This window comes from Nicotiana attenuata, unplaced genomic scaffold, assembly GCF_001879085.1.
Source record: "Nicotiana attenuata strain UT unplaced genomic scaffold, NIATTr2, whole genome shotgun sequence".
NCBI lineage: Eukaryota > Viridiplantae > Streptophyta > Magnoliopsida > Solanales > Solanaceae > Nicotiana > Nicotiana attenuata.
In genome coordinates this window covers 126,425-198,513 of record NW_017671321.1, presented here as the reverse complement: position 1 = coordinate 198,513, position 72,089 = coordinate 126,425, and the positions used below count along the sequence as shown (strand labels likewise).

The window sequence follows — 72,089 nt, the reverse complement described above, 5'->3', positions numbered from 1 at the left end:
ATATCGACCAGCTCATCGACGCAACAGCAGGACACGAGTTGCTAAGCTTCTTAGATTCCTACTCGGGTTACAACCAGATCCTTATGGAGGAAAAGGACCAAGAGAAAACTACTTTCATCACTTACCAGGGAACATACTGCTATAGAGTCATGCCGTTCGGACTGAAAAATGCAGGAGCGACATACCAAAGGTTGGTCACCAAGATGTTCAAAGATCAACTCGGCAAAACAATGGAAGTCTACATCGACGACATGCTGGTTAAATCGAAAAGAAAAGAAGACCACATCAATCACCTGAAGGAAGCTTTCAACATATTGAGGCAGTACGGCATGAAACTGAACCCCGAAAAATGCGCCTTCGGCGTGACCTCAGGCAAATTTCTCGGCTTCTTGGTATCACAAAGAGGCGTCGAAGTCAACCCAGACCAGATCAAGGTCATCGAAGGAATACCCGAAATATTAACCAGTAAAAAACATGTACAAAAATTGACGGGTCGGATAGCCGCCCTGTCAAGGTTCATCTCACGGTCATCGGATAGATGCCATAAACTTTTCAATGTGCAAAAGAAAGACAACGGGCTCCAGTGGAATTCAGAATGTGTCGACGCCCTGAGAAAACTAAAAACATACTTGTCCTCGCCCTCATTATTCGCCAAGGCAGACCCAGGCGAATGCCTCCTTGTCTACCTAGCTGTCTCCGAAGTCGCGGTAAGCGTGGTTTTGGTCCGCAAAAACGAAGGTACGTAATCTCTGATTTATTACATCAACAACACATTGGTTGACGCCAAAACGAGGTATCCCTACCTCGAAAAATTGGCTCTGGCATTGGTCATAGCTTCACGGAAGCTTAGACCATATTTTCAATGTCACCCCATAAAGGTGGTGAACACCTTCCCCCTCAGGAGCATCCTGCACAAACCCGAACTGTCGGGTAGATTGGCCAAATGGGCCATAGAATTGAGCGAGCACAATATAACATATCAGCCGCGAACTGCGATAAAATCTCAAGTACTCGCCGATTTCGTCGCCGACTTCAGTATAAAAATATTATCCGAGGTCGAGCAAGAAGCACTTCGCACCTCCCCTGGACGACCCGACCTCTGGGTCCTCTACACCGACGGCGCATCTAATGCGTCGGGGTCTGGATTGGGACTCGTACTTGAAGTCCCAATAGGCGAAGTGATTCGCCAATCCGTACGATGTCCCAAAATGACTAACAATGAGGCCGAGTATGAGGCCGTAATTGCAGGACTAAAACTGGCCCTCAAATATGGTGCACAACGAGTCATCCTCCGATGCGACTCACAACTCGTTGTTAGCCAAGTTACCGGGACTTTCCAAATCAAGGAGCAAAGGCTACAGAAGTACCGGGAAGAAATCCATAAGCTACTGCCAGAATTCAACGAATGCCGATTCGACCAGATACCTCGGGCGCAAAACATCGAAGCAGATGGTCTCGCCAAATTGGCAGCAGCAACCAAAAATATCACCAAGGAAAACGTGGTCACCCTCTTCCACTCATCAATAGACCAAGTCGAGGTACATTCTATAAATTTAACTTGGGACTGGCGCAACCGCATCATAACATATGTGCAGGAGGGAACACTCCCGCAAGACAAAAAAGAAGCCAAAAAGCTTCGAATACAAGCGGTCAGGTACAGCCTAAAAAATCATGACCTTTATAAAAGGACTTTCCGCGGTCCTTTGGCAAAATGCCTAGGACCAAATCAAACAAGGCGTGTGCTCGAAGAAGTACATGAGTGTCACTGCGGTGCCCATACAGGCAACCGAGCCCTCATCAGATGCCTCATTCGGGCAGGATACTACTGGCCTACTATGAAAAGGGAAGCCGCGGATTACGTCAAGAAATGTGAGCAATGCCAAAAGTACGCACCTATGATACACCAAGTGGGCGAACTCCTGCACTCCGTCACTTCACCATGGCCGTTCATAAAATGGGGAATGGACATTGTCGGACCCCTCCCAGCAGGGCGAGGTAAGATACGCTTCCTTTTGGTTTTAACTGACTACTTTTCCAAATGGGTGGAAGCAGGTGCGTTCACCCAAATACGCGAACAGGAAGTTATTACATTCATATGGAAAAACATCATATGCCGCTTCGGCATCCCCAAAGTAATCAGCTGCGACAATGGACCTCAGTTCATCGGAAAAAAGACGACCGAGTTCTTCAAAAAATGAAGCATCAAGCGAATACTCTCTATGCCATACCATCCCGCTGGCAATGGTCAAGCAGAATCCTCCAACAAAACAATACTGAATATACTAAAGAAAAAGCTCGATGACGCCAAAGGGCTATGGCCGGAACTGCTACCAGAGGTATTATGGGCCTACCGCACCACGCCAAAAAACCAGCACGGGTGAAATGCCATATTCATTAGTCTACGGGACTGACGCTGTTATACCTGTTGAGGTCGGAGAGCCTAGCCTGAGATACTCTAATAAGAGTGGACCAAACAACAATGAGAACAAAATACAGGACCTGGAAGAAGTAGAAGAACGAAGGGATATGGCTCATGTAAGGATGGTAGCCCAAAAACAACAAGCGGAAAGGTACTACAACAAGAAGGCCAAAATACGACCACTCAAAGTCGGGGACTACGTCCACAAGGCCAAAACACAAGCAACCAGAGACACAAATGAAGGAAAACTGGGAACCAACTGGGACGGGCCATATAAAATCACAGCAGCAGCAAGCAAAGGGGCATTTATTGTCTCTTTGATTTTGCTTGTATAATTTTGCCACACTTTTAATTGGTGGATAATTTGTATCTATAGTGTGATCTAGATTTTTTACGGGGAAGTACTTTTTTTTTTGGTTGATATTTTTATGAGGGACTATTGATATTTAAGTAGGAGAAAATGAGGGTATTTTGCCTGCACTATGTCTAATAAGGACTAAGGCTAAGTGCTTAATAATATAGAGTATATCTGTCACGACCCAAAATCCCTCCGAAGGAGTTGTGATGCACCTAGTCTCTAAACTAGGTAAGCCTAACATTTACTGAAATGACATTAACATTTACTGACTTCAAATTAAATAACTATCAATAAATCACAATTCCCAAAATCGATGGTACAAGTCATAAGCCTTTCTAAGAGTAGTTATACAAAATAAATACAACACTGTTCCAGAACGAGAAGGAATCAATGGAACGTAAATACAAACGAAGGTGACTCCGAGGCCTGCAAATGCAACAACAGGTTACCGTGAGTCTCCACCGCGATGACCCGCACAACTACTATCGATCAATACCTGGATCTGTACACAAAAATGTACAGAAGTGTAGTATGAGCACACCACGGCGGTGCCCAGTAAGTATCAAGACTAACCTCGGTGGGGTAGTGACGAGGAACAGTTAAGACAGCTACTGGTCAAATAAAATGAACAAGACATGATAGTAAAATATCGAGATAAAGATAACGAGATAATATCAATAGCGGAGAGAAATCAATATACAAACAGTAGGAACAATAAAGGGAGAACACGGGTAGTAACGAACGATACCCAAGTAAATTAGATAACCAAGTAAATCAAATAACCAAGTAAATCAGATAACCAAGTAAGTCAGATAACCAAGTAAATCAGATAACCAAGTAAGTCAGATAACCAAGTAAATCAACACTGACATAACAGGAACAGAGGCAAGTAAGAATGTATTCAAATAAAGAAGGCAATACCAACTCAATCAATCACATCATGTCTAATACACAATCCCGACCATCTCAATCCTCGGTTTCTCATATCATAATTCCAACTTCCGAACCTTCAGCACACATGGCACCTTGTGCCCCCATATTTCCCATCTCACTTTTAACAACAAAATCCACATGCTATACTATATATAATGTCCATACAAATGCACTCAAGATGTTCAATTAGTCTCATTTACCTAGTATAAGTAAATTACAATTTCTAAGCTAATTAGGAAAGTCAGCGAGAAAAGATGAGGTTATTTCTTTTGAAATTATTTGAGTAAAGAAAGTACCCCTTTCAATTAAAATACAACATCGACTGGATTATAATCTTTAACATGGGAGTTAATAACTTAAAACTTAGTAGAAATTCCTTTTTAAGTAAAATACGACCACAGACGGTTTAAGGGGATATAATTGAGAAACTAATTGAATTAAAGATGTAACAATTTTTGAAGTTTGAAGTATTGGAATGTATATATATAAATACGGCAAAGTATTGAAAACACTGTAGGTTCCAACAAAAAGGATCACAGCAATAAAGGAAATTAAATAGTTAAAACACTTGTATTGATAACAACAAATAAACACAACAACAGAAAGTGCACGGCATCACCCTTCGTGCTTTTACTCTCGTTCTCACCATAAGAATCAATATTCACTTTCATTCTTTCTTGTTGCGGCGTGCAACCCGATCCCAATCGTATAGTACTGTTGCGGCATGCAACCCAATCCAAATCATATAATACTGTTGCGGCGTGCAACCCGATCCAAATCATATAATATTGTTGAGGCGTGCAACCCAATCCAAATCATATAATACTGTTGCGGCGTGCAACCCGATCCAAATCATATAATATTGTTGCGGCGTGCAACCCGATCCAAATCATATAATACTGTTGCAGCGTGCAACCCGATCCAAATCATATAATATTATTGCGGCGTGCAACCCGATCCAAATCATATAATATTATTGCGGCGTGCAACCCGATCCAAATCATATACTATGCTGCGGCGTGCAAGCCGATCCCATGTATACAAATCAACACCAATCGCAAAGAATCCTAGCAAGGGAATAATAAGTAAACAACAATATCCCGGCAAGGGAGTCAACAACAAGAATAAACACATCCCGGCAAGGGAACCCACAGTAAGAATGAAATATGTCCCGGCAAGGGAATCAGCTATAACCAAACTGGTACCAACAATTACTTCACAATGAAACCTCAACTAAACAACAAGACATAATAGGCAAGTGATAACTACACAGGGAACCACAACGATTGGACATGTAATCTATTTGCACGAAGTCATAGAGGAACTCACAATCATGAAGTATCAAAGTAGTAAGGAAGGCAATCACTTCAATTAAGGAAACTAAGGGTCAACGCAACACGTAAGAATTAGAGGAAAGCTAACAACATCATGTGGAGCATATAGGGACAATTTAAGCAATTATTACACTCAATCATAACGGAATACTTCCTACATATTGAACGTAAGGACCTAAGAACCCTAAAGCATATTTCCCACAAATAAGTCCGAGCACACACTCGTCACCTCGCATGCACGGACTACAATTAGTATAGAAGACTCAAATCCTAAGGGGAAGTCTCCCACACAAGGTTAGGCAAGATACTTACCTCGAACCGGCTCAAAATCAACGCGAAACCACGTTCTTGCCACGAGTACTCAACTCCAAATGGCCCAAATCTATCCAATTCAATTACATAATATAAATAACACTTCACGTAACTGATTCTACAAACAAATTCTAAGCTACTACGCGAAATTAGGTAAAATGGCCAAAATGCCCCTCGGGCCCACGCCTCAGAATCGGGTAAAATTTAGATTTTCAGAACCCTCGTACTCTCACGAGTATATACATATCAAGAACACTGAAATCAGAGTTCAATTGACCCCTCAAATACCCATTTTAAGGTCTCTTAATTTCAAGCCCTAATTACCTATTTTGCACTGATTTTTCCCTAATTTTCACCACTAATTAGACCTTTAATCACATATAAATGAGTTATGAAGTCAAGAATATTACCTCAAAGTGATTCCCCTTTGGTTTCCTGATTAGGTCGCAGCAGACTCAACCTTAGGAAGAGTGGGCGCTAATACTTTTACCCAATAGTGGTATCGGGGTCAATTTCCACAGGGAGCTAGGAAGGGAGTTGGATATTTGTTTAGCCTAGAAATGCGAGTTTGCTTCTAATTGATCTTCTATCATTTTTTGGGTTTTTCTTTGTGATTATCAACTAAAATTTAACAACTACTAATTATAACTAAATTATGCTAAAATATCAAGTCTCGGTTATATGCAAGATAGAGAACGGCACTAGGGTCGTGGCATTTACCTAGGTGGTCAACTAACGGGTAGAGATTCCTAATACGAGAATGATGATTATGGGGCTTATGATATAACCGTTGCACGATAGCACTCACTCTCACACCTCTCGGTAGAGAAAATGATTTTGCCCAATTGACTCTCTCGAGACCAATTGGGTAGGCTAATAAACCAAGCAACTTAGGGTTCAAGTTGGGTAATTGTTCTCTCGAGGTTTTACCCGTTAATTGGGACTACTATTCTCATAGGTCCATCCCAATTCCTTGTTGGGTTAATTTTGGAGTCTTAGACACTCTTTCTCAAGAAGGGTCAAAACTCACAAAGCTAGACTTAGTGTTTGCAACCATCAAATCCAAGTGAAAACATAAAAATAACCCAAATATCAAACACCCAACATCATTCAAGCATTAAACAATCATACCCATTAATTACCCACACTAGGGTTGAGTCACAACCCTAGCTTATGGGTTTAGCTAGCCATAATAACAACAGAAATTGAAGGAGAAATAGATAAAATGAACATATTAATTAACTAGAAGGTAAAACTACAAAAATCCACGTTAAACACAATGAAAAATGCCCAAAATAGGCTAAGACTTTTGTCTCACGAGTGCAGCAGCTCTTCTCTATCTAATCCGTACCCTAAAAAATGGCAAATATTCTATTTATACTAAGTTAAGAAAAACCGGACAAAAATACCCCTGCGGGGTCCGCACGATGATGACACGCGGCCGCACTGGGTTGCTTTACTTCTGAGACTTGCTTTCTGAAGATGTTGACACGGACCGCACAATGATGAAGTGCGGCCGCATGATGACTGGCGCGGACCGCGTGAACTTGTAGTGCGGCCGCATGAGTGGCTTGTGATGGTCTCTGAACTTTTGAGGTGCGGACCGCGTGAACTTGTAGTGCGGCCGCATGAGCTAGGACTGAGAATGCCAACTCTCTGAACTTCAGTGGTGCGGACCGCGTGAACTTACAGCGCGGCCGCATTGGTTGGAGCTGAGAATGCCACTCTCTGAACTTCAGTGGTGTGGCCGCATGACATGATGGTGCGGTCCGCACCAAGTTCTGAATATCCATGCTTTCATGATCTTTGACACTTGAGCAGGTTTCACTCCGTTTCGAGCCGATTCTTGACTTTCGTCACCTTGTTGCTCAAACCTGCGATCAAGCGCAACTTATAAGCATTCTGAGTATATTTTATGGCAAATCATACATAAAGCATAGGCAAGTATGGGCATAAAACGTGTCAAAATCACAGTTATCAACTCCCCCAAACTTAAACCTTTGCTTGTCCTCAAGCAAGTAAAACAAGACCCACCCCTCAAAGGTAAACATCCAAGTAATTCCAACTTATCCTAAGGAAGCCTCATCACGCATCAATTGGGACTAACAATTGCCCTCAATACGAATGCATCATTAACACATTTTTAATCTTTTAAGAACTATGGTTCAAATGTGACACGAGAGCATCAAGGGTTGACTCATTTCATCAAGGCGCTTTTCTCAAATACCTTGGTCTTTGTGGGACCCAAACTCACACATCCTCAACTCTCCCTAAGCGAACCTCACTTTTTAGAGTATTGCCACACAACCCGAGGTTGATGAATTTTCGTTTTCACTCATTTCTCTCACAAAGAAGGTCATAAGTCCAGCTTTAGGTACCATATGCTTGCCCCTTATGTAAGTATCCACTAATGTAGGTTTTCCTCAACTCAAGATCATATAGGGCTTTTGAGGAGTCTTTGTGAAGGCTTTTGGGTGAAGGTAGGATAAGTTTTTGTTCATTTAGGTTCAATCTTCCCTTTAGCACTTCTTTTGATTCTTCATGGCATACTTTTCGACTCATTTGAGTGTTTCACTTCTTTCAATTTTTTTTCAAGGGGTTAGAGAGACACATTGTCACTCTTTCTTTTGCACTTCAAACCTTTCTTCTTTTTTCTACTTTTACACAACCTTTTTTCACTTTGTTTTCTTTGAATCCCCTTTTTCGGTTCTTATTCACTTTTGCATCTCTTTTTGTCTTTTTCTCTTTTTCATTGCCTCCCTTTTCTTTTGCTTTTGTGCCTTTTTACCGCATTGAGTCCTTTCTTGCCTCAACCCCCCAAACTTAGGTATTTGCCATCGCTTAAGGGAAGATTTGGGTGCCAAGAGAGAGTCTCATTGAGAACGGGTATCGGCTTGTAGCTTTGGTTCATGAAAGAAGAAGGTTAAGGCTCAAAAGGGTTGAACTAGGGATTATTTCATTGGTAGGTTATGGAAATTGTTCAAATTTGGAAGTTCGGATCAAGGAGGGCCTATGTTCACTTCTCAAGTCAAGTTTCACCTATGATTTCGCCTCAACAAACATTCAGGGCAAGTTCTAGACCATTGGCTTGGAACTTAGACTCATGATTCAAATTCTCACCACACACACACTCAGGGTTTGCTAAAGACATCGAGTTGAGAGCCCACAACGACCTTAGTTCCAATTCAAGCACACAATGGCCCCCACACGACCATATGATGATTGTTTTGTCAACACAAGAGTCTCAAGGCCACAATTTTTCACCATCCTAAACACAACCTTATGTCTTTGACCATGGGATCAAAGGCAAATGTGTTAGGCCCAAGTGAAGCTTGCCTGAGGTCCTCTTAACTACAAAATTTGAAAATCAAAAGAAGAAAAATCAAAAACGGACNACATCATTCAAGCATTAAACAATCATACCCATTAATTACCCAGACTAGGGTTGAGCCACAACCCTAGCTTATGGGTTTAGCTTGCCATAATAACAACAAAAATTCAAGGAGAAATAGATAAAATGAACATATTAATTAACTAGAAGGTAAAACTACAAGAATCCACGTTAAACACAATGAAAAATGCCCAAAATAGGCTAAGACTTTTGTCTCACGAGTGCAGCAGCTGTTCTGTATCTAATCCGTACCCTAAAAAATGGCAAATATTCTATTTATACTAAGTTAAGAAAAACCGGACAAAAATACCCCTGCGGGGTCTGTGTGGTCCGCCTGATGACGACACGCGGCCGCACTGGGTTGCTTTACTTTTGAGACTTGCTTTCTGAAGATGTTGACGCGAACCGCACAATGATGAAGTGCGGCCGCATGATGACTGGCGCGGACCGCGTGAACTTGTAGTGCGGCCGCATGAGTGGCTTGTGATGGTCTCTGAACTTTTGAGGTGCGGACCGCGTGAACTTGTAGTGCGGCCGCATGAGCTAGGACTGAGAATGCCAACTCTCTGAACTTCAGTGGTGCGGACCGCGTGAACTTGCAGCGCGGCCGCATTGGTTGGAGCTGAGAATGCCACTCTCTGAACTTCAGTGGTGCGGCCGAATGACATGATGGTGCGGTCCGCACCAAGTTCTGAATATCCATGCTTTCATGATCTTTGACACTTGAGCAGGTTTCACTCCGTTTCGAGCCGATTCTTGACTTTCGTCACCTTGTTGCTCAAACCTACGATCAAGCGCAACTTATAAGCATTCTGAGTATATTTTATGGCAAATCATACATAAAGCATAGGCAAGTATGGGCATAAAACGTGTCAAAATCACAGTTATCAGCTGCCTTAAGTAACATTACTAGAAAGCATGCCTATAAGATCCAAATGGCCCGTTTAAAACCGCTTACTGTTTTCTACATTCCCAATCAATATAGATATCATGCTCATAGGATATCACTATTACGCGCCTAGGCAAGCCTATAGGGCGATTAAAATCCTGCAACTATAAAACTGCGCTTCGCTATTTGAGACTGCTCACATTCAACAGGTTTAAAAGAATCAGTAGGCAAGTAGGATTCAGCTCTTTGACACTTTGGTCCTAATTCAATATTGTATACTCTTTGCTCACCTAGATATCATGTTCTAAGGTTTCTCTCTTAAATACCTGAAACAGTTGTTTGAGACGTGCACTTATTTGTTCTGCCTGTGGAGGTAAAATGTGAGCCTTTAATTGTTCCCCCCTTTAAATGCAGTCCTAATTGTTTTGGTTGACGCTTAGACTTTTCTCCTTTAAACACCTTAGGATGGTCTAGAACTACCTAAATTAGAGGTCCTAAATACCTCCAAGGCCACGAGGAAGGGTCGGGTAGTGCACGCATAGGATATCTTTCAAGGTTGCTAGAACGCTTTAGGCTATGACCAAGGGGAGGGGATTGGGTAGTAAGGATATGATGACTACACGCTAATGCCACGTGTAGCCCCTCTTTGAGGAGTGATTACCGGGCATTGTGTGGGTATGATCCTGTAGGCTAACCAACCTAGGACCCCCTTGTTTTCCAATTCCATATGTGTTTTAATTTTATAAACTTTCTTCTCTTTACATATACATGTGCAATTTTATCTCTTGCCTGAATCGTACCTGTGTTTAGAATATGAAAATATGCCCCCTTTATTTGCAAATATGTGGTGAAATTGTTTACTTGTTCAAATGACTGATTCATATAAGTTCGGCTGGGACCCACCGTTGTGGACCGCGAGGGGTATCATATAAGTTCGGCCGGGACCCACCGTTATGGACCGCGAGGGGTTCCTAACACCTTCCCCTCAAGGTTATTTCGAGCCCTTACCCTAAATCTCTGGTGATGCAAACTAGTCCATGAGTTAATTGCTCAAGGTGCCCTAACGCACCATAATCCGTTAGGTGGCGACTCTTCAAATACCCAATTCCCAAAAGGAAAGAGTTGTTCCCCCATGAATGTCGAAACCCGGACGTTCTCCGCGAAAGAGGAAAAAAGGGGGCGCGACAGCATGGCGACTCTGTTGGGGATGTTCTAGGCTCTTACCATAACGAACTTATTTTTTGAATTAGTCCAAGCATGCCTTATCCCATATACCCTTTCCCCTTTATTTGCATTTAACTGCTTATTTATAATTTCTTTTATCTTCTGAAACTGACTTGTCTCTTTGTTTTCTTTTTCCGTAACTGTCTTTCAATTATTTAAATACTACATTTATTATTTTCTTACGTGCAAATACTTGACAGCATGCTATTATTGTTGCATATACTCCACATCATATTCCACTCGTGCGTATCAAATCCTATAGCAACGCTTGATGAGTGGTTGCGATCTTCCAATTTATCACCCTTAAATTCGGAAAGGCTTATTTGCGGTAAAACTAGTCGATCAGCGGTGCAGTCGATGGTTCCGTGCCTTTCCCCCTCAAGTTGTCCGCTTGAGGGTACCAGTCTAGACCCCCATAGTAACCTTATTCTAATTGAAATTGTGCATGCATCATGGTCAAACCTAGTCAGATTAATATGTTGTCCACATAATGATCCTTTAAGACGAGCCTTATCCAAAAGTTCACCGGGGTTTTCATAATCCCTACGGACACAACCACGTTCTATGCATTAATTTGGAGAACTAAATGCCAATATGCTAATCATGAATGTACAAATAGTCGAGTCTGGTGGGGGGGAAGGGCCTAACCTTTTTGTTTTGCAGAAAATGAGGCACGAGGTCCCAGATTCGGTATGGTCAGCAACATTCCACCATTGCTACTATACCTGTTAATCGGGCCGGGTTGACCCGTTTTCAGCCCGGTTCGGCCCGGGTCAGCCCGACACTGTAGCATATAGGGCGCGCTGGGACGGGTTGGACGGGGAGCGGGTTTTAGACGAACACATTTTGGATACCGGTGCACCGGAACCCGCTAACCCCGCTAACCCGTTAACGGGCTGCAGCCCGGTGTTGATACCTAATTTTTTTCTGTATATTTTTTATATGCAAAATACTTTCAAAATAACATATGTCTGCATATATAAGTGTGTCCAAATGTTTTAGTATTTTTCCTAATTTTTTAAAGGATTTTTAAATCAATTTATTATACAAAAAACCAATAATTATTCCTCAGATTATCATTTTGGTGAGTAATTTATTTATTCCCATATTTATCCCAAAATATAGGTAAGGTAATTTTTTGCACATTTTTACAAACTTATTTAGTATTTTTAAAGCTAAATTGCATATAATTGCAATATTAGCCTATTTTAAGAATTAATTGCGTTTATAATTATAAAATTGATTCCAGTATTTTTAATTTAATATTTATGTATTGTTAATTAATTTAGCACCTTTAATTTGTTTTCAGAAATCATTTTACTATTTTTATAAAATAAAAAGGGAAAAGTGGCTATTTAAATACTAGCCATATTTTATTTCAATTGTAGCCCAAATCAACCCCCCAATTAAATCCCAATTTTGATTTCAAACGGACCAGCCCAATTCCTAAATTACCCGACCCCTGACCCATTTGATCCAACCCGCCCGGCTCCATAATAAAGCCAGGCCGTTGATCAAAATGATCAACGGCCACGATCCCTCCATTCCTTTTTAATTTTCCAAACCCCCCAACCCTAAAATCATTTCACTTAATCAGCCGCCTCTAAACACCCCCTTCTCTCAAACTCTCTCGAACATTCCTGGAACCCTAATCGTCTCCTACCACCTCTACCGTGAAACCCACCGGAAATCATGGCTTTTCAGGCCATGGGGGTCCTATACTCACCTCCTATTACTCCTATGTTCCTGGTACCTGAATGATTCGAGGTCTGACCTCGAAGGTTTTCATCCAGACCTTTGCCGGCTTGAGGTTTTACGACCATCTCCGGCCTTGCTCCGACGTATCCTGGTCTTCTGAGCCTGATTCTAACTTCTCCGACTCAGGTCAATGACCTTTTCAAAGCCTTTCTCATTCTAGGGTTCTTCTGAAACCCTAACCCTTCGAGGTTTTTCTCCTATTCTTTTTAGATCTATTGTGTATCTATGCTCTACTTGAGTTTTCAAACGATTTCCCTAACTTTTATTTTGAAAATTACTTTCAACACCCTTTTTTTCCGATTTAGAGTTTTCTGGAAAGTGTTTAAGTGTTTTATGATTTTTCTTCTTTGTTATTCGTGTGTTTGCCTCTGCTGTGTTCTCATATCATCTTTTGTATGCTTCTCTTACTGTGTTTTTCTATACTATGGTCTCGTAGACTTCTCTACTGTATTTTTACCATGTTCTTATATGTTTATCTTACTGTGTATTCCTATATGCTTTTCTGCTATACTTTTCCGGTGTTCTTGTGTTCTTCTACTGTATTTTCCTGCTAAATTTTTGATTTTCTTTGTTTGCCTCCTACTGAGCCCTGTTTAAGTTTCTTCTAAGCATGCTTTTCTACTGTTCTTATTAGTATTTGCCATTGTGTTCTTTGAATCCCTCTACTGTGATTGCATGTTACTTTGCTATCACATTCTTCATAAGTTCTGTTGTTGAAGAAGCCTGTCCTTTTCTGAAACTTCTGAACATGATTTTGATTCAATTTCCTGCCCTCTCATCCTTGCTTTATGGTTTGCTTGAACTAGGGTTTCATTTCGAAACCCCTAACTCTGTCAGACTGACTTTGAGTCTCTGAACTGAGTTTACACCTTTGTTTTCATACAATGATGAACCTTTTGCTAAACTCTTCTACACTGGATTCTTTCTACTTATTTTTACAAGGGCATGACAAAGTTTCCTTCATGTTTAACGTGTCTGTATGCTTTTATATGTGATGAATCTTTCTTCAAAAAAGGTTTTCAAACTTGTGATTGATTCAGAATTCCTTTTAAATAGGTCTAATTGATTTGTTTGCTGATTTTCCTTAAGTTAAAAATCTTTGCCATCTTTCTGACTTGGTTCATTCATACAAAATCTCTGGTCTCAAATTTCTTGGCTGTTAATTGATTTTCTTTCCTTAAATTGTACAACGGTGTACTTCAAAGACCTTGTCCTTAAATAGCCTTTATGTATTTGCCCCTAATTTACTACTTAGCACAAAGTGCTTGATTAATTTCTTTCCTTAATTGGTTTTACCCGTTTGAATCCGAATCCCTTAATTAAGGGAAGCTTTGTGTAATTGATTGACAATCAATTTTCGAACTATTTTCTTACCTTATTTCTGCCTGCTTTCTGCACTATAAATACACTACTTTTCTTTCACACTAGACACGATTTTTAATAGTCCTCCATTACTACAATTCATAATTCTTCTGAACTCTTACTCTCACATAAGAGAACTCTCTCTTCTTGTCTGCATTCTGACTTTCACAAAACTACTGCTTTTCCTATTTGTTTCCTTGAAACTGGTATATCCTAATTCTAATTAACATCATCACCACAATGTGTTTACTTACAGCTTTCTACATCTCTGTCTCTTTACTACTTCTGCAGATTTAAATACTTAAACTAGCATGTTGATTTCTTTTGTTTGTTTCTGTTATAAACTCCTCTTCCCTATTCCCTTTATGTGTTTTGAGTTACAGTTTAAAACATGGAAATGTGCAAGTTATTGTCTATGGTTTGAACTTGATCCCTTAAAGGATCCTAACTTCTAAACAATGTATTCTAACAGGCTTACGGGGTAGGCCAGCATTTCTCAATGCTGAGTATGCCCCACCAGCATGCCTTTGCTTTTCCTTTACTATCTCCCTATTCCCTATACCCCTATGTGTATCAATGTAAATTGTTTCCTTTCCCCTTTCCTCTTTTAGAATCCTGCACTTGCACCCTCTCTTAGTTCCTAAGTTCTGCCCCCCTCTTGTGAGACTTGCCTTGGGACCCTGAGTTCCCTATGAACTTGGACACTTGAGGGCTGTCTCTTCCACACTGCACTATGTCCTTGTCTGGTAATTTATTTGGGGTGTAAGCACTGCCCGGAGTTCATGTGAAGCTCTTAGGGAATTCTGACACACCCAGGTGGTAGAAAGGCTTTGAACATTGATCTTTAGAGTTGTTTTACTTCATACTTCATACAGGAAGTCTGAATCAGGCTCTTCTTGGTTGTAATTTTCAATTTCTGGTATATTTTCTTTATTTTCTTTGGACTGTAATACACTTTTGGGGATGATTAGTAAAAAGGGAGGGGTAACCATGCATGTATATGGGTAGATAACTTGCCTATAGGAATCTCTAATTTCTGTATTTTTCATCTAGGAACTTCTGCATTTTCATGTAGTTACCATGCCAATAAGATTTATGCATTTTTCATGTAGATATCCTGCCTATAGTTCACCTGTGAATTTCTGCATATCATGTGGATAACTTGTCTATAGGAACTTGTGAATTTCTGCATACCATGTAGATAACTTATCTATAGGAACTTATGAACTTCTGCATTCTCATTTAGATAACATGCCTATAGGAATTTCTGCACTCATACATAGACACCATGTCTATAGGATGCACATGTATGTAGATAATATGCCTATAGGTCCTTTCTAGTTCTTGCATACTCATCTCTCATTAGGCAAACGTGTTTATAGGCTATAATAACCAATGTAATCAGATATCATCCTCGTAATAAAAAAATGTAACACCTAGATATCATGTTGTAGGATTGCTGCACTTCTCTATGTCTATAATAGTGTTTAAAGTCAACAAACACGTAGAAAGCATGCCTATAGGGGTTCTAATCAAATCTGAATCGCCTCACTCGTTTGCAAGTTTAAACTGTCAGTAGTAATGAATTATCAACTGTAGAACTTGTACTCCTTTCCGTTAAAATTGGCAACCTTTTCCTAAGTCAATCTGCAATCAGCATACCTCTTGTTTCTGAAATCTATAGATATCATGCCTATAGGTTTTCGTCTATCACTTAGGCAAGCCTTAGGATAAGCTTATAAACTGAATCAGTCTTTATCAATTACGACCAGCAGGCAGGCCTAATTCGGACTTCTTATCTGAAAATATAAAATAAATCAGTCTACCTCAACCTCTTTTAAACTTAATCAGACCTTAATCAGTACGTGCAAGACATGCTAAACTATATGTTTTTCTTTGATCTAAGGAGGCCTGTTTGAGCCTTATTTGTTTATGTGCTTTCCCCATACTTGTTTTATGTGTTCTTGCTTGTCGCCTTAGTATTTTTACCTTTGAAACTATAAAATCCCAACATCCCTTCCCTTTAGGATTAGTAGTCCCAAATGCTTCCGGGACTATTAGGATTGGGGCGGGTAATAGCATGCAATAAGAAAACGAGACTATTCCGCGCTTTAATACCTTAACGGGGATATGATGACCACGCGATAACACCACGTGTATAAGTGATTACCGGGTGTTGTGTGGGGTGATCCATATTATTTATAAACCTAGGACCCCCCCCCCCTCTCTTTTACTTGTTTATTTCATTGTTTATTTTCAAATTTTAAATTGTTTTTCTCAAAGTTCAGCTTGCCTTCCGTTTCTTTTTAACTTCATCAATTTGCAACCATTAGGTGAAATCCCCTCTTATTTGAAAGTCTTACTTGCTTACGTGTTGTTTGTACTTAAAGTCACAACAATAGCTTGGGCGGGAACCACACTAGTGGATTCTGAGGGGTGCCTAACACCTTCCCCTTGGAATAATTTCAAGCCCTTACCCAATCTCTGGTTATCCAAACAAAAACCCTTCTTAGTGTCCTAATGCACTTAAATCATTAGGTGGCGACTCTTCAATTCCTTTAAACCCAATTCCCAAAAAGGTAACGAGTTGTCTTCCCAAATGTCATAAGCCCGATTTCGCGAGAAAGAGGGAGCGCGACACCCGGTTCAGCCCGTTAATGGGTTAAATTTTTATTTTTTTAATTTGTTTACCGTTGCTAACAAAATTTAATTAAAAAAATTTAGCACAGCCCGCCCAAGCCCGTTAAGCCCGAACCCGGACGGGCCCACAAAAACCCGCAAATTCCTAACCCGCTATCAGCCCGCTAACCAACTCGGTCTGTTAACGAACGGGTTGGTTTTTTTTTGTTCAGCCCGTCCCAGCCCGCCTGTTAAACACCTCTAATTGCTGCTAGATTGGTGGGAAGACCTTTCCTCAAGTGACAAGAAACACGTAAGGAAGCACTTGGGCAATTTGCCTTCTCTACTAGACATTGAGCCAAACAATAGGTTGATCGAGGCTGCCACTTTGTTCTGGGATAGTGAAAGGGCAGTGTTTCATTTTGGCGACATAGAAATGACACCACTTCTAAAAGAAATCGGGGGACTTACAGGATTGACTTGGGATAGCCCTGGGTTATTGGTGCCGGAGAACCGTACTGGTAAAGGATTTTTAAAGATGATGGGGCTGAAGAAAAATGCTGACTTGGGATGCTTGAAGGAATCCTACATACCCTTCGAATATCTGTATGAGAGATATGACCATAGCAAGTCACACCGTACCTTCCATGACGAGCTTTCTATCACTTCTTTGGGCCACATCCACCGCAGAGTGTTCGTGTTCATTGTGTACTTCTTGGGCCTGATAGTATTCCCAATGAAAAGGGAAAGAATCCACACTAGGTTGGCCGTGGTCGCCAAGACTCTGATGAAAGGGATCAATGGCCAGACATACACCATAGTCCCCATGATCATAGCCGACATCTACAGGGCTCTGGAGCGCTGTCAAAGAGGGGTCAAGCATTTCTAGGGTTGTAATCTGTTGCTGCAGTTGTGGTTATTAGAACATCTTCAAAGTGGCCAGTATCGCCAAGAATTTTCGTGAAGGGCTTGGAATGACCATATTGCCTTCTATCACCCCAAGCGGATGACTTACATTCCGGACAGGTTTGCTCAGCCGAAAAGTGCCAAAGAGTGGGTAGAGTTCTTCGACAATCTGACCGAGGAACAAGTGCAATGGATGTTTGAATGGTTCCCAACGGACGAATTTATCATCAGATCCAGGGACGCTCCACGCTTGGTGCTGATTGGGTTGGGAGGAATATACCCTTATGTCCCTATCCGAGTTATGAGGCAAGCAGGTAGGAAACAGGTTGTACCAAGGGTTGCCAAGATGAGTCATTTCAAAGCAGACTTTCAAGACGACGACGTCCCTTACAAGTGCCAAGCCCAGCACATGTGGCACTGCAAAATCAGTGTGGAAAAGAACACCATTGAGCCTGACAGGTATCATGCAGGGTGCGAACCTCTCTACCCGGCATGGTTAGAAGATAATATAAAAGGAATGGTGAGGCCAGGAGCCGGTCGAGAGAATAGAATCATAGACGAAGAAGCTGAAGCTCAAGTCAAATACAACAGGCTGCGCAAGAGGGTCCACGACTCTAAGAATGAGCACCGAGAAATATATGAGAGGAATGTGAGGTTGATCGAAGAATGGAAATAAATGGCAGTCACTTCCAACAGGAAGTTGGAATATCTGGAACGAGGAATAGTGGAGCTGGAGGGTAAAGTCAGAAGGAGGATTGAGGATTGCCAGAACGCTGAAGGAACTGAAGGAGGACATCTGGCCAGAGCCTACTTGCTGGTGGGTCTGCGCGAGCTGGGAGACCTGTACGATGGAGTCAGGAAGATCGAATCTGGGGAAGGTCCTTCTGGGACCAAATAGACTAGATTTATTTGCTTTCATAAAATGTAATAAGGCCAAGTGCCAATAGTGACTTACTTTTCTATTATCTTAGTGTCGTTTTGGGATTCGTCTATTTTTCATATTATGAGATGAGGCATTTGTTGGCATCTAAAGTTCTCCAAGTCTTTTTGTCGCTAGACCTACCTCGGGCACAACGAGGCTCCCAAATTAGGATGCAGATTTATATTCCCGCAATATGTGTTTAATTACCGCAACATTTCAAAAACTTGTTACGTTTTTGTTTTCTCTTTATTTTGATTATTCCCATTCCCTAAGGTTGGTTCACTCATACTGGCATCATCAGCGTATCATACCAGATCCAGAAGCCCTCCACATCCTCTTCCTCCAAGCAATACAAAAGTCAAAGGAAAAACAAAAATGGACGACTTAAGCGGTATTCGAAAGGAGAATGTTGAGAATGCAGAGACTTCAGATGGCCGGAGTACCCCAGAACCAAACGATCTAGTCTTGAGATTGGAACAAAAGATACTGGAGCTACAAGGAGAGCTTGAGCAGGTTCGCAACTTGGCGAACTTATCACTCACCCTGAATGTCGCCGACATCAACCAATAAAACATAAAGAACCCAGTACCTCCCCAAAACACATCAAACCAACACCCACACATCCCTCCAACACCACATCAATACACAACCCATCTCAAAATCTCAATCCCTTACCAATACCAACTCCACCACAACAACACCACCAATCAATCCAGTACCTACCAACCACCACTTACCACATTCCCCAAAACACACCACAACCCATTCCCGATCCTCAAAACTCAACCAATGACCATCACTACACCCAAGTCCCTGGAACTCATCAAAACAATCCTATATATGTGGAAACCATACCTCACTCTACTCACCCAACTCCCTATACACCAGAATCCTCCGAAAAGGACCTGCTCATTAAAAACATGGCTGAAGAACTCAAGAAATTGACAAGTCGGGTTCAGGGTGTCGAAGGCGGCAAAGGGATAGAAGGTTTGAACTATGAAGACCTATGCATACAGCCAGATGTAGAACTGCCACAGGGGTACAAACCTCCTAAGTTTGAGATGTTTGACGGTATAGGTGATCCTAGGGTTCATCTAAGGACCTATTATGACAAGCTTGTCGGGGTCGGAAAGGATGAAAAGATCCGGATAAAACTCTTCATGAGGAGTCTTACTGGTGATGCTTTGTTCTGGTACATCAGCCAGGATCCCAAGAAATGGTCCAATTGGGTAGGTATGGCATCAGATTTCATGGACCGATGTTCAACACAGAAAACGCACCCGATGTTTTCTACATCCAGAATCTTAAGAAGAAACCCACTGAGAACAGATGAACAAGTTCTTCGTCAGAGCACAGGACCCGCAGTATTACGAAAGGTTGATGGTTATTGAAAACCATAAATTCTCCGATATCATCAAACTTGGGGAAAGAATTGAGGAAGGCATCAAAAGCAGGATGGTAACAAATTTTGAGGCATTGCAGGCCACAAATAAGGCATTGCAATCAGGCGGCATATCAAAGAAGAAAAATGTTGGGGCAGTAATGGCGGCTCAGGGCCCGAAATCTCCACTTACCTATCGAACACCTCCACCCACATATCAAACACCTCCATCCACATACCAAGCACCACCACCTACATATCAACCATCATCCCCAAGATATTCCTAACCAACCACTATCTATCATACCTATAACTCCCAACCATCTCATTTCCAGTCACCTCTGACTCGCCAAAATTATCCAAGACCAAGACCCAATTTTGACCGCAAGCCACCCAAACAATACACCGCTATTGCTAAACCCATCGACCAGTTGTATGAAAGGTTGAAAGCCGCAGGTTATGTCACTCTTGTTCCTGCTGTGGCATTAGAGAATCCATCCTAATGGGTCAATCCTAACAAAACTTGTGCGTACCATTCCGGTATGAAGGGGCACACCACTGACGAGTGCCGAGCATTGAAAGACAAGATCCAGACGCTGATTGATAGCAAGGTTATACAGGCAAAGGAGGCCACACCAATGTTCGCAACAACCCTCTCCCTGATCATAGAGGTGGTGGAATACATGTGATAGAGACGAACGAAGAGTGGGATCCTGAGGGGTCGATTGGGCTTATTCGGGAAGGTGATGACTTTAAACCCTCAGTCACACTTACTCCTATTATAGTACAGACTCAGTCGCCAATCGAGGTTGAGGTAGCCACATCAGTTCCATTTGAGGTAGACGTGGCTCCACCCGCAGCCACCCTTGTTCCGTTTGAAGTAGAAGTGGTCGCACCTTCTACAGTGACAGTATCAACCACACCTCCTTTCAAATCAAAAGCAATACCTTGGGATTATGTTGCAGAAGCTAGGCAAAAAGGAAAGGCAAAGATGGAGGAATCCGATGCCGCACAAGGAATGACTAGGACCAGAAGAATCTATACACCTGATCACCTCGGAGGACCAAGTAAGGATGCCACTGCCAAGCAGCCTGTAATTGAAACAGGGCCAGATGACCTTTGGAGGAAAGTACAAGCAAGGGAATATTTCGTCATTGATCATTTAAACAAAACCCCAGCTCAGATATCCATCCTGTCACTGTTACAAAATTCAGAGGCGCACAAGAATGCTTTAATGAAAGGGTTGAGCGAAGCTTATGTGCCCAATAATATCACAAGTGGAGAAATGGATAACATGGTAGGACAGATGTTGGAAAGTCACAAAATCACTTTCCACGAGGATGAGTTGCCGCCCGAGGGTTTGAATCACAATAGGGCACTGCACACCACAGTGTGATGCGAAGACTACTTCATTACCAGGGTCCTGATTGATGGAGGATCCAGCCTCAATGTTTGCCCATTGAAAAAACTGAAGAGGTTGGGCAAGGGCCTATACGATATACGAGCAGGGACCATGAACGTGAAGGCTTTTGATGGGTCTCAAAGAGCTACCATCGGAGAAATTAATCTCTGTCTATAAATGGGGCCTACGTGGTTCCATGTCGAGTTTCAGGTGCTGGACATATCTGCATCCTACAATTTATTGTTAGGATGACCATGGATACACGCCACTGGGGCTGTGGCATCAACCTTGCATCAGGGAGTAAAGTTTGAATGGAACCATCAGGAGGTGATCATTCACGGGGACGGGAGTAACCCCATTTACACCAGCCAAACCATTCCGGTTATCAAAAACAGAAGGAGGTTAGGAGGGAAAACCTATCATCACATTGAACATGTCAACGCCGTTGAGAAAGACAAATGGTGGAGTAGCAAAATAGAAAGCATACTGGCATGGTCCGGGTATGAACCCGGGAAAGGGCTCGGTAAGAATCTCCAAAGTATTACAAAACCGATACAGTTGAAAGGTCATGGTACTACTTTCGGGCTCGGATACCAGTACACATGGCAAGAGTGTAGGGATTGGTTGCCTCCATGGCGTGGACCATATTACCCTCTCAAGCAACCAGTGCCGCATCTGGATCAAGCTTTTTACCAAGCTGACACAATATGGGGAACTGCAGAAGAAGAGGCATTAGCTGGGCTGAAGAATCTGTTCTTGGAGGACGAAGACATGGACTGTAGTGCAATAATTGAGGAGGAGGAGAAAGAAGGCCTCACTATTTAGAATGTGGAGAAGGGAGCTATTCTCAGGAACTGAACCGCCACACCATCCCAGGCCCGCCGAGTCCCTGGGTAGCCTCGCAGATTTTATTTCTATGGCCATTCTAGGCATTTAAGATTTTCAGTAACTTTATTTTAAAGACTTATTGTTTCAAAATAAATGCTTGATTCATCGAGCCGTACTTGTCTGGATGTTTCTCAGTTTTAATCAAATCCATTGCTCTTTATTATTCATTATTATTTTCTACACTTTTCTTTCTACAGCGTTATTTTTACTTTTCCTGATGAACCGTGACTGTGACATGAATGAGGCAACGTAACATGAGGATAGTGATTCGGATGAAGAAGACGAGATACCCAAGGAAGTTGTCAGGGAGGTTGAAAACTTCGAGAATAAGCCTAAGTCCAACCTGGACGAAACCGAAGCAGTAAACTTAGGGGACGCCGAGACAGTTAAGGAAACTCGCATTAGCATTCACTTATCACCAACAGAGAAGGAAGAGTACATCCGCTTCTTAAAAGAGTATGAGGACATTTTCGCATGGTCATATGATGACATGACCGGTTTGAGCACATCCATAGTGGCTCACAAGTTACCTACCGATCCAATGTGTCCGCCGGTGAAGCAGAAACTCAGAAAATTCAAACCAGATATGAGCCTGAAAATCAAGGAGGAAGTTACTAAGCAGATCAAAGCCAAAGTTCTCAGAGTGGTTGAGTACCCAACCTGGTTAGCCAACATTGTGCCAGTTCCAAAGAAAGATGGGAAAGTCAGAGTATGTGTTGACTATCGAGATTTAAACAGAGCAAGTCCCAAGGATGACTTTCCACTGCCAAATATACACATCCTGATCGACAATTGCGCCAAGCATGAACTCCAATCCTTTGTAGATTGCTTCGCGGGTTATCACCAGATCTGGATGGATGAAGAAGATGCAGAGAAAACAGCTTTCATTACACCATGGGGGGTATACTGCTACAAGATGATGCCATTTGGTCTAAAGAATGCTGGGGCTACTTACATGAGAGCCATGACGACCATCTTCCATGATATGATACACAAAGAAATAGAGGTGTATGTGGACGACGTCATTATCAAATCCAAGAGGGCCGCAGATCACATAGCAGACTTGAGAAAGTTCTTTGACAGGTTGAGGAGGTACAACTTGAAACTGAACCCCGCAAAGTGTGCATTCGGGGTTCGCACAGGGAAGTTACTGGGATTCATTGTCAGTCGTCGAGGGATCGAGCTAGATCCGTCTAAAGTCAAGGCTATTCAGGAGTTACCGCCACCTAGGAGCAAAAAGGACGTGATGAGCTTCCTAGGGCGTCTCAACTATATCAGTCGCTTCATAGCACAGTCCACAGTCATATGTGAACCCATNATGTTGACGCGGACCGCACAATGATGAAGTGCGGCCGCATGATGACTGGCGCGGACCGCGTGAACTTGTAGTGCGGCCGCATGAGTGGCTTATGATGGTCTCTGAACTTTTGAGGTGCGGACCGCGTGAACTTGTAGTGTGGCCGCATGAGCTAGGACTGAGAATGCCAACTCTCTGAACTTCAGTGGTGCGGACCGCATGAACTTGCAGCGCGGCCGCATTGGTTGGAGCTGAGAATGCCACTCTCTGAACTTCAGTGGTGCGGCCGCATGACATGATGGTGCGGTCCGCACCAAGTTCTGAATATCCATGCTTTCATGATCTTTGACACTTAAGCAGGTTCCACTCCGTTTCGAGCCGATTCTTGACTTTCGTCACCTTGTTGCTCAAACTTGCGATCAAGCGCAACTTATAAGCATTCTGAGTATATTTTATGGCAAATCATACATAAAGCATAGGCAAGTATGGGCATAAAACGTGTCAAAATCACAGTTATCATTTCCTCGAAAATCTCCCTCAAAAGCTTCAATCCCGTTCAAAAATGGTGAAAAAATGAAGAAGGGTCGCGGATGGGCTATTTAAATACTGCCCAGGTATTTGTACATCGCGATCGCGGGAGAAGAGATGCGATCGCATAGAAGAAATAGTTGCTGGCCCAAAGTGTGCTACGCGATCGCGAATAAATCAATGCAATCACATAGAAGGAAAATGCTATTGTCCAAATTTTGTGCTACGCGATCGCGAACAAATCAATGCAATCGCATAGAAGGAAAATGCTACAGTCCAAATTTTGTGCTACGCGATCGCGAACAAATCAATGCAATCGCATAGAAGGAAAATGCTACTGTCCAAATTTTGTGCTACGCGATCGCGAACAAATCAATGCAATCGCATAGAAGGAAAATGCTAATAACCAAATTTTGTGCTACGCGATCGCGAACAAATCATTGCAATCGCATAGAAGGAAAATGCTACTGCCCAAATTTTGTGCTACGCGATCGCGAACAAATCAATACGATCGCATAGAAGAAAAATGCTACTGTCAAAATTTTGTGCTACGCGATCGCGAACAAATCAATGCGGTCGCATAGAAGGAAAATATGGTAGGTTGATATTGTACTATGCGATCGCGGCTATGCCTATGCGATCGCATAGAAGGAAACACCAGATAGCATAACAGCAGTTCAAACATAGGGAAAAATGACCCAGTGGCCCACCCGGAACACACCCGAGGCTCCCGGGATCTCAACCAAATATGCCAACCAATCCTAAAACATCATTCAAACTTGTTCCAACCTTCGGAACGCTCAAAACAACATCAAAACACCAAATTTTCATCGGATTCAAGCCTAAGAATTTCAAAACTCTCAAATTACGTTTTCGATCAAAAAGTCTATCAAACCTCGTCCGAATAACATGAAATTTTGCACACACGTAACATTCAACACTACGGAGCTACTCCAACTTCCGGAATTCCATTCCGACCCCGATATCAAAATCTCACTATCGAACCGGAAACTTCAAAAATTCAACTTTCGGCATTTCAAGCCTAAATTAGCTACGGACCTCCAAAACACAATCCGAACGCACGCCTACGTCCAAAATCACCATACGAAGCTGTTGAGATCACCCAAAACCCATTCCGGGGCCGTTTACTCAAAAGTCCGAATTCCGGTCAAATCCTCACCGTCCAAACTTCCAAAACTAGATTCCTTCTTCCAATTTGACTCTGAATCATCCATTAACTGAATTCAACCATGCACGCAAGTCGATACTCATACTATGAAGCTGCTCGTGACCTCAAACTACCGAACCGGACGAAATTGCTCAAAACGACCGGTCCGATCGTTACAATATCTATCCTTTCCTTCTCAAAGCTACCGGAGGATTTTGATTCACAAATAAACGTAATAGTAAGAGTTAGTTTTAAGTGTGAGGCGTTAAATATTGGTAGAATATCTCAATTTGATTCTAGCCATTGGAAGCCATTATTAAAACTCAATCTCGAGTTATTACCATTTGGTCATGTTGAATTGCGATATATTTCCCAAGTTCATTTGGTTACCAATAAACAAACAAATTTGAAGACAATCTCCTCCCACTACGATTGTAAATTTAGGTTATATATCCCCAAACTGCATTTAGCTCTTGCTATCAGCTGAAGTTAATAAATTGGACAAAAACAGTACCATGCATTCAACTTTATTCCTTCTTATAACAAAATTCCTTTTTTTACAAGGATAATAATAAGGTCTTCACCTTGTCAAAAATTGAAAGTAAACTGACACAAAGTGCAACAATAATTCTGTAGGCATATATATTTTATTGGAATTAAATCCGTAAAATAATTTGGACTATATTTTAAATTCAAGCTATATTAGTTCAAATAAATTTATTGGGCTAATATAATTGGATTAATTATAGGAAATTTTACCTCCTATAGCATAGGTTGACACCTTATTTATTATAAATAAATATTTAAAAATTATCTCCTATAGCTACCTTTTAATTTTTATAGCAAAATATCTATTTATGACAACTTGCTATCATTAATCCATTAAACACTCTCTCTAATATTTTTCTCTCTCATTCTTTATATAAAATTACCTCCTTATTAAACCGTAGTGTATGTTCTTGTTTTCTTTTTTTGCAGGAGACATTGTGGCCATGCCCTATCATTATTCACGAGTTCAAGTGCCGGTATTAGCATTAGTTGAAGACTGACCTAAAAGCTCTTTGTCACCATTATTGCCTCGTAGAAGAATTCCAGATCTGTACATATGGTAACAAATTTCCTACTAGCTTTTTAAAGCTAAAAGTGAATTCTCTTGGTCGTTTTTTTTCCCTTGAAGTCTAATTCAAGATGATATCGCAAAGTTGGTTCTGGGAGTATGGGAGGCAGTACTTTTTGATTTTCTTTGCCCCTTGCGGCCGGTAGACAATTGCAACGGAAGAGTTATTCTTGTATTCAGATGTGTTTATATGTATTTGATAAGGCATACATTGATTTTTTTTTTTTGTACAGTGATTTTTGACTGTTGTATTTGGATGTATTTATATGTATCTGAGTTCATACAATAATATTTTTAAATACACTGTTAGTTCTAACTGTATTCATCTGTATTTTTAACCTTCTGTATTTAAAACAATAATAAAAAGAAATACAATAAACTACTCTCAATATAAATAGAAAATCAATGAATACAACCAATGAAATGTATTTAGATTGTAGAAAGTGACTTTTAGATGTATTTAGATTTTGTTAGAGAAACATATATTATGAATACAACATTGTACATGCTGTATTTTATAAAATTCTACCATGAAGACATTATACAACTAGCCAGAATACATATCCATACAGTTGGATACAGCAAATTGGTGAAGAGCTTGTAAGTATATACCACGGAAAAAAAAAAGATGAACTAAATCTCTGTATATTGCTCTATTTTTTGGGTGTTTTTCGTCTGAGAAATCTTTTCCTTAACTGGATTAATAATTTGCGTGTTATAATTGAGTTTGTTGGGTCATTTTAGGAGTCTATCAAGTTAATTGATTCACTTTCCGTTTTAAACAACTGGAGAGGCCTATTTTTACGATGTATTCATGAATACATCTCGCGAATACATATGAATACAACGGATGATAGCTGGCATGCCCTATTTTTTCGCCGAGTTTTGCTATTGTATTCGTGAATCCAGTAGCTTGAATACATCGAATACATTCTGAAAAGATAGCTATAGGAAGTAATTAAGTAAATGATAGCTATAACAAGTTAATAGCCACTAAACAATAGTGGTTTCTAAAAATTTCTCTTAATTATATAAGTCTAATATATATGGATTAAATAATTAAGTCCGAATCCATTGGGCTAGCCCACTTAATTGGGCTACAAATGATGAGCCCATTTTATTAGGCCCAAGATATCATCTTTCTAGAGGCCAAATTTAGTGTCACGCGTGAAATGAGGTGGCACGCCAAGTCAAGCGGAAGAGCCAATAGGATCAGGCCACCTGTCAAAATGACAAGGCATGCCAAGTCACACTAAAAGGCCAATGAAATCGTGCCACGTGTGCAAGTGACATGTTCCGACCAATCAAATGTGTCCATGTCACACTTCAATTTGATTGGTCGGAAAGAGTTTGTTCTTATCATAACTCCTCCCTTCCACAACTATAAACAGGGGTCTTCATAACCTAGAAAAGACACCAGAAGTTATAACAAGAAGAGTCGAGGGAGCTCGTGGATCAAAGGCCACAATTCTCTACAAACTGCAAGTGTTCAAGCATTCAAGCACTTCAACACAAATTTCAAGTATTCAAGATCAAGAACGAAGTCAAATTAAATACAAGGCGTTCAAGATCAAGACTACTTGTTCGTGATACAATTCGTGGGAACAATCAAAGTGTTTGCGACGGATAAATCAAATTCAAATTCAAGATCAAGCTCAAAGGCCCTTGAATTTATTTACTGTTGAAAAGAAGGATCAGAGGACTCACAGAGATTGTAACACTTATATTAAAACAAATTAAATACTACGATTATTGCGATATTTTCGATCTTGATTATTTTTTTGACGCAAATTAATTGTCTACAAATACCACTGTGCTATAAAATAATAGAAAACATGTAAAAATAATTTCAGGAATTTTATTAATCAATCGAGACATAGAGAATGAATTTGAATAAAAGAATATCCTATTATCTAGATTTCCCTAAGTACAACTCTCTTTATCATTAGCTTGCTAATTAATTAAGAATATCTTTCTTAAACCAAAGTAGAACATGAAGACGTGGAAGGGTCGAATAATGCAGGGAGCAAAAACTTCCTCCCATTAGCACCATGCGCATTGTAGCTAGCACCGGTAGTAGGGTCCACCAAAAGATTGCCCGCATATCCAGGGTAGGCCCCACTTCCATAAACCCCAGTACAAGCTGACGCAGCTTCCAATGGTGCATCAGCTGGTCCCTGATAGTAACCATTTCCAAAAGGGTTCGTTACAGTCCCAGCCAATAAGCTAGCCAAGTTCATCACCATGCCGTCCGAGCCTACATCGTTGTTGGGTGCGACTAAGGCTGGAGCCTGTGGTCCGTAAATGGGTTGGTGAAATGGCCAGGCGCATTGACCAGCACACTGAGTCTCTGAATTACCAACCCAGATGTATGCAAACTTGTAAATCTTAACCTTTGAAGGGGTATTTTTGGAACTCAAAGAAGATCCGTGTGTCCCACATCGGCTAGAGCAGAACCCATCAACTGCCACATCAGCGGCTGTTAATACGATGTTAATGGCGTTCTTTTGATCACCCTTAGCTGCTAACTGTTTGATGTGTTTGTCTTTAAGTGATTTACCTAAAGAATAGCTCTCGTCCAAGATTTGGTTTCCAAGTGAGAGGAACAACGGAGAAGCTTTCTTGGATTTTAGTAAACTGAAATACTTCTCAGTAGCTTCCCACCACGTGGCAACAGATGGTTGGTTGATAGCAGCTGCAGTTTTTGAAGTGGAAGAAGACAAGGAGGTGATGAAATCTGAGATAATTGCACGTTGGGTAGGCTTGAACTTGCCATACCAAATAAGGTTAATGGAGATTTTACCAGTAAGAAGAGGGCCATTGTGGTAATGAAACTTATACATCTCAGTTTCTTGTTCGTCTTTCGTTGGCTTAGCTAATTGCTTTGTTGCCAAGGAGAGTTGAAACAGGGAAAGAATAACTAAAAGTTGAATGAAAGAGGCCATTTTTTTAGCTAATTATGGAGAAGAAAGAGTTGAAAACTGAGAGGTTTTTGGAATATTTGGTGTTAGAGAGTGAGTGATGAAAACGTCTGAAGAGAAGTAGTTATATATAGGGATTATGGGGAAGCAAAGAACAGTAACTACAGCTATTAAGAACGCGTACTTTAATGGAAAGAGTAGATTAGGAGCGAATCTACACATTAGATTACAGCAAACTACAGCTAAGTTTGGGGAGGGACCATAGGGCATAGAACAGTAGTTAAGAGACAGCCAACTGTCCGAGGAAAAGGACAAAAATTTAGTGGTGTTTGGTCGGTCAACATTTGAGGTAAGGATCGAAAGAGACAAAAATGATAACTGTCAAACCACGTAAATCCACTCCAATTATACCTTAAATTTACTTTTCAAGGTCACTCAACTAGATTTTCTAAATTTTGGATTGCCAAATACCTATTTTACCCTCCAAATTATAAATATTTATCTTCTTTTATTTTTTTAAACTTTTTAATATTATGATTTTTCCTTTTTAATTTCTATTAGCACTTACCAATAGAATAAATAAATATTATTTATAAATTAAAAAATTAAAAAGTATTTAAGCATCTATAATGCTGGAATAAGAAAATAATGAGCATAGTAAAAGAATTATTTAGAATAATTTATTTGTAATAATAATTTTAGTATTAACAACAAATATTCAAACAATTATTTACACAATTCAGAATGAAAGAAAATAAAGGTTGTAACATATATATTCCATGCACGATATAAAAATAATTATTTAAATAAAATTATTTTTATAATATACATTATATATTCTTAAAATGTATGCTCAATTATATTATATATATTCCATGCCCGACTTAACATAGCATATTTTACTCTATACAGATAGTCCCTCTTCTTTCTTGTGATATGGTATCTTCGAAAAGTTGGTAGAAACATAATAATATAATTGAGCATACAAATTGAGTTGTCGTAACGTTACCTTTCAACATCAGAAAAGACTTCTCTTCATCACGAGACTGATCGGATCTGCCGTCAAGAATATATGATGTATATTATAAAAATACCTTTATTTAAATAATTATTTTTATATTACGTGCATGAAATATATATTTTACAACCTTTATTTTCTTTCATTCCGAATTGTGTAAATAAATTTTGAATTTTTGTTGTTAATACTAAAATTATTATTGTTTGACCAAAAAGTTTTAAAACCTTTTAGTTAAATCAATTTAATAAAGAGATAAGGGGTGAATCCAAGTTAAAAGTAATAAATTCTAGATCCTACATTAATCAATCTAGGCGGTATGAATCCGTGTTCAAGTTAAAAAAATGCTGAGTTAGTGCTCCTAGCAATCAATATGAGGATGAAAACATGCAATAAATGTGATGAATGTCATTAAAGGTAATAATAAGGAATTTATCACCCAAATGTAGGATGAGATGGATGATTCTTTCTTCTGACTACCACGTGTGACAGTAGACAAACGAAGTGAATTATGTGTCCTTGGATCTTGTGAGCCAAAGTGGAATAATATATTATGGAATCAAATGAGAGAGACGAAACCAACTTTTGCATATTCCTGATAGTCAGCTCTTTACAAGGTGTTCTTTCATAAAAGTTCTGATCCCCCTTTTTGTTCCCTGTCCCTTTGTATTTATAAGGGGTCTCCCTAGAAAACCCTAAAGAAGTACCATAAGGGGAAATATTCTTATTCATAATCCTAGGAATATTCTAAGAGCTGCAGCCATTTACCCTCTACTCGACCTCAACACTAGTCTCTAGCTTTGAACGACTCCTCGCCACTGGACCGTGCTTGATTCGGACCTCGACCTCGGTTTGTCTGTCTGCATTTGCTGAACTAAATATAATTTTGACCCATACAGTTAGTCCCTCCGCTTATTGAGGTCGTCTTCTTGGGAGTCCTTGATGAGCGGATTTCATCTGTATCTATTCACAAAATGTTCCGCCACAGCGGATGGGCTGAATTGGTCGAGGTCGCGTTGGTGACGGGTCGGCTCAAAGGTTGTGGTTGGCATGGCTAACATAGGATGATGTCATGACCACGCGTCTCATCATTACTCATCTTCCCGATGCAATACATCATTTCCAACGCCCCTATTGCTTCAATGTTAGTGTGAGTGACAGTTTCTTACATCGATTTTGGCGCCATAATACCTTATAAATAGGGTAAGGGAGATTCAAAATTAAGACTTTTTGAATTTCATACTTGTTTGGTACTTTGCTTGTTCTTCTGCTTCTTCTTTGACCCTTGCTCCCGATTCCCTTATGCTTCTCAGCTCCATCTTTCCCGTTGATCATACATTTCTCGTTGATACCCTTCTTCCGATTCTACTGCATACAAGTTTATTGCAGAAATGACAAACCCCCCTCACGCTTCTAATATAGTTTTCGATGCCACCCCTTTATCGGTAGCTATGCCTTCCGGTAGCGGCGAACCCACGGTTGCAGAATATGAAAGTTTTCCTACCGTGGAGAAGATAGTCCCTCGGAACCCGTAGGTCAGAAATGACTTTCAGAAAGAACATGCCCCTACTCCTGAGCAGGTGCTATCAGTCATGGGGTCGAAGCAAATATCTGACCTTCAGTCTAAATTTTGCATTCCTGCCCACTTTGACATTGTTCCGGCGGGGAACGATTCAATTCAGGTCCACCGACCTGGGTACTGTGCTTTTTACCAATACCCGTTCTTGGTGGGTTACTCTTTTCCTCTTCCCCCACTTGCTGAGGAATTCTGTCGCTTTTATGGCGTCTGCCCGGCATTGCTTTCCCCTTACCTATGTAAAGCCTTTTTGATGTTGGCGAAGTTTGTAGAGTTGGCCGGTTGTGAAGTCTCCATTCGTCATTTGCTGCACCTCTTCACACCTAGTTTCTATAGAGGCACGCTAATTCATCTCCGCCGTTGTGAGACTAAAGGGTTGGTGATGGGGATGGAAGATAAGGCGAACCACCGGTTCTGGTGTAACTACTTCTTCGTCAGGACCGAGCATGTAGTGGCGGACCCAGTCGGGTTCCCTGAGCAGTGGAACTTTAATCGTAAGGGCCTCTTACTGTTCGTCATGTATTTTGTTTATCCCTCCTCTTTTGTTTCTGACTTGCTCGTGTCTTTCTACTTTCAGCTAGTAAACGTCCACCTCCCCTGGTCCCTGACATCGAAGACTGGGTGGCTCGCGTCTTACCTCATACTGTGGGGATCCGCGATTGGTTGTCATTTAACAAGCGATTTGGCCCAAAGTATTTGACTAGTGAGTCTAATTTCTTTTTGTACGACCCTTCTGTTTTCATTGTAGCTTATTACTGTCTTTTCGGCATTTTTGTTAAACATGATTTTCTTTTTGTGTCAGGTCGGCGGGCTTCCAAGAAGCCGAAGGCTCAAGTGCCCGCGGTTCGCCAGGCGATCGCATCGGCTGGAATGCAATTTGTACTAGCTGAGTCTGTACGAGACAATTAAACTCCAACTTCGCCGTTGGGTGATTCCGTCCCACAGGTAGCCGTCATGTCGGCTGAGACCTCTGATCACCGCGTCCTGCACCTAATTGACGAGTCGTCTCATAACGAGGGTGAGGCGGTACCGAGGGTAATGCAGAGGGTGGAAACTGGAAGGGTTGATGTTGTTGATACAGAGTCGGAAAGGCCCATTGATTTGGGCGCGGAAGCGGCGCCTTTGCTGGGCATTGAGGCTGATCCCACGACGGTCCGTCAGAGTTTGAAAGGACTTATGCCAGAGGGGAACCTGCACCAATAGCCGGGGTTGGCTCATCATCCGCGGACGGAAGGGATAAAGCCGTCCTCGTGGAGGATAATGGGTCGGGCTTTGATATCGACCCTGAGGAGGTGCGGGCTTTTGAGGAGAGGTTCACTCGAGTGGAGATAAGGACGGAGGGGCCTGATCGGCACATAGTCATTCTCGCGGATTACGATCTTTTGGCCAACTCAAAACGAGTGGTACTTCGCTCCTCTGTGTGCGGATTTTAAGAATAGGACGCTACAGACGTTGAGGGATGCATATCTGTCGTTGTGTATATCTGGCATGGCCTTGCGAGTGAGTTTGCTTTTCCCATTTTAGGTTAATTCATTTCGTATGTGTAATTTGCTTCCGCTGACCTATCTTCTTTTACATGTCAGACCCTCATCATGGATATTGAGCGCGACCGGCGGGAAGAGAGAAGGACGTCCCTCTTCAAGAAGATGGTGTCCAAGTATAGAGAGTATCGTTCTAAGAGCCGAACGCTAGTTGACTTTCTTAACCAGGACAACCAATTCCAGGGGCTCTGCGATGGGCTCAAGCAAAAAGATGAGGAGTTGAGGGAAAAAGACGAAGAGTTTATAAGGGCCATCGGTAGATGTAGTGTACTTGATGAGGCGTTGAAGGATAAGGAGGATGAGCTCGAGGTGAGCAAGGGAATGACGGCCGAAAATGCTGACCTTCAGCCGCAGGTGGCGTCTTTAAAGGTCGAGCTCGAGCAGAGCGAAACCAGGGTCGTCAACTTGCAGGATGAGTTGAGCACCAAGGTTGAGGAGTTGGTTCGAGCCCAGAAAGCAAGAACGATCGCTGTGGCAAAGGCGGCAGCCCTAGGGGACGCCCTTCATGTTTGTAGGTCTAACCGAGCTACTGAGGCAGAAACTTCAGCGCTCAAGGAAACGAGATTTTAGGAGAGGATTGGGGATCTTGAGGCAGAGCTGTCTCAGCTAAATGAGTAGGTTGTCGCCCTAAGGGCCGAGAAGGCGCATGTGCAGGCTCAGCTGTCAACATCTCATACTTCTGTCGCTCCCGGTGTGTCACGGGAGTTGTATGAAATATAAGTTCATGCTGAGGCTCAACTTGACATATATAGGTCTCTGAAGACGGTTGGGAAGATTTCCGAGGCTGAATTTGAGGATGATCGTGTTAAGGCACGTGCAGCTCGTGACGCCTGTGGTTATGATCCGGTACTCCCGGAGGAGACGATGATGAAGACGCCTTGGATAGGCTTGCCTCCGACCGTTGGTACGAGGATGAGTATGTTGGTGATGGGGATGATGTGGCGTGAAGCCTTTGTACTTGATTTTTGCTTTTTTGTGGGGGTGTCTTTCCAGCCCTTTGTAAAAATATGGTGGAATGATTGAAACGAAACCGTTATCTTTTGTTGTGTATTTCTAGCTCTTCTTTCTCTTCTCTTTTTTTTGTGGTGAGTTCTTTTGTGAGAAAGTTCCTTTCGGTTTGATTCGAACGAGGTCGAATGTATATTGATTCGAACGAGGTCAAATGTAAGTTAATTCGAGCGAGGCCTAATGTAGAACGATTCGAACGAGGTCGAATGTAAGTTAATTCGAGTGAGGTCGAATGTAAGTTAATTCGAGCAAGGTCGAATGTCTCGTTATTTCGAGCGAGGTCAACTGTAAGTTAATTCGAGCGAGGTCGAATGTAAGTCAATTCGAGCGAGGTCGACCGTAAGTTAATTTGAGCGAGGTCGAATGTAGAACGATTCGAACGAGGTCAAATGTAAGTTAATTCGAGCGAGGCCGGATGTAAGTTAATTCGAGCGAGGTCGAATGTAAGTTAATTCGAGCGAGGCCGAATGTAGAGCGATTCAAACGAGGTCGAATATAAGTTACCTTTGCATTGGCATGATCTGCAAATTTGGTGGAGACATGAGAAATACTGATTTTTTTAATTCATTGGAGAATATTACATTTCTCTTTGATCCGTACATACATTTGAGGAGTCCTATTCTGTCTAGTCCCTTCATCGCTCGGCCTAGAGAGGTAGCCGATAGGTTGGGCGATGAACTAAATACCTAAACTCCGAGACGCCCCCTTCGTCGCCTCATTAAAAACCTCCCGGAGAAAACCTAATTGGGACAAAACTCGGGTGTGGAAAAAAGAGTACAACTTGGAGAACGTCCTTCTTCAGAAGTTAAAGTATTTGAGGTGGGCGATGTTCCAATTGTTTGGTAGTAGTTTTGCCTCTATTATTTCTAGTTGGAATGACCCTTTGTTTGCTGTTGCCGTGATTTTGTATGGTTCATCCCAATTGGTTCTCAGTTTGCCTTCTCGTGGGTCTTTGCTCGCTTGTGTTTTGGCTTTGAGACATAATCCCCTACCTTGAGTGTTCTGACTTTGGCTTTTTTGTTGTAGTACCATTCTGCTTGCTGCTTTTTAGCTATCATTCTTATGTAGGCCATGTCTCTTCGTTCATCTATTTCGTTGAGGCCTTGCTTTTTGCTTTCATCATTACTTGGTCCTCTCTCGTTGGAGTATCTTAGACTTGGTTCCCCGACTTCGACTGGTGTCATTGCGTCAGTCCCGTAGACTAGTGAATATGGCGTTTCTCCTTTGCTTGTTTTTGGCGTGGTGCGGTAAGCCCACAACACTTCCGTAGCATCTCTGGCCACAATCCCTTGGCGTCTTCAAGCTTCTTCTTCATGATGTTCATTATTGTTTTGTTGGAAGATTCCGCATGACCGTTGCCTGTGGGATGATATGGCATGGAGAGTATTCGCTTGATGTGCCATTTCTCGAAGAATTCGGCAGTCTTTTTTCCGGCGAATTGGGGTCCATTGTCACAACTGATTTCGTTGGGAATGCCGAAGAGGCTTATGATGTTTCTCCATATGAATGTGATGACTTCCTGTTCGCGTATTTGGGCGAATGCACCTGCTTCTACCCACTTGGAAAAATTGTCAGTTAAAACCAAAAGAAATCATATATTACCTCGTCCCGCTGGGAGGGGTCCGACGATGTCCATCCCCCACTTGATGAATGGTCAAGGTGATGTGACGGAGTGAAGGTGCTCGCCCGCCTGGTGGATCATTAGAGCGTATTTTTGGCATTGTTCACATTTTCGGACGTAGTCGGCGGCTTCCTTTTTCATGGTGGGCCAGTAATAGCCGACCCGTATGAGGCATCTAACGAGGGCGCGATTACCGGTATGTGCTCCGCAGTGGCCTTCGTATACTTTTTAGAGAACGTGCCTAGTTTGGTCTGGCCCTAGGCAGTTTGCCAAGGGACCACCAAACGTTCTTATAGCTCATGGTTGATGATGCTGTATCAGGCCGCCTGCATTCAGATCTTCTTGGCTTCTCTTTTGTCGGGTGGGAGCAACCCGTCCTGCAAATACGACATAATACGGTTGCGCCAGCCCCAAGTCAAGTTTATTGTGCGTACCTTAATTTTGTCTATCGACAAACGGAGGAGGGTGACCACATTTTTTTTTCCGCTTATGTTCTTGGTGGTCGCTGCTAATCTGGCAAGGCCGTCTGCTTTAATGTTTTGTGCTTGGGGTATCTGGTCGAGTTGGGACTTGTCAAACTCGGGTAGTAGCTTATGAATTTCTGCTTGGTATTTTTGTAGCCTTTATTCTTTTATTTGGAAAGTCCCTGTGACTTGGTTGACGACAAGTTGTGAGTCACATCAGAGGATGACTCGCTGTGCTCCATACATGAGAGCTAGTTTAGGTCCTACAATTATGGACTCATACTCGACCTCATTGTTAGTCATGTAGGGGCACCGTATGGACTGGCGAATGACCTCGCCTATTGGGACCTCGAGCACGAGTCGCAGTCTGGACCCTACCGCGTTAGAGGCACCATTGGTGTACAGACCCATAGGTTGGGTATCTTGGGAGTGGTACAAGCAGCTTCCTGCTCGGCCTCAGGGATATTTTGGCGTTGAAGTCGGCGACGAAGTCGGCAAGTACTTGCGACTTTATTGCTGTTTGCGGCTGATATGTTATATAGTGGTCGCTTAATTCGATGGCCCACTTGGCCAGTCCACCCGACATCTCGGGATTACGTAAGATGCTTCTTAGGGGGAAGGTCGTGATTACCGAGATAGGGTGGCATTGGAAATAGGGTCTCAGCTTTCGTAAAGCTACGACTAATGCCAGGGCCAGTTTTTGGAGGTGGGGGTACCTCGTTTCGGCATCGACCAGGGTTTTGCTAATATAATAGATTGGAGATTTCGTACCTTTGTTTTCACGGACCAAGATTGCGCTTACTACGACGTCGGACATGGCCAGGTAGATTAAGAGACATTCGCCTGGTTCTTTCTTGGCAAGTAATAGGAGTCAGGACAGATATGCCTTTAGTTCTCTTAGGGCGTTGACGCATTTGTAATTCCACTGAAGTCCATTGTCCTTTTCGAGAACGTTGAAGAATTTGTGGCATCTCTCAAAGGATCATGAGATGAACCTTGACAGTGCGGTTATACGGCCGATCAACTTCTGCACTTGTTTCTTGTTGGTCAAAATTTTAGGTATTCCCTCTATAGCCTTGATTTGGTCGGGATTGACCTCGATGCCTCTCTGAGATACCAAAAAGCCGAGGAACTTTCCCATGGTCACGCCAAAAGCACACTTCTCAGGGTTCAGCTTTATGCCGTATCGTCTGAGTATCCGAAAGCTTCCCTCAGGTGGTCGATGTGGTCCTCTTTTCTTTTGGATTTGACTAAACGGTCGTTTATATAGACTTCGATCATTTTTCCGAGTTGCTCTTTAAACATCTTGGTGACCAGCCTTTGATAGGTTGCCCCTGCATTTCTCAACCCGAACGGCATGACTCTGTAGCAGTACGTCCCATGGTGGGTGATGAAGGTGGTTTTTTCTTGGTCTTCCTCCTCCATGAGGATTTGGTTGTAGCTTGAATAGGCATCCAATAAGCTTAATAGCTCGTGTCCAGCTGTTGCGTCGATGAGTTGATCGATGTGAGGCAGTGGGAAGGAGTCTTTCGGGCAGGCCTTGTTTAGGTCCGTAAAGTCTACAGCACATGCGCAATTTCTCATTTTTCTTTTTTACCATGACCACGTTAGCGACCCATTGGGGGTATTTTGACTCTCGAATGGAACCGTTGGCGAGCAATTTTTCTACCTCTTCGTGGACGGCCTCGTTGATTGCAGCGTTGAACTTTTTTCTGATTTGTCATATCGGCGGGTAGAGTGGATCAACATTCAGCTTGTGTATTGCAATGTCTTTCGGGATACCTGGCATATCTGCATGGGAGAAAGCAAACAGATCGGCGTTGTCAGTTAAAAGTTTATGGAATTTACCTGGTTCTGTGAGTTTGTGGCCGATGTAGGCTTTTCTATTGTGGTCTCTTTCGTTCAGCTAGACGGAATCGAGATCTTCCACTGTTAACCCTGTGGCTTCCACGACGTCGGGGTCTCTGACGACGTCTATTTGTTCGTCGGATTCGGCCCCCGACTTCAGTAATTGCTATGCTCCTGAGCCCTCCTTTCTTAACTGTTGAGTGTATGTGCAATCTTGGGCGATGCGGTAGCATTCTTGAGTTGTGCTCTGTTCACCGCGGATGCTGAATATTCCCCATGGGGTATGGAACTTGATGACCTAATATAAACTGGACGGGACGGCCCTCATGGCGTGTATCTAGGGTCGTCCTATTATGGCGTTGTAGGCTGTGTCTTGGTTCATGACATGGAATGTTGTTTCCAGGGTGACGCCCCCGGCCAGAACAGGAAATATTATCTCTCTGGATGTTCGTTCAACTGCATCGTTAAAACCTGTTAGTGTTATGCAGCGTGGCACTACGTTATCCTTGAGTCTCATTTTTGTGAGGACTCGGGGGTGCATAATACACGTGCCGCTCCCGTCGTCTACCATGATTCTTTTTACATCGGTATCTAAAATTCGTAAAGTAATGACAAGAGCGTTGAAATGAGGAAAGGTCAAACCGTGGGTATCTGACTTATCGAAGATGATACCGTTTTCGAGGTCATCATACCGTTCATTGGTGATCGGCCGCTTCAACTTGTGTGTAGTGGTGAACTTCACATGGTTGATTGTGGTTTCACCGCCTTCGCCGATGATCATTTGGATGGTGCGGGCGGGGGATGGTGGCTTTGGGGGGCCTTGATGTGATACTCGTCCACGGGCAAAATTGGCTCTCCCTCGATCGCTCATTAACTCTTTTAAATGTCCTTGGTGGAGCATGTTCACTACTTCTTGTCTTAGGGCTATGCAATCCTCGGTCTTGAGGCCCCGTTCCTGATGGAACTCGCAGAGGGCATTCGACTTTCTAGAATTTGGGTCCGACTTCATCTTTTGTGGCCATTTTACCTTAGGATCGAGCTTCTCCAGGGCATAAACTATTTTTGAGGGAGACACACAAAAATTGTGAGCAGATAATAGTGGAGCATACCTCTTTCATTTCGGTGAGTTCCCATTTGTGGCCGGTAAACGCCTTCGGCTTGGCAGGGAGATAACGGGATGGTCGCTCTGTTGTACGGTTGGTGCCTTTCCTAGGCGTGGGCATGGGTGATCTCTTCGGCTGTCATTCCGACGATCCTTCCTTGATTCCATTTGGACAGTCATTAGCTGTTGGGTCAAACCATTGAGGTTGTCTTTATCTGCCCTAACCTCGGCACAGTAAGCGTTGTGAATTTCTTCCCAAGTGGTGGGAGGGTATGTCATGAGTTTGCTTAATAATTTTTTGGTCGCCCTTGACCTGTTCCTGTTTAACCTGTTTTGAAAGGCCACTACCAAAATCCCTTCTGACACATTCGGCAGGCTCATTCTCACTCTATTGAGCCGAGCGAGGAAGTCCCTGAGCCCTTCGCCGGGTGATTGTTTGACGACGAATATGACATTCACTCTCGCTTCTGCTTTCTTGGCCCCGGCATGGGGGGTGACGAACTTGTCGGCCATTTCTTCGAACATCATTATGGAACGTGCTAGTAATTGTGAGTACCATGTTAAGGCTCCCCCTGTTAGGGTTTTGTCAAAGTTCTTCAGCAGCACCGATGGCACTTGCTCTTTTGAGAGGTCGTTGCCTTTTACCGCCGTGATGTAATGAATGATATTGTCTTCAGGGTCCGTTGTGCCGCCGTATTACTTTCAGATATGGTAGCATTTTGAAAGTTTTGGGTATGGCATGTGGGGTTGCCTCCTCGCTGTATGGCTGTTCCACGAACCGGCCGATGTCCCATTTTGGCAGGAGTTTCGGGGCGCCTGGTATCTTATCAACTCTTTCTTGGTGCTCCCTCATCGGGTCGCGGAGCTCTTTATTCTCATTCTCCATTTTTTCCATTTTCTTAGAACTGCTACGAGGGCGTCATTACCTGCATCAACAACGGTGTGAGGGTTACCTGTTGGGGGATGAGCGTGTTGCTCGTTGATGGTTATTGGGGTGTCAACTCGCATGGTGTTCCTACTCGCCCCTTGAGCGGATTTGTCGGGTATACTGCTTAGGGTACTTATCAGCCACGCTTCCAATACCTTTCTCACTGCGGGCGATGCTTCTTCTGTCGTGGACGTGGAGGCCCCCTTCTTATGTGAAGCGGTTACACTCCCATGTGGAGAGGGTAAATCGCTTTGCCTGGGTGAGGCGCTCGGTGTCGCATTCTCCTCGCCTTCCCTGTCTATCTCGTTGATGGTGCCTAGGAGATTGGTAGTGACACCTATCATTACTTTCAGGCTTTCCTCTCCTTTTCCTGCCATTATTAGCTTGTGCAAACCAGAAAAAGAAAAGGAGTTTCTTTTGTTTTTTTTAGATCTAGAAGAAACTAAACTTTTTAACTAGGACCTCCCCATAGACGGCGCCAAATTGTTTGACCAAAAAGTTTTAAACCCTTTTAGTTAAACCAATTTAATAAAGAGATAAGGAGTGAATCCAAGTTAAAAGCAATAAATTCTAGATCCTAAATTAATCGACCTAGGCGGTATGAATCCGTGTTCAAGTTAACAAATGCTGAGTTAGTGCTCAGTGACTAGCAATCAATATGAGGATAAAAACATACAATAGATGTGATGAGGCATTAAAGGTAATACGAAGGAATTTATCACCCAAATGTAGGATGAGATGGATAATTCCTTCTTCTGATTACCACGTGTGACAATAGACAAACGAAGTGGATTATGTGTCATTGGATCTTGTGAGCCAAAGTGGAATATTATATGATGGAATCAAACGAAAAAGACAAAACCAGCTTTTGTATATTCCTGATAGTCAACTCTATACAAGGTGTTCTTTTACAAAAGTTCTGATCCCTCTTTTTATTCCCTCTCCCTTTCTATTTATAAGAGGTCTTTCTAGAAAACCCTAAAGAAGTACTATGTGGGGGTATATTCAGTAGGATATTCTTATTCATAATCCTAGGAATATTCTAACAGCTGCAACCATTTACCCCCTGCTCGACCTCGACATTGGTCTCTCCCTTTGAGCGACTCCTCACCACTGGACCGTGCTTGGTTCGGACCTCGACCACGGTTTGTCTGTCTGCATTTGCTGAACTAAATATGATTTTGACCCATACAATTATTACTAACAAATTATTTTAATTGATTTTCTTCACTATGCTCGTTATTTTGTTATTCCATCATTATATATGCTTAAATACTTTCTATTTTTTTTAATTTATAAACAATATTTATTTATTCTATAGGTAAGTCCATAATATAAATTAAAAAGGGAAAATCATAATATTAAAAAGTTTTAAAAAAAATAAAAAGAAGATAAATTTTTATAATTTAGAGGGTAAATTAGGCATTTGGCAATCCAAATTTTGGAAAATCTAATTGAGTGACCTTCTGGGTGCAATAGGCATAGTCTAGTGACTTTGTTGTTACAAACGAAAGTAAAGTGACTTTAGGAGATAATTTTGGATAGTTGAATGACCATTTGAATAATGGACTTCGGGTTTATACTAGTATAAGTTTATTTATTTAGTTATACTATTTTATTTTATTTTGTCAATTTTTTTTATTAGTCTTGTCATGAAAACTTATATCCTTAGGTTAAGTTAATCTAATAGTATAGGATATTTATATTTTGACAGTACACAAAATTTAATTATAAGTGATTATATGGCCCTTGTGAATTAATAAATCATATATGTCATGTTCCAGCACGTAGCTAGGTTACTTAAAACTGCAATTGATTATGCAATTAAGGAAATTAATGAGGAAAATAACCCTACAACCATTAAAATAAAGAAGGGATCAAAGGAAATTAAAAAGCGTTTTCCTATCTCCTGTTTAGTTCTTTGAGAAAACACAACTAATGAAAAAAATGCGTATATATTTTTTAATTAATTCCCAAGTCAAACAAGGGATTAAGTTCTCTTCCAACTATTGTCAGGTAAAAAAGATCATTACATAAGTAACATGCTACTTGTAATAGGTTAACTAGTCTAGGAAACTTAAATATCCTAAGACAAAGTGTCCTAAGTGACACTATTATGTTGGAAAAATTTTCACCTTAGTATTAATATATAAAATATATCTTGTTTTCACAAAAAAAAAAAAAAAAAAAAGAGTTCAACTCTACCAAGGGGGTGAAACACTGAACGATTATCTAATGCGCCGAAATTCTGCGCCAAGTGAGATATATACTTAACATTATTGTTGGAATGCAGATGAATTAATTATTGCCGATCAATTAGGCAAAGGATTAGTTGCGCCGAAGCGAATTATTAGCTTAACATTTTATAGGTAAGATTTGAAATGGTGATTAAGCATAACAATGGAGAAGCCAATAATTTGGTGGGCTCCATTGCCCGTTTTGACAAGGCAAAAGAACAATATAGATATCAGCTGGCATTCTCCCAAGTTCTGTAAACGGATCAACACAAATAACAGAAGAGAAGAGGGTTAATTATTAGAAATCAAGCATGCCCCTTTGCCCCTTCTCGTTCTTTGTCCAACTTCTATCATTTTTTAGGCAGAATAGCCTATACTTGTGCCACTTTGTTATGCCGGTTCCCAAATTTATCAGTTTGCCAATTAAACACTTATACTCGTTCAAATCGTGTATAATAAACGCTTATGACATGAGCTACCAGTGTGTGTAATGCAATCTCCTACACGTAGGACGCCACGTCATTACTAGTGCCACATAAGAAAGTAAACTATTGAAAAATAGGACAGGCTACCCTACACAAATACCGAACCCATAGAAAAGAGATACAGTAGGTTCTTTCTTCTAAACCTGAATATACCCAGAAGCTTCAAGCGAGCTTTAATGGCGTCTCTGCTTGTCGCTCCAGTTTTGATCCTCAAACACAAATATTTATCGCATTTTCAAGTCTAAATTTCAATACCCAGCTGAGTTTTAGTACTATGTAAGCAACAACTTGAGGTTTCAAATCAATAGATTCGTTCTTCGCAAGACCAACAATGGAATTTCGAAAATTCTCAACAAACAAACCTTTGAGTCTCCTCCCCAAAATTCAATTAAAGATCCAAATAGCGAAACACAGCAACAATAATCAAAACAGATCCATTCGTCAACCTAAAGAATCATCGAAAACAGACCACCCTTCACCTACAAAGCTTCTTCACAACCAACACTCCACCGTTGTACCACCAATCAACCACCAGAAAAGAACCTGTCATAAAAAATGACTACGCAAAAGACCAACATCACCCAAAACAATCTAAAATTTTGCTACATGAAAACGAATCGAAAATAGGTTTCACAGGCAATCTTCTTCCACTATTTCTATTTCTTTTCTTTGCAAAGGCTATCTTCCAAAGTAAGGGAATGGGGATGTGAGAAAAAAATTCCCCAAAAACTGCTGCTAATCTAGTAGAGGTTTTGGATCTGTGGTGGATGCAGATGTGAAGGGAAGGACTGTGTTATTGGGGGTGTTGGGTTAAAATGGAGAAGAAGAGTAACGTGGAGAAGGGAGGGGGGGTTAGTAGGTCGCAGAACTAAGAGAAGCAGAGACGCCATTAAAGAGCTTAGGCACCTTCATTCTTTCTTTTTCTAATTTGATTTTTTGTATTTTTCTTTTATTTTTATTTTTTTCCTTATTTTAATCATTACATTTTTATGTCCACGCTCCTTATATGCGTGAAATACACGTATTTTGTCCACTTCAACAATTAAGTTGCCACGTAGACTTGGTCAATGGTCAGAGTGGTTTAAAATATCGACTTTGAACAACTATAAGTGTCTGGACGAAACTTTATCAAGTATAGGGACCGGGATGACAAACACAAACAAGTACAAGTGTCTACCAGGATATTCTGCCCATTTTTTATGTAGGGTTTGAATGTCTTGACAACCTTTATAGAATTGATTTTTATTAGATAATTCACGATGATGAAAAAGGAAGGATTGCTGTATTATAGTAAATGTCAATAATTGACGAGTCGTCCAATTTAGAATTGTGTTATGCAATCAAATTATTTTCCAGTTTTTACAAGGATTTTCGTATTTATCCGTTGGGTGTTTATGGGATATTTTCTATTCCGTTTAGTAATATTATTTTGTGCTTATTTACAATTACTCACATTAGTTAAGGGAGCTCAAAATTTGGAGTCACTGGAAAATTTACCCCACTATATACGAGTATGACAGATTTTCAAAATTATAACATGAACATAATGGCATTGTAGTGTGTTTGTGTAGTCTATGTTTGTACTTGAGAATTGTATAGGATAATAGTAGTACAGCTATCACCTAACCATTGTATAGTTAACTTAAGTTAGTTAGAACCATAGTTAGCGAGTTGGTTGTTAGTATAGTTAGTTAGGTATAGTTGTATAAATGTATCTTTCCACTACTTGTACTGTCAGTTGTCATTTTAACAGAATATATTTTCTCTGTGTCATTCCTTTCTTCTCTGTTCCATCTTCTTCTTCTTCTACAATGGCTATCGTAACTTTGTCTCAATCAGACAGAATTGGACAAAGTTTACATGGTATCAGAGATTCTAGTGACTGAATTGATGGATCTATCACGAGATCTATAGTGAGGATCGAGGAATTTCAGTCCGTTTTCGTTCAATTGTAGATGATTAATTGCAAACCCTAAGTTTTCTGTTCAAATGGCGATTGATGAATCAACTAGCAGTACTTCGAGTGGAACAACTAATGGATTGATTTCCATGGGTCAAACTCTCGATTATACAAACCCACTTTATTTGCATCCTTCAGATGCGCCTGGTTCTCTCTCTGTAGGATAGGAATTCAACTGATTGGGATGGAAAATTACACACTGTGGAGTCGTGCAATGAAAGTTGCGATTTTAGGAAGAAATAAACTAGGTTTTATGGATGGATATGTTGTGAAGAAGGGCTATGAAGGTGAATTGCAAAAACAGTGGGATCGGTGCAATGCAATTGTGGTTTCATGGCTAATGAGCAATGTGAATGCAGATTTACTTAGTGGAATCCTGTTTCGTTCTGATGCTTTTCTGGTTTGGAAGGATCTCAAGGAGAGATTTGATAAGGTAAACACTTCTCGAGCATATCATTTACATAAAGCGATTGCTACTATAACACAAGGAGTTTCCTTTGTTTCTGTGTGTACCTTTGGGATGAACATGATTCTATAGTACCTCCTCCCTGTTATGAGAGTGAACAATCTAGGGAACACACTGTGTATTTGGAGCGTCAGAAGTTGTTTCAATTCTTAATGGGACTGAATGATGGATGCAGCCAAGCTAGATCTCATATTTTGATGATGAATCCTGAACCTAACGTAAATCACGCTTACGCAATGGTAATACAAGATGAAAGTTAGAAAATGCTAGCTGGAGGACATTGTGTAATCATAGAGAGGATTGAACCAACTGCTCTTTATGGTAGTAAAGGTACAGGGCAGCAATATCAAAAGAAGTACAATTCACAATGTGAATTCTGTAACATGAAAGGGCATACCAAAGCTGAATGTTTCAAGCTCATGAAGTGTGACTAGTGCCAAAAGAAAGGACATATCAAGGAGCACTATTACAAACTCATTGGTTTTCCACCAGATTTCAAGCCAAAGAAAAGAGCTAACATTGTGACAGGGAATCAGTATGGTACTGATGTCTATGGTCAGCAACAAGTGGCTAGTAATCAACAGAATACACCACCTGTATTCACTCAGGATAAATACAATCAAATCCTTCACATGTTAAACAAGTCCAACATTACTGAACCAAGTGCTCATATGGCAGGGGCAGGTAATATCACTTGTCAATCGGATGATAATGTTTTTAAATGGATCATAGACACGGGTGCCACCAATCACATGATTAGTGATGAAGGTTTGTTACAATCTGATACTGGTGTATCAACTGATGATGCAGGGAAAGTGCAATTGCATACAGGAGATTCTGCATAGCAAGACAAGCTAGGATTTCTTGTGATGTGTGTCCATTAGCAAGACAAACTATGATTTCTTTCCCAATAAGTCATAGCAAGCTGAGGATGTTTTTCAATTGATCCATATGGATGTATGGGGTCCCTACAATTCTGTTACCTATAATGGAATATAATATTTTCTTACTCCTGTAGATGATCATACTAGACGGACTTGGGTTTTCCTAATGAGAGTCAAGTCTGATGTTGTTCTGTTACTACAAAACTTCATTACAATGATAATCAATTTGATAAGAGGATTAAAGTTTTGAGGTCAGATAATGGCTAAGAATTCTTTAATCACAACTGTAGCACTCTTTTTTCATCATATGGTATTCTACATCAGAGTTCCTGCCCTTACACTCCTCAGCAGAATAGAGTGGTGGAGAGGAGGCATAGACACATATTAGAAACTGCACGAGCTATTAAGTTTCAAGGGGGTTTGCCTTCTAAATTCTGGGGTATATGTGTAGAAGCTGCAGTTTACCTCATTAATAGAATACCCTCTACTGTGTTGCATAACAAGTCTCCTTATGAGATGTTTTATCACAGAGCACCAACCTTAGATCATATGAGGATTATTGGTTATCTATGTTATGCTACCATACTTACTAAGCAAGACAAGTTTGGTGCAAGGGCAATTAAGACTGTGATGATGGGATATGGAGTTCATCAGAAGGGATACAGGTTGTATGATTTGGATAATGGTACTTTCTTTACTAGCAGAGATGTGGTCTTTTTTGAATCCATTTTTCCCTTTCAATCTTCATAAACTTCCCCATTCCCAATTTCTCCTATTGTGTCACATATGCCCTCTTTTGATGACTCAGTACCCTCAGTACCATGTGCTTCTATTACACCACAACCTGTGTCTCAGCCTACAGGTGGAGATGATGCAGCATTTTCTCCAATGGAGTCATTGCCTACAGAGTTTTATCTCTAAGTTCTCATTAGAGACTGAACCTAAGTCTTATGCTGAAGCAACTAAGGATCCTAGATGGATTGATGCTATAAAAGCTGAAATACAAGCCTTGGAAGATAACAATACTTGGGAGGTGGTGTCACTGCCACCTGGTAAACGGGAAATTGGTTGTCGATGGGTATACAAAATAAAGTATAAAGCTACAAGTGAGGTTAAAAGATTCAAAGCAAGTCTTGTGGCCAAAGGTTATAGCCAAAAAGAGGCGTGGGATTATCAGGAAACATTTTCTCCTGTAGTGAAAATGGTTACTGTTCGATCAGTAATTTCAGTTGCTACATCCAAGTACTGGGATATACATCAAATGGACGTCTACAAGGCATTTCTGCAGGGAGATCTTAATGAAGAAGTATATATGACCATGCCTCATGGTTTTTCTGCTACTGAAAGTAAACAACAGGCATGCAGGTTAAGTCCCTCTATGGACTCAAGCAAGCCTCTAGGCAATGGAACATAAAATTGACATCTGCTCTACTTGCATCAGGCTTCACTCAAAGCCATCTCGATTACTCTTTATTCACAAGATGCTTAGTTGGGAAAACTGTCATTGTCTTGGTTTATGTGGATGATCTCTTGATCACTGGGGATGATGCCACGCTTGTTCAAGATACTAAGGATGCATTGTAGAAGAATTTCAAGATTAAGGATTTGGGTGAGCTTCGATTCTTTTTGGGAATTAAGTTTGCCAGAAACCAACATGGGATTTTAATTCATCAACACAAGTATGCGTTGGAACTTATTTCTGATATGGGTTTAGCAGGTGCTAAACCTGTGGCTGCACCAGTTGAACTCAATCAGAAGTTAACAACTACTGAATTTGACGCGCATGTAGGCTTGGAGAAAGATCCACCACTTATTGATCCTGGTAGTTATCAACGACTAGTTGAGAGGCTGCTTTATTTGACAGCCACTCGACCAGAGATGTCCTGTGATTTTCAAACTGTTATCCAATTTTTGCATTCCCCTAAGACATCCTATATGGAGGCAGCCATCAGAATTGTCAAATACATCAAGCAAAGTCCTGGCATGGGAATTCTTATGTCATCTACTACTTCTTCTCACTTACAGCCCTATTATGATGCTGATTGGGCATCCTGCTCATCCGCTAGAAGGTTCGTTACAGGTTATGTGGTGAAGTTAGGGGACTCTTTGATTTCTTGGAAGTCTAAGAAACAAACCACCATCTCCAGGAGCTCAGCCGAGGCAGAGTACATGAGTTTAGCTTCTGTAGTTGCAGAGATCGTTTGGCTTGTTGGTTTGTTCAAAGAATTAGGTGTGGAGGTTCAGCTGCCTGTCCCTGTTCACTATGACAGCAAATCTGCTATCCAGATTGCTACTAATCCGGTGTTTCACGAACGTACTAAATACATAGATATTGATTGCCACTTTATCCGTGAGAAGATTCAACTTGGTTTGATTTATACAGTTTATGCGTCTACTACAGAACAGCAGGCTAATATTTTAGCAAAAGGTTTGACATCTTTGCAACATCACTACCTGCTTTCCAAGTTAGGAATGAAGGATGTCTTCATACCTCCTAGCTTGAAGGGGGGGGGGGGGGAGGTGTAAAGGATCATAATAGTACAACTATCACCTAACCATTGTATAGTTAACTTAAGTTAGCTAGAACCATAGTTAGTGAGTTGGTTGTTAGTATAGTTAGTTAGGTATTAGTTGTATAAATGTATCTTTTCACTACTTGTACTGACAGTTGTCATTTAACAGAATACATTTTCTCTGTTTCATTCCTTTCTTCTCTGTTCCATCTTCTTCTTCTTCTTCTTCTACAATGGCCATCGTAATTTTATCTCAATCAGACTGAACTGGACAAAGTTTACAAGAATCCCGGAAGCAAGAGAAAAATATAGAAAAATAAAAGAAGTTATCTGTTACATAGGTAAAGATAATTTGGATCTGTAAATCTTTTTTGGTTTTGTTTTACACAATAGGTAGATATCAGGGACAAAGCTATGTGTGGCCAAGAATGTTCAACTGAACATTCTTTGTCAAAAAATTATACTACTGTATATAGAATAAACTATTACTACTTATTATTGATAAAAAAATAACTTTGAATGCCCTCACATAACCCACTAGCAAAGGGTGTTCATTTTGAATAGCCTTATTAAAGTTTTGGACTTCACCACATATAGATGTTAGTTTAACATAGAAAATCAACTAGGGGAGAAACTGTCTAAAGTGTCAACTACTCCGTAACACGTAAATATAATGGAAAGAGCGGTTTGTGTAGAGGCGCAGAATTTACGTGTCCACTGACGCTGCTCTTAAATTACTTGGTCTTATCCATGTGTCAGCTTAGCTTACGTGGACAATAGTGAAAAAAATGAAAAAAAAATTTATGAGCTATAGAAAAAGGAACATATATAGAAAATATATTTATGTGGATGCTATTCTCACCTTGAAAAAAGTATGTTAGAGAAATTTATTTGACCAAAAAGCTTTAAGTCCTTTTAGTTAAACCAATTTAATAAATAGACAAGGGGTGAATCCAAGTTAAAAGTAATAAATTTCATATCCGAAATTAAACAGCTTGGACGGTATGAGACCATGTTCAAGTCAACAAATGCCGACTTAATACTCAATGACTAGTAGCAATAAATATGAGGATGACACCATGCAATAAATGTGATAAATGACAGTAAATGTAATAAGAAAGAATATGTCACCCAAATGTTGGATGAGATGGATGATTCCTTCCTCTGACTACAACGTGAGACATCGGACAATAGAAGTGAACAATATGTTCTTGGATCTTGTGAACCTAAGAGGAATATTATGTGACAGAATCGAACTAGAGAGACAAGACAAGCTTTTTTGTATATTCTTGATAGTCAACTCTTTACAAGAGTCTTTCATAAAGGTTCCGAATCCCCCTTGTTTCCTCTCTCTTCCTATTTATAAGGGATATCCCTAAAAACCCTAAAGAAGTACAATGTGGGGGATATTCAACAAAATATTCCTATTCATAATCCTAGGAATATTCTAATAGTTGCAGCCGTTTGCTCTCTACTCGACCTCGGCGCTGGTCTCTCTCTTTGAGCGACTCCTCGCCACTAGACTGTGGTTGGTTTGACCTCGGCCTCAGCTCGTCCATCTGCAGTCGCTAAACTAGACCTAATTTTGACTCATACAGTTAGTCCCTCTGCTTATTGAGGTCGTCCTCTTGGAAGTCCTTGATGAGCGGATTTTATCTGCATCTAATCACAAGATATTCCGTCATGGCGAATGAACTGAATTGGTCGATGTCACGTTGATGGCGGGTCGGCTCAAAGGTTGTGATTGGCGTGGCTAACATAGGATGACATCATGACCACGCGCGTCATCATTACGCATCTTCCCGATGCAATGCATCGTTTCTAGTGCCTCTGTTGCTTCGATCTTAGTGTCAATGATAGTTTCTTGCATCGTCTTGGCGCCATAATACCTTATAAATAGGGGAAGGGAGATTAAAAAATGAGACTATTCGAACTTCATACTCCTTTGGCACTTTGCTTGTTCTTCCGCTTTTTTTCTAACCCTTACTTCCGATTTACTTCTGCTTTTTAGTTCTAGCTTTCCCGTTGATCAAACACTTTCTCGTTGATACCCTTCTTCCGGTTCTACGGTATACAAGTTTCTTGCAGAAATGACAAACTCCCTTCACACTTCTGATATAGTTTTCGATGCCACCCCTTTATCAATGGCTATGCCTTCCAGTAGTGGCGAACCCATGGTTGCAGAAGATGAAAGTTTTCCCACCGTGGAGGAGATAGTTCCTCAGAACCCGTCAGTTAGAAATGACTTTCAGAAAGAACCTGCCCCTGCTCCTGAGCAGGTATTATCAGTCATAGGGTCGAAGCAAATATCTTACATGCGGTCTAAATTCCGTATTACCGCTCACGTCGATATTGTTCTGGTGGGGAATGACTCAATACAAGTTCACCGACCTGGGTATTGCGCTTTCTACCAATACCCGTTTTTGGTGGGTTACTCTCTTCCTCTTCCCCCACTCGTTGAGGAGTTTTGCCGCTTTTATGGCGTCTGCCCGACAGAGCTTTCCCCTTACCTATATAAGGCCTTTTTATGCTGGCGAAGTTTGCAAAGTTGGCCGGTTGTGAAGTTTCCCCTTACCTATATAAGGCCTTTATCCGCTGCATCTTTTCTCGCCTAGTTTCTTCAAGGGGACGCTGATTCATCTCCGCCACCGTGGGACTAAAGGATTGGTGACGGGAATGGATGACAAAGCGAATCGCCGGTTCTGGTGTAGTTAGTTCTTCGTCAGGACCAAGCAAGTAGTGGCGGACCTAGCCGGGTTCCCTAAGTAGTGGAACTTCAATCGTAAGGGGCTTTCACCGTTCGTCATATATTTTGTTCATCCCTCCACTTTTTGTTTCTGACCTGCTCATGTCTTTCTACTTTCAGCTGGTAAGCGTCCACCTCCCTTGGTTCCTGATATCGAAGACTGGGTGACTCGCGTCTTACCTCATACTGTGGGGATTCGTGACTTGATGTCCTTTAACAAGCGGTTCGGTCCCAAGCCTTTGACCAGTGAGTTTGATTCCCATTTCTACGACCCTTTCACTTTCGTTGTAGCTTGCCACTGTCTTGTCATCATTTTTTGTTAAACACGATTTTCTTTTTGTGCCAGGTCGCTGAGCTTCCAAGAAGGTGAAGGCTCTGGTTCCCTCTTTCCGCCAGGCAGTCGCTTCGTCTGGAATGCAATTCATACTGGCCGAGTCTGTACGAGAGGGCCAAACTCTAGCTCCTCCATTGGGTGATTCCGCCCCGAAAGCAACCGTCACGTCGGCTAAGACCTTCGATCACGTCTTGAACCTAATTGACGAATCGTCTCATGACGAGGGGGAGGCGGTACCGAGGATAAGGTGTAGGGTGGAGATTGGAAGGGTTGGTGCTGTTGATACTGAGTCGGAAAGGCCCATTGTTTTGGATGCGGATGTCGCGCCCTCACTGGGCATTGAGGCTGCTCCCATGCCGGCTGTCGTTTCGGAGGAAAAACCGTCAGAGGTTGAAGGGACCTTCGCTAGAGGGGAACCTGCATGAGTGGCCGGGGTCGGCTCATCATCAGCGGATGGAAGGGATAAAACCATCCTCGTAGAAGATGATGGGTCGGGTTCCAATGTCGACCCTGAGGAGATGCAGGCTTTTGAAGAGAGGTTTACGCGAGTGGAGATAAGGACGGAGGGGCCTGATAGGCACATGGTCATCCTTGTAGATTACGATCTCATGGCCAATTCAGAATGGGCGGTGCCGGCCTTCACTCTTCTATGTGCGGATTCTGAGAACAGGATGCTGCAGACACCGAGGGACGCGGATATGTCGTTAGGTATATCTCGTATGGCCTTACGAGTGAGTTTGCTTTCCTCATGTTAGGTTAGTTTGTTTCGTATGTGTAATTCACTTCCGCTTACCTGTCTTCTTTTGCGTGTCAGACCCTCATTATGGAGATGGAAAATGATCGGCGGGAAGAGCGCAGGATGGCCCTCTTCGAGAAGATGGTATCCAAATACAAGGGGTACCGTTCTAAGCATCGAACACCGGTCAAGTTACTTAGCCAAGACGGCCAATTTCAGACGCTTCGCGACGGGCTCAAGCAGAAGTATGAGGAGATGAAGGAGAAAGACGAGGAGCTTATGAGGGCCATCGGCAGGTGCAGCGTGCTTGAGGGGGCGCTGAGGGCTAAGGAGGATGAGCTTGAGGTGAGCAAGGGAGTGATGGCCGAAACCACTGATCTTCAGGCACAGGTAGTGTCTTTAAGGGTCGAGCTCGAGTAGAGCGAAGCAAGGGCTGTCGACTTGAGGGGTGAGTTGAGCACCAGGGTCGAAGAATTGCGCCGAGCTGAGAAAGCAAGAACGACCACTGTGGCGGAGGCGGCAGCCCTGGGGAGCGCCCTTCGTATTTGCAGGTCTGAGCAGGCTACTGAGGCAGAAACTTCGGCGCTCAAGGAGGCAAGGTTTGAGGAGCGGATTGGGGGTTTGGAAGCGAAGCTATCTGAACTGAATGGGCAGGTTGTTGCTCTAAGAGCCGCAAAGGCGCAACAGTAGGCCCGACCGTCTACATCTCATACTTCTGCCGATCCCGGTGAGTCACGGGAGTTGTATGAATGTGGGTTCATGCTGAGACCCAACTTGATATATACAGGTCTCTAAAGACGGCTGGGATGATTTTCGAGGTGAAACTTGAGGATGTTCGTGTCAAGGCACGTGCAGCTCGTGACGCCTGTGGTTATGATCCCGGTACGCTTGGAGGAGACGATTATGAAGACGCCTTAGATGGGCTTGCCTCTGACCCTTGGTACAACGATGAGTATGCTGGTGATGGGGGGGATGATGCGGCGTGAAGTCTTTGTACTTAGTTTTTGCTTTTTTGTGTTTTGCTGTTTTTTGTGGGGGCGTCTTTCCAGCCCTTAGTAAAAATGTATTGGAATGGAATGTTTAAAATGGAATAGTTGTCTTTTGCTGTGTATTTCTAGCTCTTCTTTCTTTTCATTTTGTGAGTGTTCTTTCGTGAGAAAGTCCCTGACTTTCGGTTCGATTCGAACGAGGTTGAATGTTAATTCGAGCAAGATCGAATGTGAGTTAATTTGAGCGAGGTTGAATGTAGAACGATTCGAACGAGGTCGGATGTATATTGATTCGAACGAGGTCGAATGTAAGTTAATTTGAGTGAGGTCGAATGTAGAACGATTCTAACGGGGTCGACTCTATATTGATTCAAACGAGGTCGAATGTAAGTTAATTCGAGCGAGATCGAATGTAAGTTAATTCGAGTGAGGTCGAATGTAAGTTAATTCGAGCGAGGTCGAATGTAGAACGATTCAAACGAGGTCGAATGTATATTGATTCGAATGAGGTCGAATGTAAGTTAATTCGAGCGAGGTCAAATGTAGAACGATTTTAACGGGATCGAATGTATATTGATTCGAACGAGGTTGAATGTAAGTTAATTCAAGCGAGGTCGAATGTAGAACGTTTCGAACGGGGTCGAATGTATATTGATTCGAACGAGGTTGAATGTAAGTTAATTTGAGCAAGGTTGAATGTAGAACGATTCGAACGGGGTCGAATGTATATTTCCTTTGCGTTGGCGTGATGTGCAAATTTGGCGGAGGTGTAAGAAATACTGCTTTGTTTATTCATTGGAGAATATTGCATTTCTTTTCGGTTCGTACATACATTCGAGGAGTCCCAGTCTATCTAGTCCCTTCATCGCTCGGCCTAGAGAAGTTGTCGATAAGCGGGGCGATGAACTAAATACCTAAACTCCGAGACGCCGCCTTCGTCGCCTCATTAAAAACCTCTCCGAGAAAACCCAATTGGGACAAAACTCGGGAGAGGAAAAAAAGAGTACGACTTGGAGGACGTCCATCTTCAGAAGTTGAAGTATTTGAGTTGGGCGACGTTCCAATTGTTTGGATGTGTTTGGTGACCAAAAGCTTTAAGTCCTTTTAGTTACACCAATTTAATAAATAGATAAGGGGTGAATCCAAGTTAAAAGTAATAAATTCAAGATCCGAAATTAAACAGCTTGGACGGTATGGGACCGTGTTCAAGTCAACAAATGCCGAGTTAATGTTCAATTAGTAACAATAAATATGAGGATGAAACATGCAATAAACGTGATAAATGGCATTAAATGTAATAAGAAGGAATTTGTCGCCCAAATGTTGGATGAGAAGGATGATTCCTTCCTCTAACTACACCGTGTGACAGCAGACAATAGAAATGAACTATATGTTCTTGGATCTTGTGAACCTAAGAGGAATATTATGTGACGGAATCAAACTAGAGAGATAAGACAAGCTTTTTTGTATATTCTTGATAGTCAACTCTTTACAAGTTGTTCTTTCATAAAGGTTCCGAATCCCCCGCCCCTCCCCCGCCCCCCTTGTTTCCTCTCTCTTCCTATTTATAAGGGATATCCCTAGAAACCCTAAAAAATTACAATGTGGGGGAACATTTAACAGAATATTCCTATTCATAATCCTAGGAATATTCTAACAGTTGCAGCCGTTTGCTCTCTACTCGACCTCGGCGTTGGTCTCTCCCTTTGAGCGACTCCTCACCATTGGACCGTGGTTGATTTCGACCTCGGCCTCAGCTCGTCCGTCTACATTCGCTAAACTAGACCTAATCTTGGCCCACACAAAATTCACTACTAGTTTCTTTGTCAAGCATGAAATTTCATACAAAGAATAGTTTCCAATATTGTGAATTGTTAGTAATATGTTTTGTTGGGGGAGGGCGTTTAGCTTTCTTTTGAAACAAGGTAGCAGTACGTCAATTACATCTTCCATTATATTTAGTCTCACGGAAAATTTTATTTTATATCTCATACAATTAATACTAGTTGTATGAGGCATCCTTTTTGTCTTACAGTTTTGTGAATCCAGATTTTTATAGACCTAGAAATATAAAATTAGAGTGAATAAATTTGTAAAACAAAAAGGACCTCACGCGCACACAATAAAACTTCTCTGCTCTCACGAAACTGGTACAGCAGCACTAATGAAGGAAGTCAATTGTAATAGTGGTGTCAATTGTCAAGCCGCGGAAGTAGTGACCGCTATAAGTTGGTAGTAAAGTCTTCGTGTGTTGCGCAGCTAGCTCCAGTTAATGAAAATGACAACGCGTTTTAGTTAATGTCACTTTTCCAACCCCTACCCTCATTTCTCAGCAGCTTTGCAACAACCACAATACCCTCTCTCTATTGTAAGTATATATATTCCCCCTCTCTTCTACATTCCATCCGAACTACTTCTAACACTAAAAACTTCCATCAAACTTTGAACTTCTCTTTACTGTCTTCCCAAAGAAATAGAAAAAATATGTCGTCTTCTTCTTTCGGTCTGAAATCGACCCATTGTATTTTCATACTCTTTCTATTGATTTCTTTCATTAATGTGTGCTTTGCTTCGAGAAAGCTCACTGCTTTAGTCCAAGAACCACAAAATCAACTATTGCAGTACCACAAAGGTGCACTCCTTTCCGGCAAAATCTCTGTCAATCTAATTTGGTATGGCAAATTCAAGCCATCCCAAAGAGCCATTGTCTCTGATTTCATCACTTCCCTTTCTTCTTCCACTCCATCTAAAGCCGATCCATCTGTAGCCAAATGGTGGAAGACCACTGAAAAATACTACCATCTCGCCAATTCCAAAAAGTCCCTTTCACTCTATTTGGGAAAACAAGTGCTTGTCGAAAATTATTCCCTAGGAAAATCACTGACCCAGAAACAAATTGTACAATTGGCATCAAAGGGTGAACAAAAAGACGCCATTAACATTGTTTTGACCGCCTCCGATGTTGCAGTCGATGGGTTCTGCGTCAATCGCTGTGGGACCCATGGGTCTTCTAAAGGTGCTTTTATAAGGGGCAAGACTTACAAATTTGCATATATTTGGGTTGGTAACTCAGAGACCCAATGTGCTGGCTATTGCGCTTGGCCATTCCACCAGCCCATTTACGGACCACAGAGCCCACCCCTGGTTGCACCAAACAACGATGTGGGTGTTGACGGAATGGTGATTAACTTGGCTAGCTTATTGGCTGGGACCGCAACGAACCCATTTGGAAATGGTTACTATCAAGGAGAGGCAGATGCACCATTGGAAGCTGCATCTGCTTGTCCTGGTGTATACGCTAAGGGTGCTTACCCTGGCTATGCTGGAGATTTGTTGGTGGACAAGACTACAGGTGCAAGCTACAATGCACACGGTACAAACGGAAGGAAATACTTGCTTCCTGCCTTATACGATCCTGCTACTTCTTCTTGTTCAACTTTGGTTTAGAGAGAGAACCAGCATTTACAAAATAGGATATAATATAATCGAGCGTAGAGTTGTATAATAGAAATTTGTTGATTCGTTATGATAATTTAAGAGAAAATTATTTTATTATGTCTACCTGCTAATCTTCTTAGTTTCTTGCCCTTTAGTTTTCTGCACTTTTTATTTTTACTAATAAAACCAGGTAATGTAACTCAGCAATATGCATTGATACAAAGTTGAAAAGGAAAAAGCCAGTTAATAAAAAAATAAATTGGGATAAAACAAAAAAGCTTTAGAAACAAATTTTTGAGTCCAGAAAATAACGTAATAATAATATTTTGCTGATACAAAAGTTATTAAAAGGTGGAATATATTGACAATTAATCTTGTCAATATATTTCATTTAGATACTCAAACTAAGATTTGTCTCAAATTAAGCATCTAAAAACTTGATAAAATGTTCCTATTAGACAGTTCCTATTACTTGGATAAGTTAAAAATCAATTAAAATAAACTCCCGCCTCATTAAACAAAAAATCGTTCTATTTAAAAAATAACAAGAGCTATTTTTCCAAAATCTCCCCCAACGAGTGTTTAATAGAAATACTTTATCGTATGTTCAGGTGTATTCCACCTTATTAAAAGATAGATACCAAAAAACAAGCTAGAATTTGCTCTAAAACTGATACAGATATGCAGTTTAATTTTTTTTTTTCTGAGTTGTTTATCTAATAATGTTTCCAAAAGGTCAGTACTAATTTTCAACAAGTTAGCCCAAAATTAAGCATATCAAAGGCGAATGAAATGAATATATTTGCTTCTTTTAAGGTGCGAATTTAGAAAGTAGAATATTTTCGAGAAAGTTTGATGGTGAATAGTTCGGGTCAGGACACTTTTAAAATTGAAAAAGACGAATATAATTGAAGCATGTTGCAGAAAAACTGTGAAAGAAAAAAATTGTGATTGAATGGTAGAATTCTAAAAAGGGGTTTTAAGACATTTTTTCAACCAGCAACACATTTTCGAGAAAGTGCCGAAACCAACGTAAAAATTGCGCGGGGCGCCCTATTTGATTGCCCCTATTTAACTTATACCTACTTTTTTAAAAAGTTTTAACTTGTACCATCTGTTAAAACAATTTCAGGCATCTTTCTCCTCCTTCGTTTTCTGAATGCTGAAGCTTGAGATATTGTTATGCGTTCTAGCATGATGATTCATATATATATATATATATATCTGCTTGTCCCATTATGTTCAGTTTGGTCTTATTCACAATAATTTAATCTCTTAGATATTTTAGCTTTACAGGCACATTGGTTTTTGGTTCTAATTTACCTGTAGTAACTTGTTTTCATGTCGAAAATATTTTTTATTCTTTAATATTTGAAAAGAACAGCATAAATCGCTGCTAATAATGATTTATTAAATTCATTATTGTTTAGAACTTTAGCTCTAAGAATGCTGAAGTTCAACAAATACAAAAAAAAAAAAACTTCAGCCCTAGAATGCTGAAGTTCATCACAAACAGAACAAAGATTCAGCTAAAACATGCTGAAGTTTAGCAAATACAGAACAAAGCTTCAGCAACTAGAATGCTGAAGTTCAGCAATTACAAACAAAAACTTCAGCCAAAACATGTTGCAGTTTTATTGAACTGAAGTTTGCCATTTGCACTATGAACTGAAATTTGCGTGATTGCCTTTGCAAGTCAGGCCAAACTTCATGCAAAAATATCTGAAGTTTTGCTACACTTCAGGCAAAACATTCTAAAGTTCAAACTTCAGACAAAAATGTTTGCTACTTCAGGCCCGTATGTCTAAAGTTATGCAAAAAGTGGGTACGCTTGCAATTTTTTTGCAAAGCGGGTATAAGTTAAAAGGTGACCGAAAAGCTGGTATAGATGTAAATGCCTCGAAACGAACGTAAAAATTGCACGGGGCGCCCTATTTGATCGCTCCCATTTAACCTATACCCACTTTTTAAAAACGTTTTAACTTGTACCCACTGTTTAAACAACTTCAGGACTCTTTCTCCTCATCATTCTCCTCCTTCGTTTTCTGAATGTTGAAGCTTGAGATATTGTTATGCGTTCTAGCCTGATGGTTCATATATATCTGCTTGTCCCATTATGTTCAGTTTGATCTTATTCACAATAATTTAATCTCTTAGATATTTTAGCTTTATAGGCACATTGATTTTTGGTTCTAATTTATCTGTAGTAACTTGTTTTCATGTTGAAAATATTTTTTATTCTTTAATTTTTGAAATGAACAGCATAAATCGCTACTAATAATGATTTATTAAATTCATTGTTGTTTAGAACTTTAGCTCTAAGAATGGTGAAGTTCAGCAAATATAAAACAAACTTCAGCCCTAGAATGCTGAAGTTCATCACAAACAAACAAAGCTTCAGCTAAAACATGCTGAAGTTTAGCAAATACAGAACAAAGCTTCAGTTACTAGAATGCTGAAGTTCAGCAATTACAAACAAAAACTTCAGCCAAAACATATTGTAGTTTTATTGAACTGAAGTTTGCCATTTGCACTATGAACTGAAGTTTGCGTGATTGCCTTTGCAAGTCAGGTCAAAATTCATGCAAAAATATATATGAAGTTTTGCTACACTTCAGGAAAAATATTCTAAAGTTCAAACTTCAGACATAAATGTTTGCTACTTCAGGTCCGTATGTCTGAAGTTATGCCAAAAGTGGGTACGCTTGCAATTTTTTTTGTAAAGCGGGTATAAGTTAAAAGGTGACCCAAAAGTAGGTATAGAAGCCAGTCTAGCATGATCTTATACTCCACGCCCAGGGGTTTAACTAATTGATGTTATCATTTTTAATGTGCGTAAATTAAATTAATTTTTGGGAAAATTTGTGTAAGCTGGTGAAAACAACAATTCAATAGTGAAAATTCATCGGGACTTAAGAAGAATGAACTTACGACTATTTTTGGGTAAACATTGTGCCTTCTATTATTTACTTTCAAATATTATTTATTCATATCCTTTGTTATACTTTTCGGCCAATTATGACACTACCGTTATACTATGGGTCTGATTTGCCCCTACTTTAAACGATCATCCACATGGCAACCTTTGAACGAAATAACCCATCTCCAATTTGATTTAACCTAATTTGATTAAACCCATCCAAATCCGACCTGTTTTCCTTCATCAACCCGCCTCAAAATATTTTACCCAAATCTCTCTCTCTCTCTCTCTCTCTCTCTCTCTCTCTCTCTCTCTCTCTCTCTCTCACCCACTCCGTCGAACCTTCATAAACGACATTACACAAATCAAAAACTCATTCAATACACCCCTATGAACATTTATTAGTAAAACTTGGTTGGATAGATAGACTTCAATTAATTTTTTTTAGGGGAAAGAATATAAGATCTAGGTTTGTCTTTGTTGATTTTTTAGCTGTACCAATTGGCACAGATAGATTAGAAGGCATAATATTCCAACACATACACCATATGGAAGAGAAATGGATTTAATTAGCTTTTTTACCATTTTAATTGGAATATATGTTTAAATCATGTAAAGTAATTGACTATGAGTATATGAACGAAAGAGAAATCAAACATTCAGTGACAGAGCTAAAGAACAAGAAAATTATTTAAAGTACGGAAAACATCATGAAATTCCTCTACTACTAGAAAATATTTAAAATTATCCCTCATTATACTATTGGCTCATAAAAAGTCCTTTCTATCATTGAAATACATATACCCCTAACATAACAGACTAGACACGTGGCACCCATCCAAAGTTGTTGGTCCATCCGGTCTTAAATTTGACCCCCCCCCCCCATTACCCTCTGCCCGCCCCATAAATTTGATCCTCTCCCCCTTTCCATCTCTACTCTCCAACTAACCAAAACAGTTGTCTCCTCTACCATTATCTTCCTCTAACAATTGTCCTCCGTCACCTTCTCCTCCTAGTTACGGTGATGACAACTACTACAACTCTCCACCTCCATTGTCCTCCTCGAACTACCTTCATCAATACCAATTTCAGTTTTTCTCTCTCCAAAAAATTCCTTTTCATCACCGTGACTAAACTTCTATTAGAATAAAAGAAGATAATACATAGCGAAATCACTAGGGAGGAATGCTCAAATGAACAGTAACAATAATGGGTTTTACATTTTAAAAAGTTCGATCCTAGGATCTCCATCCTTTAACTATGGTGGATTCTTCGAAGTTGACCCCAACAATTACCAATCTCGATTGAGTTTCAACAATTTCAGCTCATCAAAGGCATAAAATTTAGATTTCAGAACAATATTCAAGTTCAAATTTCGAAAACTATTTAAACCCAAAGACACTGCAAACTACATTAATGCTTGTGCTTTTCCCTTTTACCTGTATCTCTTTCCTAAAAATTTCTCTTAAAAAGTAATTGATTGAGAGATAGAAAAGAAATGGGGGAGAAGCGGTGGCAGGGAAGAAAATTTGGAAAATGGGTTTTAGGGGAGAGGGGAAGAAGAAAGGGTAGGTGTAGGGAAAGAAGAAGGTGTACAGTAGGGTAGGGGGTAATTTTGTCTAAGACCATTCTTTTAATTTATTTTCCTATCGTTTTGTACTTTTTTTTAGATTTTAACATTTTTAAGTCAAAATTACTGTATTCACTTGATTTATATGCCTGTATTTTAAATACTTTATCCAGCTCACCCAGCTTAATGGGGCGGGGCAGGTCTAATTTAAGACCAAATGGACCAACAGCCTTGGATGAGTGCCACGTGTCAAGTCCATTAAGTTAAGGGTATATGTATTTCAATAGTAAGACGGTAGGACTTTTCGGAGCCAATAGTATAATGAGGGGTAATTTTAAATAATTTTTAATAATAGAGGGATATTTCAGGACCTTTTCTGTTTAAAGTACAATTCCAATGAAGTAAAATAAATTCTACTTACAGATATTGTTTAACGAATTAGGGTTGTAGATTATGTACTATAATAAGTTATGTGTTTGATAAAAAAATCCGTCTAAAAATTAGGCGAAGATGGAAGCAACATCCACAGAACGACGACGTCATCGTAAAATCAACCATTTTCTGTTATGATTTATTTGTAATTAGGATTACATTTTATTGTAGCTTTGATTTTTCCATTTGCAGTTACTGCAGTAGCAGCTGAGTTAGTTAAATATGTTAGACACAGTCACGTGAGGGGCACATGGCTTCCTAAAGTTAGTTGTAACTAACTTTCCCTCCCCAGATTCCCTTGCCTATATCAGTAGGAATCATTTCCAATTGTAGACGTGATTTTTACTGCTATTGATCAATAATATTTCTCTCTCTATCTATTTCTTAATACTTTCTCGTTCTTCGAGTGATTGTTCAAGAGCAATTCCCTTAATTTTGCTCTTTTGGTCTCTCAATTCAGTCTTCACTTATTGAGATTGTATCATTGGTATCAGAGCATTCCTTTCCTTGGATCTGTGAGTGGAAATGGGTAAGCACAATACGAGAATTAAGGAGTTACGCAGAGATCTTGATAGGCTTCGTGGATCCTTCGATGGGATCAATGGTAATACGGAGGAATTTAGGAAGACTATAGATGAGAAGTTGGCGGCATCTATGGAGGAATTTAGAAGAATCTGACTGACGACTGTTGGTAATCAAAGGCCAATAGGTGAAAATGTTCCTAATAGCCTGGAGTAAGAGAGGTTTGTTACAGAATGAACCTAGACACTTTACATAATGAACATAGATTGTTTCTTAGTAGTGTACATAACCCATATATAGATAGCAGATTTGTAGGAATCTCTATTATTTTCTTTCCATAGTTAGCACCTGATGTACATGTATATATATGTATCATTACATGGAATAATACACCAATTTTATTCTTCCATACCATGTTAATTACATGGTATCAGAGCCACATCTGTGGTTTCGCCGAAGTTGAGTTTGTCTCGCCGGAGTTGACCAAAACTTTCCGGCAGACACGTGAGGTGCATGTGTGGTCCATTCTCTGTCCAGCTTTGTTCTCCGAGATCAGCTAGTATTTTCAATCGATTGTTGGTTATCGTCTGATAACATAACCTTATTTTCATAAAGAACAGACTCGGACAAGGTTGTATTACACCAATTTTGGTCAGGTTTGAGTTCTTCCACTGTTTGGTTTGTTTTTGGGATAATTGAAGTAGTCGTGGAACAATATTCTTGCATCTGATTTCTTGTCTTGTGAATTGGTATTTGTTGAGTCTTCCTTGTAAGACGATTTGTTACAATTTGAGAATTGATATTATCTGTTGGCTCTTCCCTTATCAGAAACTTTGTTGGTCTCTGATTTTATTTGATTTGGGGACAGATTTGTTTGGTTCTCTGATTTGGTTGAGTAGATTATTGGAGTAGAGTTCTATTAAATAGATTGTTGACTTCGTGTTTAGCAGAGATCTGTTTTGGTATCTTTTAGCTTTGGGAACCTCTGTTAATTTAATCGGTTTGTTATTCAAAGAAAAAAATGAAGGTAAAGAATAATAGTGCAACAACTCCTAGTCCAGCAATCTTGGTTTCGGATGAGTTTGTAAAATTACTTCAAAATCAAAAATCAGTTGTGGAATCTTCTTCAGATACTGCCTTTGCTGGATCAGATAAAACATGTCTTATCACATCTTCCAATAAATGGGTGATCGATTCAGGTGCCACAAATCACATGACAGGTAATCCAAATATCTTTTCTAGCTTTCGCACACATAAAGCACCCTCTCCAGTTACTGTAGCTGATGGATCAACTTGTAGCAGTGTTGGATCTTGGACTGTCAAACCAACTTCCTCTGTTACCATGTCATCTGTATTAAGTCTACCAAACTTGGCTTTTAACTTGATTTATGTTAGTAAAATCACCAAAGACCTTAATTGTGTGGTTCATTCTTTCCCGATCATTGTTTATTTCTAGATCTTACAACAAAACAGGTTATTGGTAAAGGATATTTATCTGGTGATCTCTACATCCTTGATGAATGAGAGCCACGGTCTATTGCATGCTCTAGTGTTGTGTCTCCCTTTGAAGCACATTGTCGATTGGGATACCCCTCTCTACCTCTGTTGAAGAAGCTTTGTCCTCAGTTTTAGAATATATCTTCATTGGATTGTGAGTCATGTCGATTTGCAAAACACCATCGCATCTCGTTAAGTCCAAGGGTTAATAAACGAGTTGAGTCAGCTTTTGAGTTAGTTCATTCTGATGTTTGGGGACCATGTCCCGTTGTTTCCAAAATTGGGCATAAGTATTTTGTCACCTTTGTAGATGATTTTTATCGAATGACTTGGATTTACTTTATGAAGAGCCGCTCTGAAGTGTTTACTCACTTTTCTGCTTTCTGTGCTGAAATCAAAACTCAATTTAATGCTTTCGTGCGTATTCTAAGGAGTGATAATGCTAAAGAATACATGTTAGAGTTATTTCAGTCGTACATGAGACAACATGGTATTCTACATCAGTCTTCATGTGTTGATGCACCCTCTCAAAATGGAGTAGCTGAGAGGAAGAATAGGCATCTACTTGAGATAGCTCGGGCACTTTTGTTCCAAATGAAGGTTACTAAACAGTTCTGGGCGGATGCAGTCTCTACAGCTTGCTTTCTGATTAATCGCATGCCATCTACTGTGCTTGGTGGTAATGTGCCTTACAGTTTTCTTTTTCCAAACAAGGCATCATTTCTAGTGGAACCTAAGGTATTTGGAATCACATGTTATGTTCGAGATGTTCGACCATCTGTTACCAAGTTGGATCCCAAGGCATTGAAGTGTGTTTTCCTTGGCTATTCTCGCCTTCAGAAGGGGTATCGGTGTTATTTTACCGAACTTGGCAAATATTTAGTGTCAACTTATGTGGTATTTTCAGTTACTACACCATTCTTCTATGCACCTCCCATTTCTACAAGTCAGGGGGAGGAAGATGAGTGACTAGTATATCAGGTTACTCGTACTTTGACAGAACAACGAGATGATGTTCCTCCATCTCCTAGTTCTATCGAGCACCAATCCATTATTCTGCCTTCAGCACCTACTCCAACTGTGTTAGCAAGACCGCCAATTGTTCAAGTTTACTCACGGAGGCAACAGACAAATGATACATGTTATGCACCAGTTCCTTCATCATCAGATTTGCCTCCACCTGACCCTCCGGAAAACCTTGACCTTCCAATTGCTCTTCGCAAAGGTATACGCACTTGCAAATCCACATATTCTATTCCTAATTTTGTTTCCTACAACCACTTGTCCCCTGCATCTAGATCTTTTATTGTGTCTCTTGACTATGTTTCTATTCCCAAAACGGTGAAGGAGGCTTTGAATCATCCTGGATGGTCTAAATCAATGCTTGAGAAAATACATGCCTTAGCGAAAAACCACACTTGGGATTTAGTGGATTTACCCAGTGGAAAGAAAGTAGTGGGATGCAAGTGGGTCTTCACGGTTAAAGTTAATCATGATGGCTCTGTGGCGAGACTTAAGGCCAGACTTGTAGCTAAGGGGTATGCTCAGACTTATGGGGCGGATTATTCAGACACCTTCTCTCTGGTTGCCAAACTTACTTCTGTCCGCTTGTTTACTTCTCTAGCTGCTTCTGAGAATTGGGCTTTGCATCAATTGGATATTACGAATGATTTTCATCATGGAGATCTCCATGAAGAGGTATATATGGAGCAACCACCTGGTTTTGTTGCCCAGGGGGAGTATGGCAAGGTCTGTCATTTGAATAAATCTTTATATGGCTTGAAGCAGAGTCCCCGGGCTTGGTTTGGTAAATTTAGTGAAGCAATTCAAGAATTTGGGCTGAAAAAGAGCAAATGTGATCATTCTGTCTTCTACAAGCAATCAACAGCTGGATCTATTCTCCTTGTTGTATATGTGGATGACATTGTTATCACAGGGAGTGATTATGGAGGAATCTCTTCTCTCAAGTCTTTCTTGCATACTAAGCTTCATACAAAAGACTTGGGACAGCTGAAATACTTCTTGGGAGTAGAAATAACTAGAAGCAAGAAGGAAATTTTTCTATCTCAGAGAAAGTATATTCTTGACTTACTAGTAGAAACTGGTAAGCTGGCTGCCAAGCCTTGTAGTACTCCAATGGTTCCTAATTTGCATCTTATGAAAGATGATGGCAATCCATTTAATGATCCAGATAGATACAGGAGGTTAGTTGGGGGATTAAACTATCTCACTGTGACTCATCCAGATATTGCTTTTGCAGTGACTATGGTTAGGCACTTCAAGTCCGCGCCCACGGTTAAACATTAGCAGGCTTTGAAGCAGATCCTATGTTACTTAAAAGGAGCTCCTAGACTTGGCATATTATACAACAATCACGGTCATTCTCGCATTGAATGTTTTGCAGATGCAGATTGGGCTGGATCCAAGATTGATAGAAGATCTACTATTGGTTACTGTGTATTTGTTGGAGGAAACTTGGTATCATGGAGAAGTAAGAAACAAAATGTTGTATCTAGGTCCAGTGCAGAATCCGATTATAGAGCTATGACACAATCAACATGTGAGATAATGTGGCTACATCATCTTTTAACTGAAATTGGGTTGAAGCATCCTACTCCATCAAAACTCTGGTGTGATAATCAAACTGCACTCCATATTGCCTCAAATCCAGTGTATCATGTGATAATCAAACTGCACTCGTGAGAAAATTTAGGAGAACTTGATTTCCATTGGCTACGTGAAGACAGGAGAGCAGCTAGCTGATTTGTTCACTAGAGCATTGAATGGCACTCGAGTTGATTACCTTTGTAATAAGCTGGGCATGATCAATATATATGCTCCAACTTGAGGGGGAGTGTTACAGAATGAACCTAGACACTTTACACCATGAACATAGACTGTTTCTTAGTAGTGTACATAACCCATATATAGATAGTAGATTTGTAGGAATCTCTTTTATTTTCTTTCATGAGTTAGCACCTGATGTACATGTATATATATATGTATCATTACATGGAATAATACACCAATTTGATTCTTTCATACCTTGTTAATTACAGGGTTGAATATGAAGAAGCTTCTCCTGAAGTTGTTAGGGTTCGAAAAAGTTATCAGCTGCCTATCAGAGGTCATCAACTGGAGTTCCCTAAGTTTGATGGAGTTGGCTTGCGTGATTGGCTATATCAATGTGAGCAGTACTTTGAAGTGACTGAAACTCCAACAACCTCAAGAGTTAAGATGGCTTCCTGCCGGCACAAAGGTAAGGCTCTTCAATGGCATCAAGTTTATATGAAAACTAGAATTACTAGAGAATGGCCTAGTTGGGGGGAATATGTGAGTAGTCTATATTCTAGGTTTGGAACTGAACTTTTTGATGATCTGATGAGGGATGTGAAAGACCTGAAACAGACCACCACTGTACAGGATTACATAGATGTGTTGATGAATTGCTAACTTGAGTAGAGTTTAGTGAAGAGTACATTGTTAGCTGTTTTTTAAGAGGTCTTAAAAGAGAAATTGGACTACCAATAAAAATGTTTGCTCCTAGATCCTTACAAAAAGCCATCAACCTTGCAAGAATCCAAGAAAAAACACTACTCATTCAAAAAGAAAGTTTGAGAACTACCCCAATTCTTCACAGCCTAGACCTCTCCAAAGACTCCTAAATAACCCTCATAACAATAACCAACCTATCCTCTCTATCCTAAAACCAGCCAAAACTTCCAAAGACCAAGAACTCTCAAGCTGGAACGAGCAAAACCATATATAAAAATCCTAAATTCTTGAGTCCTGCAATGCTAGAGGAGAAAATATCTAAGGGCCTTTGTTTCTATTGTGATGAGAAGTATACACCTGGACATGTGTGTTCTAAGAGGAGGCAGTTGTTCTCCATTGAAGTAGAGGAACCAATAGAAGAAGTAAGGGATGAGGAAGTAGACATGAGATTCAATCCTTCTGACTTCTTATGTTTGGATGGAGTAGAAAGCTATGTAGATTCCGAGGGAGCCATCTTAGCTTGTGTATCAGTGCATGCTATCACTGGTATGTATAACTTCAGGACAATATTCAATACTATGAGGGTCACAGGGTATGTGAAGGGTAAAGTTGTTAAGATCCTCATTGACACAGGCAGCACATGCAATTTTATAGATCTTGAGACATTCAAAAGGATGAGGTGTTACTTGAATCAAATACAACACTTCTCTATGTCATTAGCAGATGGTAACAAGATGTACAGTGGGTTCATGTCAAGGGTTTTGAGTGGAAGATGCAAGGAGTGCAATTCCTATCTAACATGTCAACACTTCCCTTGGGAGGGTGTAACATGGTCCTGGGAATACAATGAATCACTACTTTAGGAGATATTGTTTGGAACTTCCAGAAATTGAGAATGGAGTTTAAACATAAAGGCCAAAAGGTGTCCATGAGAGGCATTCAATCACCAACTTTGAAATTGGTAGAGCAAAGGCAAATGCATAAGCTCTTAGCCAAACTAGCTGAATTGTCCATAATGTCTGTCTGTATGTTCACAGCAGATCCTAATTCTGAACCATGCCCATGGGGTTTAGAAGGACAATGCTCTGTGGAGGAAGACAAAATAAAGTTGCACGAGGTACTAGAGGAGTACAATGATCTGTTTGAGGTTCCTACAGGGTTACCTCCACACAGGGATCATGATCACAGAATAGTATTGAAAGAGGTCTCATCTCCCATCAATACCAGGCCATATAGATATCTCAACATTCAAAAAGAAGAAACTGAAAAGAGGGTTAATGAGATGATGACTGCTGGTGTAATTAGGGATAGTACCAGTCCCTGTTCTTCACAAATTGTCATGGTAAAAAAGAAGGATGGAAGCTAGAGGAGGTGTGTAGATTATAGGAAACTTAACAACCATACTGTTAAGGATAAGTTTCCAATATCAGTTATTGAAGAACTGCTTGATGAGTTACATGGTGCCAAGTTCTTTTCTAAACTGCATCTTAGGTCAGGGTACCATCAAATCCGGATGTTTGAGGATGATATTCCTAAAATTGCTTTCTGAACTCATCATAGCTATTTGAATTCTTAGTTATGCCATTTGGCCTTACCAATTCCCACATCTACTTTCTAGAGTTTGATGAACAAAATCTTTCAGCCCTACCTCAGGAAATTCATTCTTGTATTCTTTGATGATATTCTAATTTACAGTGCCTCCTAGCAAGATCATCTACAACATCTGAAGCTGGCTATTGAGGTTTTGAGATCTCACACACTGTTTGTTAAGAAAATCAAGTGTGCATTTGTTGAAATTCAAGTTGACTATTTAGGTCACTTAATCTCTGCATTTGGTATTGCTATGGATCCACACAAGGTGAATGCAATACTCACTTGGCCCATGCCCAATACCATCAAAGGCTTGAGAGGTTTCCTTGGTCTAAATGGCTACTACAGAAGATTTATGAAGGGGTATGGCACCATTGCTAGACCACTTACTGATCTTCTCAAAAAGGGAAATTTCATTTGGAATGATGTTGCTACCCAAGCAAGCTGAAGGAACTTATTACTTTAGCTCATGTTTTGGCACTACCAGACTACACTAAAGAATTTGTAGTTGAAACTGATGCTTCAGGAGATGGTATATGAGCAGTATTGACAAAAAAAATGAAGGCCTATAGCCTTCAACAGTAAGGGGTTATCTGCTAAGAATAAAGCTCTATCTGTCTATGACAGAGAGCTACTGGAATTGGTGAGCTCAATGCAGAAATGGAGACCCTACTTGCTAGGTAGACCCTTTACTATCAAGACTAATTATCAGAGTCTTAAGTACCTGTTGGAGCATATAATCACCACCACAAGTCAGCAGAAGTGTTTGGTCAAATTACTGGAGTATGATTACACCATATCTTACAAAAAGGGTAAGGAGAATATTGTTGCTGATGCTCTTTCTAGGAGAGAGGATTCAGTCCATTTATATAGCATCTATGGGTCTCAAGTGGAGTTGGTGGATGAGGTAAAAAATTCTTGGCAAGTGGATCCTACACTAAAAGCTCTCATTTCTAAGTTACAGTCTGGTTCACCTACTAAGGCTCACTACAAAAGGCAGAATGGAATTCTAAGCAGAAAAGGCAAAATGATGGTAGGTGCTGATGAGCAACTGAGGAAGAATTCTATTGGAGGTCATTCAGGTATTTCAGCCACCTTACATAGACTGAAGCAAGAATATTGGAAAAAGATGAAGCAAACTGTTTATGCTTTCATCAAAGAATGTGACACATGTCAGAGGTGCAAGCATGAGAATGTGGCCTATTCAGGTTTGTTGCAGCCCATTCCCATTCCGTCAAAGGTATGGCAAGACATTTCTATGGATTTTATTGAAGGTCTACCCAAAGCTAGAGGCAAGGATGTCATTTATGTAGTTGTGGATATGGTAAGTAAGGTTGCACACTTCATTCCTTTAAGGCACCCATATCAGCCTTAGAAGTAGCCCAAGCCTTTATGGACAACATCTTTAAGCTGCATGGCATGCCCAAATCCATAGTATCAGACAAGGATTTGGTTTTTAAAAGTAAGTTTTGGAAGGAATTGTTCAAGCTTCAGAAGGTTGACCTGCTTAGTTATACTGCCTACCATCCCCAAACAGAGGTGCTCAATAGATGTTTGGAGTGTTATCTTAGGTAGATGACATTTGACAGACCAAAAGAGTGGCCTCAGTGGTTATCCCTGGCTGAATGGTGGTACAATACCTCCTATCACTCTGCCACAAAAATAACCTCCTTATGAGATTGTGTATGGCCAGTCTCCTCCACCTCTATTCCCCTACATGCCCTTCGACTCTCAGATAAAGGTTGTGGATAGAATCTTACAAGAAAGGAGGCTACTCTGAGAGTTGTGAAGGCTCACCTGCTTAGAGCTCAAGATAGAATGAAGGCTCATGCAGATAAAGGCAGAACTGACAGAACCTATGTAGTTGGGGATTGGGTATATGTTAAATTACATCCTTATAGGCAACTTTCCTTGAAGGATCACTTTTTTCAAAAGCTTTCTGCTAAGTTCTATGGGCCTTTCCAGATCACTCACAAAGTTGGAGCTATTGCCTACACTAGCCTTACCAGCTCATTCAAAAATTCATACTACCTTCCACATATCTCAGCTCAAGAAGAAGATTGGCAACCACCTTGTTTCACCAGTTTTACCGATTGTTCATACTGTACATGGTTATGTTCTGATGGCTCCTGAAACTATTTTGGATCGATGCCTAGCTCCAAAACATGGGTGTGCTACTACTCAAATACTTGTCAAATGGCTCAACATAGGACCGGAGGACAACACTTGGGAGGATCTACATGACTTCCAACATTGATTTCCTTATTTCAATCCTTGAGGACAAGGATTGTTTGAAAGAGATGGTAATTGTTATGATTCGTTATGATTCATTTGTAGTTAAGATTACATTTTATTGTAGCTTTCATTTTCACATTTGCAGTTACAGCAGTAGCAGCTGAGTTAGTTAAATCTGTTAGACACAGTCACGTGTGGGGCACTACTCAAATACTTGTCAAATGGCTCAACATAGGACCGGAGGACAGCACTTGGGAGGATCTACATGACTTCCAACATAGATTTCCCTATTTCAATCCTTGAGGACAAGGATTGTTTGAAAGAGATGGTAGTTGTTATGATTCGTTATGATTCATTTGTAGTTAAGATTACATTTTATTGTAGCTTTCATTTTCACATTTGTAGTTACAGCAGTAGCAGCTGAGTTAGTTAAATCTGTTAGACACAGTCACGTGTGGGGCACTTGGCTTCCTAAAGTTAGTTGTAACTTTCCCTTCCCAGATTCTCTCGCCTATATCAGTAGGAATCATTCCCAATTGTACACGTAATTTTTACTGCTATTGATCAATAATATTTCTCTTTCTATCTCCCTCTTAATACTTTCCAATTCTCGAGTGATTGTTCAAGAGAAATTCTCTCAATTTTGCTCTTTAGGTCTCTCGGCCCACAAATTTTCACTACCCATTTTCCACATCAATCAATGGCGGCTCAGTCCTTTACCGGAAAATGCCGTCGTTGTTAATTCGCGACAACTGCCAGCATAATCCAATAATAAAACCTCCCAATCAGATCCATCTTCGGGACCGTC

General features: G+C 40.7%; 2 protein-coding genes across 2 annotated transcripts; one reads left to right on the top strand and one right to left on the bottom strand.

The window, feature by feature from the left end:
• Positions 1 to 28,046: 28,046 nt before the first annotated feature.
• On the bottom strand, positions 28,047 to 29,253 carry LOC109207549 (protein EXORDIUM-like). Its single transcript, XM_019370488.1, has one exon. It carries the CDS (start codon positions 29,151 to 29,153, stop codon positions 28,185 to 28,187), a length of 969 nt encoding a protein of 322 aa, XP_019226033.1. The 5' UTR covers positions 29,154 to 29,253; the 3' UTR covers positions 28,047 to 28,184.
• A 26,717-nt stretch (positions 29,254 to 55,970) lies between these two features.
• On the top strand, positions 55,971 to 57,143 carry LOC109207548 (protein EXORDIUM-like). The gene has a single exon (XM_019370487.1). It carries the CDS (start codon positions 56,067 to 56,069, stop codon positions 57,027 to 57,029), a length of 963 nt encoding a protein of 320 aa, XP_019226032.1. The 5' UTR covers positions 55,971 to 56,066; the 3' UTR covers positions 57,030 to 57,143.
• Positions 57,144 to 72,089: the final 14,946 nt, after the last annotated feature.

Bases quoted from the DNA above. Each gene is read 5' to 3' on its own strand.
- LOC109207549 (XM_019370488.1), bottom strand. From the start codon at position 29,153: ATGGCCTCTTTCATTCAACTTTTAGTTATTCTTTCCCTGTTTCAACTC.
- LOC109207548 (XM_019370487.1), top strand. From the start codon at position 56,067: ATGTCGTCTTCTTCTTTCGGTCTGAAATCGACCCATTGTATTTTCATA.